General features: G+C 44.6%; 1 protein-coding gene across 2 annotated transcripts; it reads left to right on the plus strand.

Annotated features, from left to right (window-relative positions):
* Window positions 1-18,622: 18,622 nt before the first annotated feature.
* Window positions 18,623-60,739, plus strand: LOC125464225 (solute carrier family 2, facilitated glucose transporter member 11-like). Of its 2 annotated transcripts, none has more exons than XM_048556452.2 (12): window positions 18,623-18,758; window positions 24,854-24,952; window positions 25,058-25,218; window positions 25,707-25,831; window positions 28,284-28,413; window positions 30,967-31,115; window positions 32,810-32,997; window positions 35,870-35,980; window positions 40,604-40,705; window positions 41,595-41,670; window positions 51,524-51,651; window positions 60,495-60,739. In XM_048556452.2, exons 1-12 carry the CDS (start codon window positions 18,744-18,746, stop codon window positions 60,666-60,668), a joined length of 1,458 nt encoding a protein of 485 aa, XP_048412409.2. In that variant the 5' UTR covers window positions 18,623-18,743; the 3' UTR covers window positions 60,669-60,739. The 2 variants fall into 2 exon arrangements, with proteins under 2 accessions (XP_048412409.2, XP_059511098.1); XM_059655115.1 differs by lacking the exon at window positions 18,623-18,758 and adding an exon at window positions 18,773-19,013.
* The last annotated feature ends 209 nt before the right edge of the window (window positions 60,740-60,948 follow it).

Consider the following 60,948-nt stretch of genomic DNA (forward strand, 5'->3'; position numbering starts at 1 on the left):
TCATCTATTTTCTAACGGTCTGTGTCTATTTGTTCCCTGCCCATCCATGTACCTGTCCAAATATATCTTAAAAGACGCTAACATGTCTGCGTCTACCACCTCCGCTGGCAACGCATTCCAGGCACCCACCACCGTCTGCGTAAAGAACTTTCCACACATATCTCCCTTAAACTTTCCTCCTCTCACTTTGAACTCATGACCCCTAGTAATTGAGTCCCTCACTCTGGGAAAAAGCTTTTTGCTATCCACCCTGTCTATACCCCTCATGATTTTGTAGACCTCAATCAGGTCCACCCTCAATCTCTGTCTTTCTAATGAAAATAATCCTAATCTACTCAACCTCTCCTCATAGCTAGCGCCCTCCATACCAGGCAACGTCCTGGTGAGCCTCCTCTGCACCCTCTCCAAAGCATCCACATCCTTTTGGTAATGTGGTGACCAGAACTGTACACAGTACTCCAGATGTGGCCGAACCAAAGTCCTATACAACTGCAACATGACCTGCCAACTCTTGTACTCAATACCCCGCCCAATGAAGGAAAGCATGCCATATGCGTTCTTGACCACTCTACTGACCTGCATTGTCACCTTCAGGGAACAATGGACCTGAACACCCAGATCTCTCTGTTCATCAATTTTCCCTCGGACTTTTCCATTTACTGTATAGTTCGCCCTTGAATTTGATCGTCCAAAATGCATCACCTCTCATTTGCCCGGATTTCATTTGGAAAAGCTAAACGCTATCAGCGTCATGGTTTCATGAAAGGGAAATCATGTTTGACAAATTTGCTCATGTTCTGAGGATATAACTAGCACAGTTGATAAAGAGTAGATACATTACATTTGAATTTTCAGAACATATTCAATGCTATATTGCACACAGCAGGATCTCACAGTATTGCTTTATTGTATTCACAAGGATTGAAGATTGGTTAAAACACTGAAGACTGAAAGTCCAGATTGTTGGCTCTTTTCAGTTTTGAAATATATAACTAGCACAGCATTGCAAGGATCATTCCTAGGGCCTCAATTGTTTGCTATCTGTATTAAAGACTTGGAAAAGGGAACCAAATTTGTAACCAAATTTGCTGATGATATTCAGATAGGTGTGAGGATTTGTTGTGATGAAGACATAAGGAATCTGCAAGAAGCAAGTGGGCAAAAACTTGAGAGATGAAATTTAATACCAGGATGAACTTTGGTTGGTAGAACCAAGAGCCAGACTATTAATTAAATGGAGTGATTACCAAAACGTACTAATACCATAGGGTCCTCCCCTGCCTGGGGCTCAGCAGGTGCCTGTTCTCCAGCAAACCGCTGAGTGCCAGTAGCCTGGGTATCGGCCTAGTGAATCTTACCATTACTGAGGGGTCCCCATTAGGCCAGACCAGGTAAGGATGGCAGTTTCCTTCCTTAAAGGACATTTGTGGACCAGATGGGTTTTCCAACAATTAGAACATAGAACATAGAACAGTACAGCACAGAACAGGCCCTTCAGCCCACGATGTTGTGCTGACCATTGATCCTCATGTATGCACCCTCAAATTTCTGTGACCATATGCATGCCCACAAGTAGTCATTTGTTTGGTGCAACTGAAAACTATTGGAGCTGGGAGAAATTCTTGAGCAGGATCAGCTGAGTGAAGTTAGGTGTCTTTAGAAAAGCTGGAGTGTAGTCTCAGGGTTTTGTGGGAGTACAGTTCCAAGAACATGGGCAGTCATTGAGACAATCCATGGCAAAGCAGGTTTTGAGGGAGTTCCTAGATTTTCTGAAGCGAAGAACTGAAATACCTTGCACAGGAGAGAAAGTTTTAATGAGAGTTATAGATCCACAGCACTGTCGAGGGGGTTTTGTTCAGAAATCCACAAGATCTGTCTTGATTGTATTGCTGTTTGATGTGCTCTGAGCAATGTTCAAACAGAGTTTCTGTTCCCCATATTTACCTCATGTTAATTCTGTATATTAGAGGAAAAGTTGCATCTATTTTGTCATCGGTTTTAATGGTGTAACTTTAGTATCGTAAATTTCACTTCTGTTTGTCCAAACCTGTAGAAACTTGAGGCTATATTCTCTTAGCAAGTACCCGGAGGCAGAAAGTGAGTTATTCAGGCCAGACTTTCCAACCTCTAACCTGTTCTAGTAGCCACAGAATTTACATGGCTGACCCTGTTCAGTTTCTGGTCGCAGTAAGTCCACAATGTCGATAATGGGGATCTCAGCAATGGCAAGGTTCACTAGGCTGATACTGAGGGTGGAAGGACAGCCATATGAGGAGAGAGATTGGTTTGACTGGGCCTGTACTCACTAGAGTTTAGAATTAGCAGAGGGGGATCTGATTGAAATGTATAAAATTCTAACATGGTTGGGCAGACTAGATGCAGTAAGGATGTTTCGCCTCGCTGGGGTGTCTAGAACCAGGGAAAAGTCTCAGGATATAGGGTAGACCATTTTGGACTGAGATGACAGAACATTTCTTCACTCAGAGGGTAGTGATCCTATGGAATTCTCTACCACAAAAGGTTATGGAGGACAAGGCACTGAATATGTTCACAAAGCAGACAGATTCCTTTTAAGATAATAAAGGCAACAGTAGGGCTGGTGATAAAGTGAGAATACAGTGTTGAGAGAAGGGGTCAGACATAAATCATTCTAAATGGTGGAGCAGGTTTGAAGTGCTAAATAGACTACTCCTGTTCCTAGTTTCTATGTTTCTGCATGATGCAATTGAATGTTGAAGGAAGACAGTCAGCTTCTATCTTGTTGGAAATAGTCATTACCTGACACTGTGTGGTATCGAAGTTATTTGCCACTTATCAGCCCAAACCGGAATCTTGTCTAGGTCATGCTATTTGGGCAAGGACTGCTTCAGTATCTGAGGAGCTGCACATGGGACTGTACATTGAGGATTTTTGCTGATGGTTGCACATTCTGACCTTACGGTAGAGAGAAGGTCATTGATGAGACAGCTGGAGATGGTTGGACCACGGACACTCTTGAAGAATTCCTGCACTCCTGCAATATCCTGGAGTTGAGATGACTGACCTCCAAAAAAGCACGTCCATCCTCCTTTGTTCTAGGTACGATTCCAACTAGTGGAGCGGTTTTGCTCATACCCATTGATCCCGGTTTGCTAGGGGTCCTTAATACCACATTCAGTCAAGTGTGGCCTTCATGTCAAGGGCAGTCACTCTCTCCTCACCTGTTGAGTTCATGTCTTTTGTCCATGTTTGGACCAAGGTTATAATGAAGCCAGGAGCCTTGGCAGAACCCAAACTGAGTATCAGTGAGCAGGTTATTACTGTTTAAATGACCCTTGATAGCATTGTTGACAATATCTATCACTTTGCTGATAATCAAGACAAGACTGGTGGAAGTGTAATTAGCTGGGTTGGATTTGCCCTGCTTTCTGTGGTCAGGATGTGCATGGGAAGTGTTCTTCAATGCTAGGTCAATACCAGTGTTGTCGCTGTACTGGAACGTGGGTAGTTCTAAAACACAAGGTGCCAGGATACTGTCAGGTCTTTGCAGTTCGGCCAATTCTTGATATCAAGGGGAGGGAATAGAATTCAATGGACACCACCGTTTGGGATTTTGAGGGCTGCAGGAGAAGGTGAAACGGATCATCCACCTGATACTTTGGCTTCCTCATCTTGTGTACTGATGTGCTGGCCTTCCCCCATTGAGGATGGGAATGCTTGTGGATTCTCTTTTTCCAATTGGTATTTAATTCTTCATCACCATTTATGGTGGACTGGATGTAGCAGGATGACAAATTATAGCTAGAACTGTTGGATGCCTGCTCATCTCATTCACAGGACATCATTACAAGCTTTCCCAGGGCAGTGTGTCCAACCTTTATCAGCATTCTCATTCAATGGCCTTCCCTCCATCAAATGAGATGAAGTCAAGACGTCCACTGTAGAATATACAGTGTTCAGTTCCATTTGCAACTTTTCAGCTTCTTAAGCAGCATAAAACCCACACAAGATCAGGCAGGGGCTCTTAAGTTACAAATAATAATATTTATTCCACATAAATGCCCAACAATAACCATCGACAACAGGAAAGAGTCCGCCACCTCCTCTTGACATTCAATAACATTACCATCACTGAAATCCCCCAATAATAAAATCCTGGAGATAATAAAATGTGAGGCTGGATGAACACAGCAGGCCACGCAGCATCTCAGGAGCACAAAAGCTGACGTTTCGGGCCTAGACCCTTCATCAGAGAGGGGGATGGGGGGAGGGAACTGGAATAAATAGGGAGAGAGGGGGAGGCGGACCGAAGATGGAGAGTAAAGAAGATAGGTGGAGAGGGTGTAGGTGGGGAGGTAGGGAGGGGATAGGTCAGTCCAGGGAAGACGGACAGGTCAAGGAGGTGGGATGAGGTTAGTAGGTAGCTGGGGGTGCGGCTTGGGGTGGGAGGAAGGGATGGGTGAGAGGAAGAACCGGTTAGGGAGGCAGAGACAGGTTGGACTGGTTTTGGGATGCAGTGGGTGGGGCCGGTTCTTCCTCTCACCCATCCCTTCCTCCCACCCCAAGCCGCACCCCCAGCTACCTACTAACCTCATCCCACCTCCTTGACCTGTCCGTCTTCCCTGGACTGACCTATCCCCTCCCTACCTCCCCACCTACACCCTCTCCACCTATCTTCTTTACTCTCCATCTTCGGTCCGCCTCCCCCTCTCTCCCTATTTATTCCAGTTCCCTCCCCCCATCCCCCTCTCTGATGAAGGGTCTAGGCCCGAAACGTCAGCTTTTGTGCTCCTGAGATGCTGCGTGGCCTGCTGTGTTCATCCAGCCTCACATTTTATTATCTTGGAATCTCCAGCATCTGCAGTTCCCATTATCTCTGATAAAATCCTGGAGGTTAGCTTTGACCGAAAACTCTACTGGGTCAGCCATCTCAATACTCTGGCTACAGCAGCAACTTCGGCTTTTCTATGCTGAAAGGCTCACCTTATGATATTCCAATGGTTTTTACACCAACTACCAGACAGAGTGTGATAGAATATTTTCCATTTGCTGGAATGGGTACAGCTCCAACATCGATCAAGAAATTTACCATCTTAAAGGATAAAGCAAGCTGCTTTGTTGGCATTCGAACACCCAGCAATGTCACTGCAGTTCAACAATGGACAGTATCCATTTGCCAAGAATAGTGGGAACTGCAGATGCTGGAAAATCTGAGATAACAAGGTGTAGAGCTGGGTGAACACAGCAGGCCAAGCAGCAGAAGAGCAGGAAAGCTGATGTTTCGGGTCTGGACCCTCCATTTTCAAAAGCTTCTTTGATAGCGCCCATTAAATCTACAGTCTCTAGCACTGAGAAAGACAACAGCAGCAACTTTATGGAAACACTATTATCTCCAAGTTTCAGCCCAAACTACACCAGACCTGCCAACAGTGGGTTGAATTCCAGCTCAAGAATGTGGATCACTACATCGTCAAGAATTAAGAGTGGATAATAAAAGCTGGTCTTGCCGAGGATACCCACATTCCATTAACGGATAGTTTAGAAAATAATTCCAATCACAGATCATCATCTTGGAGGAGCAAAGCTGGTGCAGATAACAGACTGATTTCTGAGGAAGGGTCACTCGACCAAAAACGCGAACTCGGAATTCTCTCCACAGATGTTGACAGACTTGCTGAGCTTTAGCCAATTTCTGTTCTTGTTGCTAAAACACAATATCCGCAGTTCTTCCCATTTTGAGAAGAATGATTCTTGGTGAAGGGTCCCAAGTCTAATTTATATTGTACTGTTAAGGGAAACTAACAGTGGGTCATCAGTAGCAATGCACAAGGGACTATCCTTTTCCAACCCTCATCAAATACCATTAGCAAGATATTGGAAGCAATCTACCAAAAAGTCACAGAAGATGCAAACCCCCCCCCCCCCCCGCCCCCCGCCAGAAATGCAGCCAGCTGTCAATATCAGCCCACAAAATTACACTTCCAGTGGATAAATGATAGCAACAACCGTGGCTTGTATTTATATAGTGCTTATGAAAATATCTCAAACTGCTTTGCAGAAATGCTATCGGATTAATTTTGACCCTAAGCATCATTTGGAAATATAAGGCTTTGTGACCCAAATCTTGGGTTGACAGATTGTGTAGGGAGCAGCTTAAAAGTAGGAGTGGAGCAAACAGGTTTACGGAGAGAGTTTGAAACTGAGGTCCCTTTGCAGCTAAAAGCATGGTCTCCTGTAAAGATGAAAAATAAAGACCAGTGTGAAAACATTATTTTGGTCATGTAGTCAACCTGCTCAGCCACAGTAATAACTGATCATAGATCAGTTGTGTTTTCCTTCCAGATCTTGGCATCACCACTCAAAGCTGCTTTGATGCCTGAGAACTGTTGTGTCACTGCTCCCAGTTCCAGGACAAGGGTTTATCACCTACATTGGAGACAGAGACTCTAGAAAAGCCTTCAGGTAATGTGTCTTCCCAAAACTCAGGTGTAACTTGTTTCAATTGCTGACCACATGAGCAATAGAGCTTACAGTGTTACATGGATGATGCGGTGGTCATGTTTTGTTTGGCAGCAGAATGTGAGATGGCTCAGTGAACAGGGGATTACTGTTTCAGTTTTAGCATGTTAAGTTTAATTTATATTTGACACATTAACCAATTTCATGCAAAATAAAATACTTTATGATTCACCAATAGTGACTAAACATCACAGCGGGTAATGCCTCTATTGGCCATACCTTTTAATGATACCAGTAAGTTCATAAAACAATGGATAAAGTTATATATTTTCATTACCATTTTATCTTACTTCTTTGGCCCTGAAGCTCCTCACCACATTAAGCTACCTTATTCAGCAACTGATGAGTAACTTATGTAATGTGTTTATCCACAATTGTTACACGTCAGAAAGTTACTTTCTGCCATTGTACTATGCTGTATCTGTTTCTAAAGAGTTCAAATGTGCTTCAAATGCAGTATCTTCTTTATAAATTCTCGTGGATTTGTACGGTAGCATGAATCTCAGTAACATGGTCAACAACGTGGGACCTCAGTATATGAGTTCCCGATTGGACCAGCTCAACAGCACTAATCAGGGACCCCTGGCTGATAGAAATAAACAGGAGTGCCAGAGGTTCTGTTCAGTCTGAGATCTGGCTCTGAGGGAGCTGGATCAGTGTCAAGTACACTCCATGTGCTGTTGTAGCCAGTTTTTATGTGACTAGTCCAGTTCAGTTTCTAGTCAATTGTGACCCATAAAATGTTGATGGTGGGGATCGAACAATGGTAACACCATTGCATGTTAAAGAGTAATGGTTAGATTCTCTTAGAGATTGTCATTGCCTGACACCTGTGGCACCAAGGCTACTTGCCACTTGTCAAGAAAAAATCAGAGCTAACGCTTTGAGTCCCGTGACCCTTCCTCAGAACTGATGGTGGCTGAGAAAGTGTTAGTCTATATGCAGAAGAAAGGGAAGGGTTTGGGATAGGGAGTAAATGATAGGATAGAGCCTAAACAGTGAGGAGAGCAGTTTGACGGACAAAGAGTTGATAATGATGAGGCTGGGAGGGTGAATAGTTGTTAAGTGGGGCCTGTTAGTAAGTAATGACAGGTGATATGTAATGGCAGGCTATGTGGTAACTAGGCTTGGTGTGTGGGGTAGGGGGCTGGGGCATGGGAGAGTTTAGGCCCTAAGTTTAGGTTCCTGTCCACTGTAGAGCAAGGCTGTAATGAGGTCAAAAGCTGAATGGTCCTGCCAGAATCTACATTGAGTGTTGGAGGGGAGAGGCTATTATTCAGCAAGTGCTGCTTAATAGCATTGTTGTTGATCCCTTCATTACTTTATTGATGGTTGACAGTAGACTGATGGGGTGATAAGTGACAGAGATGGAATTTGTTCTGCTTTGGTATCCAGGACAAACCTGGGCAAGTTTCCACATTATCTGGTGGATGCTGTGTTGTAGCTGTACTGGAACAGCTTGGCTAAGGGTGTATCAAGTTCTGAATCATAAGTCTTCAGTTCCATTGCTGGCATGTTGTTAGGGTCCATTGGATTTGTAGTATCCAGTGACTGCAGCCATTTCATGATATCATGTGGTGTGAAATGAATTGGCTAAATTTTGGCATCTGTGGTTCTCGGGACCAGAGAGGAGGCCAAGATTTGTCATCCAATTAATGTGTCTGGTTGTACAGCATTGCAAATGTTTATGCCTTATCTTTTGCACTGGTGTCCTGGGCTCCCCAGTCGTTGAGGGTGATCTTCCTCCATCAGTGAGTTGCTTAGTGGTCTACCATCATTCATCATTGGATGTGGCAGAACTGCAGAGTAAAAATCTGATTTAAAGAAGCAGAAGAGTCACAACACTTGACATATTAACTGTTTCTCTCTTCAGATGCTGCCAAACCTAACTGAGTTTCTTCAGCGGTTTCTGTATTAGTTTCAGATTTCCAGCATCTGCAGCATTGACTTTTATACAGCATGGAAACAGACCCTTCAATCCAACTTGTCCACGCGGACCAGAAATCTTAAGTTAATCTAGCCCCATTTGCCAGCATTGAGCCCATATCCCTCTAAACCCTTCCTATTCATATACCCATCCAGATGCCTTTTAACTGTTGTAATGGTACCAGCCTCCACCATTTCCTCCGGCGGATCCTTCCATACACACACCACCCTCTGTGTGAAAAAGTTGCACCTTAGATCCCTTCTAAATCTTTCCCCTCTCACCTTAAACCTATGCCCCTCTAGTTTTAGGCTCCCCACCCCAACCCTTCTATTCAATGTTGTGACCGATGAAGGCAAGCGTACCAAATGCCTTCTTCACCACCCTGTCTACCTGCAGCTCAACTTTAAGCGAATTAGGAGCAAAAACAGAAGTTGCTGGAAAAGCTCTGGCAGCATCTGTGAAGAAAGACCAGAGTTAATCTTTCAGGTTCGGTGATCCTTCCTTAGAACTGATGGTAGCTAGGAAAATGTCGCTTTATATGCAGTAGATTGTGTGGGGGAGGGGGTAAGGAGTAAACAATAGGTGGGGATAGATCCCAAAGAGAGAGAAGAACAGTTGGACAGACAAAGGAATTGATAATGATCAGGCTGGGAGGGTGAATACTTGTTAATGGGGATTGTTAGTGACTAACAACAGGGGGTGTGTAATGGCAGGCTATGTGGTAATAAGGCCTGGTGTGTGGAGCTGGGGCTTGGGAGAGTTCAGGCCCTAAAATTATTGAGTCCTGAGGGCTGTGGATTCCCTAAGTGGAAAATGAGGTGTTGTTCTTCCAGTTTGCACTGGAGCACTGCAGCAATTCTACAATAACTCAGTCTTCTCTCCCCTGGCCCAGTCCCTGCCCACGTACATCTGCGATTCCTGTGACACTTTCGTTTTGGAATTACCAGTTCACAGGCTCCAGCCGCCTTGTCTTTACCATGGACATGCAATCCCTGTACAAGTCCATTCCCCACCAGGAGGGTCTCAGGACTCTCCGCTTCTTTCTGGAGGCCTGAACTGTGCCTACCCACCACCACCCTCCTCTGCTTGGCCGAGCTCATCCTCACTCCCAGCAACTTCTCTTTCAACTCCTGTCATTTTCTTCCTGTCAGAGGACTGGCCATAGGTACCTGCATGGGCCCCAGTTATGCCTGTCTCTTCATGGGGTGTGGAATATTTCTTGTTCCAGTCTTAGCCTGGCACCCTGCCCACAACTCTATCTCCAACAACGAGAATATCATCAGTGCTGCTTCTATCTCTCATCTGGAATTGGGAAAGTTCACCAATTTCACTTCCAATTTCCACTCTGCCCTCACATTTACCTGGTTCTCTGACTCCTCTTTCCTTCCTCAACATCTGTTCCCATTTCTGGGGATAGACTGGCCACTAATATTCACTATCTACCCACCGACCCCCACAGCTACCTGGACTACACATCCTCCCATCCTGCTTCCTGTGAAGACTCCATCTCATTCTCTCCGTTCCTCTGTTTCCATCACATATGTTCTGATGAGGCCAACTTCGACAAGGGAGCCTCCGAAATGTCCACATTCTTCCTCAACCGAGGGTTCCCCAGCTCCGTTGTCGACAGGGCCCTCAATCGGGTCCGACCCATCTCCCGCACGTCCGCCCTCTGCCCCCTCTTAGCGACCATTACACTGGCATCCGACGTCATTTCCACCACCTCCAGCAAGATGCAACCACCAGACACATATTCCCTTCCCCTCCCTTGCCCAGCTTTCACAGGGGCCGTAACCTCTGGGACACCCTCGTCCACTTTTCCTTCACCCCCAACACCACCCCCCCCCCCCCCCCCCCCGCAACAGCTGTATGGCACCTTCCCCTGCAATCAGCAAAGGTGTAACACCTGTATGTTCACTTCCTCCTTCCCAACCATCCAGGGGCCCAAACATACCTTCTTCACACAATCTAGTCTACTGCGTTTGCTGCTGACAGTGTGGTGTCCTCCTACATTGGGGAAACTGAGTGACCACTTCAAAGAACACCTATGCACAAACTGGAAAACAATGCCTCATTTTCCACTTGGGGACTCTGTAGTCCTCCAGGTTCAATATCAAAAATCAATCATTTTGGGATCCAAAGTCTCCCTACCCAACATACCAGGCCTGGTTATCACAGCCTGGCATTACACACTACCTGTTGTTAGTCATTAACAGTCCCCATTAATAGCTATTCACCCTCTTAGCAGATTGCTATCAACTCCTTTGTCTATCTAACTGCTCCTCTCTCTTTTTGGACTCTATCCCCACCTGTTGTTTAGCCCTTACTGCACCCCCACCCCCACCCTATCTTCTGCATATAAACCAACATTTTCCGAGCGACCATCAGTTCTGAGGAAGGGTTACCAGACCCAAAACTTAAATTGATCTTTTTGTTCACAGATGCTGCCAGGCCTGCTGAGCTATTCCAGTAACTTCTGTTTTTAGCTCTGCCTTCAGTCTTCCTTGCCATTTTTTCAAAAATCTCCACTAAATTAGTGAGACACGATTTCCCACGCACAATGCCATGTTGAATAGCCCTAACCAGTCCTTTCCAAATATGAATAAATCCTGTCCCTCAGCATCCCCTCCAACCACTTACCCACCAGTGACCTCAGGCTCGCTGGCCTACAGCCCCCTGGCTTTTCGTTACAGCCTTTCTTAAATAATGGCACCACACCATCCAGCCCCCGGACTTCTGGCACTTCACTCATGGCTGTTGATAATACAAATATGCCAGCAAGGGGCCGACCTATCTTTTCCCTAGCTTCCCACAAAGTTCTAATCAGGTCCTGGGGATTTATCTACCTTTATGCATTTTAAGACCCCTAGCACCACCTCTTCCACAATATGGACTCTTTTCAATTCAGCACTATTTATTTCCCCAAGTTCATTAGCGTCCATGCTCTTCTCCACTGTAAAAAACTAACAAAATATTCATTTAGTATCTCAGCCATCTCCTGTGTTTCAACACATAGATGGCCACCTTGATCTATTCTCTCCTCAATTACTCTTTCGCTTGTGTATATTTAGAATCTCTTTGGATCCTCCTTAACTCTATATAGGGCAGCGTGGTTGTTCAGCAGTTAGCATGGCTGCCTCACAGCATCAGGGACCCAGGTTCGATTCCACCCTCCTTGGGCAACTGTCTGTGTTGAGTTTGCGTGTTCTCCCTGTGTCTGTATGGATTTCATCTGGGTGCTCTGGTTTCCTCCCGTGGTCCAAAGATGTGCAGGGTAGATGGTTCGGCCGTGCTAAATTGCTCATACTGTCCAGGGATGTGCAGGCTGGATGGATTGTCTATGAGGAGTGCAGAGACAGGGCGGGTGGGCAGGATGCTCTTCAGACAATCAGCGTGGACTCTATGGGCCAAATGGCCTGCTTCCACACTTTAGGGGTTCTATGATTTGCCAAAGCTATCTGATATTCCCTTTGTGCTCTCCTGATTTCCCTCTTAAGTATACTCCTACTGACCTTATACTGTAGGGATTCACACAATCCTGGCTGTCTATACCTGATGAGCTTTTTCTTGACTAGAGACTCAATTTCTATAGTCATTCAGCATTTCCTAAATCAACCAGCCTTGTCCTTCACTCAAACAGGAACATGCTGTCTCCGAACTCTCATTCCCGTTTCTGAAGGGCTCCCACTTCCCAGCCATCCGTTTACCCTCAAAACTGCCTCTCCCAATCAATTTTCCTGTCTAATACTGTCAAAATTAGACTTACTCCAATTTAAAATTTTAACTTTCGATCAGTTCAATCCATTTCGATAGTTATTTTAAAACTAATAGAATTATGGTCACTTGCCCCCCACTGACACCTCCCTTGCTTGCCCTGCCTTATTTCCCAACAAAGTCATGTATTACTCCTTGAGTAGGTAAATGCACATATTCAATAAGAAAATTTTCTTCTATGCACTTAAATTTCTCCCCATCCAAGCCTATAACACTATGACAGTCCCAGTCTATGTTTGGAACGTGAAAATTCACCACCACATCCACCCTATTATTCGTACAAATAACTGAGATCTCCTTACAAATTTGACTGTCAATTTCCTGCTGACTACTGGGGAGGTATTCAATACCAATCCCAACAAGGTAATCCCTTTCTTATTTTCACAGTTCTGTATAACTTCACTGGGTGATCTCCCAGGAATATTCTCCCCAAGTACTTCCATAATGTTATCAAAAATGCACTGAAGAATGAAACATAGACTCGGATTTTCCTCCACAGATGCTGCTAGACGTGCTGGGCTTTTCCAGCAATTACTGTTTTTGCGCCTGATGGAGCTATCCCTGTAGGTGCATGAAGTGTGATCCAGTAATCAAACAGGAACTGAGGCAGTTTGGTATCTAGTGAAGGTCTAGGCTGTTTCTTTAAGTCTATCAAAGTTTGGACTGCCCTTGCTGTCAGACCATTGGATGATGGATGGTATGAAGGTGTCCTTATATGATGAATACGATATTAGGAAATGCTCAAATTCCCTAACAAATTCTCAAGCAATGGCCAATCCTCTTCTGGGAGCCTGTGTATTGCAAAAAGATGCACACTGTTTTGCAATTGTTGGCCCAGTGTTTGATGAATGAATTCTCTGCATGTCCAACTACTTTGAGAGAGTGTCCACAATGATGAAGGGAGAGGACCGACATAGCCCATGTATAACCAGGTCCAAGGATTACCCAGCCATTCCCATGCATGTGGGGCAGCTGCTAGCAGAACTTCTATCCCAATGGGCACTGCCCCATCAAAGCAACCATGTCTGTATCCAATCCTGGCCACCAGGCCTAACTTCTCTCAACCATCTTCATTTTGGAAATCCCTGGAAGAGTTAAGCCAGTACTACGCAGCAACCTCTGCTCAGGACAATCACTCTCTCCCCCACCCCCACAATATTATGCCTAGCTCTACTGTAATCTGGTCTCTCTGGGTCAATAAAGGTTTCATTTCTGGCTGTGATGACCCTTTGGTTTCCCACATCACCCACCAGCTGTTCCAGTTTTGCCAGGACCAGATCTTGCCATGTTCTAGGTCTGATATCATCACCTGTGACTGACAGCGTATGTGGACAGTTTTAAACTATGATGGACTCTTCCAGTGGTGAATCCACCAGTGCAAGGTTGCTCAATGCATCTGCATTTGTTACTTGTCTTCCTGGACTGTGTTCCCACACATTTCAGGGTTCCAGCCTGAATATTCTTTAACCAAATCCATCACTCTTAAAAGGTTTTAGTATCTGGTGCTTCAAGGAAAGTCAGGCTTTTAATAACCTTAAAAAGGTGCATGCTACTCATTGCTTTTCATCTGCCCCAATGTTATTTTCCTGGGGAAAAAAAAATCCTTTCCACATACTGGGCCCAGTCTTTGACAGCAGGTTCAAATGAGTCAAGTTTCCCAAATAACAGCATGGTGCCAGAAAGACCTACCCCAGTTCAAAGAGACTGTCACAAACAAATTTCCCCTCTCTCTCATCACTGCTGAACTAGCTCCATTAGAGGTCAGTATCCCATCACCAAGTCTCCCTTTATTTACACATAGACAGTCCTTGATGCTGACCATGCTTTCTCAGAGCAAGCAGAGCCTCTGATACTCCTGTTCTTATCTATCAGCCAGGGCTCCCTGACTGGGCCAAGTTAACAGCCCTGATCAGGGAATTCATCTTCTAATGAGATCCACATGGCTGACCTCATGACAATCACTACAATCGCCAATTAGTATACTTTTAGAGAGGTCTGCAAACCTCCCAATGTTACAGGAAAGCACCAGTGTCTCTCAGCATTTCCTATTCAGTTGTCTCTCTCATTCTACTGTATTCATCACAGCTGTAAACCATTTCACTTCTTTAGACTTCCACTGAACTGTCTCATACCCAGCCTTGATTTGTCAGAATTGTCATCTGACATCACTGTGGCATTTATACCCATGAGATTCGTAGGCTTATTTGTCTCCTTCTTAGCTAAATACCTGCATCCATAGAGGTTTAGCTTTTTGCAGTTAAAACACTCATTTCCCCATGCTGAACATGCCTTCTTTAGTTTTATTTGATTACCCCTGCTATATATATAGATGTGCAACTTTACGTTGATCTTTCTGCTGGTCCTTTTGTGGATGCTTACTGCTTTCCTCCAGATTGCTGCATGAGAAAGTTCAAGGCAGCTTTGCAACATAATGAATATGTCTGAGCTGCTCATCCAAATAGGGCACAGATTGGGGATTCTGGACATATTTGTCTGTTCTCCCATATACGTGGTTTAGCGGCTGATTTACAAGCTTCTGCACATGTTTATAACTTCTTTGGGAGTAAGATGGCCTAGGGTAGTTGATGGCCCAGTGGTATTATGGCTGGACTGTTAATCCAGAGACAAAGATAATGTTCTAGGAACCTGGGGTTTGAATCCCATCTTGGCAGATGGTGGAATTTGAATTCAATAAAAAAAATTATGGAATTAAGAGTCTAATGACGACCGTGAATCCATCGTTGGAAAAACCAGTCTGGTTCACTGATGTCCTTTAGGGAAGGAAGCTACCATCCTTACCTTGGTGATAATGGGAACTGCAGATGCTGGAGAATCCAAGATAATAAAATGTGAGGCTGGATGAACACAGCAGGCCCAGCAGCATCTCAGGAGCACAAAAGCTGACGTTTTGGGCCTAGACCCTTCATCAGAGAGGGGGATGGGGTGAGGGTTCTGGAATAAATAGGGAGAGAGGGGGAGGCGGATCGAAGATGGAGAGAAAAGAAGATAGGTGGAGAGGAGAGTATAGGTGGGGAGGTAGTGAGGGGATAGGTCAGTCCAGGGAAGACAGACAGGTCAAGAAGGTGGGATGAGGTTAGTAGGTAGGAGATGGAGGTGCGGCTTGGGGTGGGAGGAAGAGATGGGTGAGAGGAAGAACAGGTTAGGGAGGCAGAGACAGGTTGGACTGGTTTTGGGATGCAGTGGGTAGAGGGGAAGAGCTGGGCTGGTTGTGTGGTGCAGTGGGGGGAGGGGACGAACTGGGCTGGTTTTGGGATGCGATGGGGGAAGGGGAGATTTTGAAGCTGGTGAAGTCCACATTGATACCATTGGGCTGCAGGGTTCCCAAGCGGAATATGAGTTGCTATTCCTGCAACCTTCGGGTGGCATCATTGTGGCACTGCAGGAGGCCCATGATGGACACGTCTGCTTTCCGGAGACACCACTCTCTCCGTGACTCCCTTGTTCGCTCCACACTGCCCTCCAACCCCACCACACCCGGCACCTTCCCCTGCAACCGCAGGAAATGCTACACTTGCCCCCACACCTCCTCCTTCACCCCTATCCCAGGCCCCAAGATGACTTTCCACATTAAGCAGAGGTTCACCTGCACATCTGCCAATGTGGTATACTGCATCCACTGTACCCGGTGTGGCTTCCTCTACATTGGGGAAACCAAGCGGAGGCTTGGGGACCGCTTTGCAGAACACCTCCGCTTGGTTCGCAATAAGCAACTGCACCTCCCAGTCACAAACCATTTCCACTCCCCCTCCCATTCTTTAGATGACATGTCCATCATGGGCCTCCTGCAGTGCCACAATGATGCCACCCGAAGGTTGCAGGAACAGCAACTCATATTCCGCTTGGGAACCCTGCAGCCCAATGGTATCAATGTGGACTTCACCAGCTTCAAAATCTCCCCTTCCCCCACTGCATCCCAAAACCAGTCCAACCTGTCTCTGCCTCCCTAACCTGTTCTTCCGCTCACCCATCTCTTCCTCCCACCCCAAGCCGCACCTCCATCTCCTACCTACTAACCTCATCTCACCTCCTTGACCTGTCCATCTTCCCTGGACTGACCTATCCGCTCCCTACCTCCCCACCTACACTCTCCTCTCCACCTATCTTTTTTTCTCTCCATCTTCGGTCCGCCTCCCCCTCTCTCCCTATTTATTCCAGAACGCTCACCCCATCCCCCTCTCTGATGAAGGGTCTAGGCCCGAAACGTCAGCTTTTGTGCTCCTGAGATGCTGCTGGGCCTGCTGTGTTCATCCAACCTCACATTTTATTATCTGCCATCCTTACCTTGTCTGGCCTACATGTGACTCCAGACCCAGAGCAATGCGGTTGACTCTTAACTGCCCTCTGGGAAATTGGGGATGGGCAATGAATGATGCTGGCCAGTGATGTCCTCATCCCGTGAATGGATATTAAAAAAAATGTTTTTCTCTTAGCAGTTGCACTTTTAGCGTAGAATCTCATGTGCTGAAGATAATTCCAACTTTGATTTCATTTTCGGGTGCCTTAATGCAGTCACATATCTATCAATATGTTCTGTTTTACTTTGAGCTCTGATGTTGAACATATGCTGCTTATAAGTCAGGTTCAAAATGTGCCTTTAATGCTTTGAAAATTGTTGCAACTTTTTTTTCTTTCCTTTGGAGTGATTTACGTGGAATTCAGTTTGTAACAGAGATGAAGGTTTGGCTATTTGTAGCTGCTCCTGTTTGTTCATTTCTTGAGATTTCTTCATTTACAGGAATATGGCACTTTCCCCAAGCCTGCTTGTGGAATGGGCTGGAACTTTGAGGCTTGAAACGGGGATGAGAGGATGAATCTTAAAAAGTAGCAATACACTATAATGTTGTTACTAAAGACGTTTGAATATTTTGTTTGGATTTTCCACTAGCTTTGTCGAATTTAATTTCCCTGCCAAGGTTTACCCTCCCCATTAGAACTGGAGAAAGATACGAGAAGTGCAAGTTGACATTTTGCAGCATCATCTTAATGGAACAGGTAATTTCAAGTAAAGGAGCTTGATTTTCCACATTTTCTCTCTTACTCCTTTCAACCTTAGAGCTGTCCTGTCTCGTCCTTGGAACTTGATCCTAAGTTCCTCATTGAGAACATTTTGTAGGTGGCTGTATACTGTCACTGGCAGAGCTTTCTGTAAATAACTGACAGTAGGGGTGGAAGAATGCTACGGTTCCTGTCAATAAGTGACATTAAGATAACAAGCTTTCACACGTGTAGGAGAAGTGGGAAGTATGCACAAAGGTAATTTGCAATATATGTTATTGAAAACCTTTGATTCATTTCAGATTTCAGATTCTTCTGCTATGTGTTTCACAGGCTCTTTCTGAGATGTCCAATAGATCATCCATTCTTCAGGCTTTGAAAAGAATTGGCCAAGAGCTTTTGCTCAGCTAATGGGCTACAGAAGCCACAATGACACCCTATTAACCCAAGCTGATTTTATGACCTGAGGATCATTTGCAATTGGCCCTCTGCACTACAGTCTTTGTGGTTTAAATATCCCATCTTAACGTGGCAGGGAACATAGTGCCTCACCGAATTTAGGTTACTACATCAGAGGACGGATTTCCATGGCAATCACTGACTACTTCTTCACTAATTGAGTTGGTTGTTGAGTAACGAGGGTGGCGATGTCAGACTGACGACCGCCCCCCCACCCCCGGCCCAGACTCGCAGGCTAGGCCAAGTCACCAGGCCCACGGCTGGGGCCTCCTGGGTACCTGAAGGAGGAGGGGTGGTGGCCTTGGCACAGTTGGCAGTATCTTCCTCAGCGTGAAGGTCTTCTTCATCTTCGTCTTCCAGGTGTTCCAGACGCCTGGCAGGTAGTCTTGTCTGGGAGTGGCAGGGTCAGCCCAACGTGGCTGTCTTCTTCGGCAGAGGCTTCCAGAAGAGTGTTCCAAGTGGGTTGGAGTGGTGGTCTCATCCTAGCTGTATCTTCAGGGTATTCCATTGTTCCTCAATTGGCTTTCCCTGAGCTTGGGAGCCTTAGCTGATCTGTGATTGACTTTATCTTCATTTTACTCTTTTACATTATTAATGTTTGTCTTCAGGCATTGATGTAGGTGCCATCATGGGGTGACTTATGAAACTTTCCACTGTATTTTTCATGTAAAAGTACATGTGGTAATAGATTTCTATTGTATTCTATATTCAAGTATTACAGGTCTCTCACTTTTGGGTTTTGCTATTTAGGAACTTTCTTGCAACACCAGTCCAGGACAGAGTCAGCAGAAAGAAACACAGTCAAAATAACCCACCGTTAACCTTACAACACTCCTGTGACTGCATGTAAATGGGTAACTTCAATGTTACTGCACATAAGGAGTGAAAAATCATTCATTTACTTCACGTGTGAAGTAAACAAATGGTCATATCATCCATTTAACTGGGATTTTATCATGTGATCCTAGAAAGTGCAGACACATATCATTTAATACAATGCTCAATGAATACGCTGGTCAGAATCAATGACCACTTAAGTAACTAAGGGCTGAAGACAACAATAGCAGTGATGCTGAGGAAGTTGGTGAGGGTTTAACTGTGTTTTTCTTCAGCTGAAAGAGTGAAATCGGCAAGAGGTTGTTAATTGAATCAGCAACATTTCTCCTGGAAAATGGCCTCCAAGCATTCCCAGCAAATGTATCTTTTCAGTGTTGGGCCAGATAATTTATTATTATGTTAGTGAGCCAATGAGGGGAATTGAATATGTGCAAATTAAGTGAAAGTTATTTCCTTTTGAATATTTTTTTCAATTTCTATCGTAACGTGTTAATTAATTCTGGTAAGTGCACCTTCAAAATGCTTTTGGTTGGTGTAACTTGAAGTTTCATGGATGATGTTCAGTGTGGATATTTTATGTGCTGCGTCACAATGTAAAAGTATCCAGGGCTAGAAAGAAACAGGAGTAAATGAAGTAAAGCAACACTACAGTTGAAAAACAAATTCCTATACAGGGTATGCCAATGGCAGCTCTAGCATTCATTGCCCATTCCTAAATACCCTTAAGGAGATGGTAGCGAGCCGCTATCTCTACAGTACTACATTAGTAAAGTTAAGGAGGCAGCTCCAGAATTTTGACTCATCAACAATGGAAGAGCAACAATCTATTTTTTAAGTCAAGATGGTTTCTAACTTTGAGTAAACTTGAAGGTATTGTTCCTGTCTGCTCTTTTGTCTTATTCTTCCAGATGGTAAGTATTGCCTATTTGGGAAGACATGCAACAAGTTAATGTAGCGTGTCCTGTGGATGGTATATGCAGTAGCCAGGGTGTTGGTGTGAGTGTGTAGAGATGTCGATGGGCTGCTAGTTATACAGGCTGCTTTTGCGCTGTCAGATGCTGAGCTTCTTGTCGGAATTGCTCTCATTTAGAAGAGTTCTATTCCATTCCAAATGTGTGTCTCATAGATGGCTGAAATGATTTGAGGAAGTTGGGAAGTGAATGCCTTGCAACAGAATACTGTTACAATGGTGATGTTCATATGATTGCATTTTAGGACTGTATCTTTCAACCCATAAGAGATTTATGTTTTGGGAATATACTTCTAAATTTGGAGTAAATAACAGGGTTATGTGTGTCTGAGCTGAAGCACACCTGACTGTAAAAGCTGACTAGGAATTAATGAGGATCAAATAGAAGATGCATGTTGCATGAATGAAAGGGAATATTAAGTATATTTACAATTAAAGGCAATTACAGCTGTGGGTATGTTCAGAACTGAAAGATTTTAAGTCTCCTGAAAGCCTTCGAAACATTACAAGAATGCTGTTCTGCAACCTAGCGTTTTGTTTCTAAGATGAAAGGCTGTTGTAGTCGGTGATATTTAATTAACATTTCTATTTGGAGACAGTAGTAAAGTATTGCGCATTGCCATGAATGAGTTGATGGGGGAAACTTTTTCAGGATCAAGTTCACATAGATATAGGACCATCAGACAAGACACATCAGCGCCCTTCGTCCTGCGTAGCTTGGGTGCACTGAGAGCTGATGGAAGGAGAAATTAATGTTAACCGGGTCTGCATTTCAAACAGGAAAAAAAACTAACGTATTGTTCACTGCTTAGAATTGGGAGCAGCTCATGATAGAGGGTAGCAAAAACAGGAAGGCAGAGGTAGAGGAGGAAACCTACTATAACCTTCATATGAGAGGCAGTTAGCCTGGGAGTAGACTGGGAAAATGCAGTCTGTGTCTGACCAAAGCCAGAACCAGTAATAGACAGACCCTTAGGAATTGTTTACATCACTAAGCCAGAAGGCAGTGAGGCTTCCACATGAGCTGAACTGTCCAAAGTTGTGGGGTGTTAAAAGTTAGCTAGTGTTGTCTTGCTGAATGCTAGTGGAAGGATCCCAAGAAATTTCCTACTTTAGAGACCATGTGGAATTCTGAGGAGAAACCAAAGTGAATTCCTGAGAGCGGTAGCATACTTTAGGTTACTCTCAGAAAAAGTGACTGACCCAACAAGATACTCTTGAAAAGTATAAGGTAACTCTTGGGTGGAACTTGAAGTAAAATGACATTGATAGCATTAGCAGTTAAAAATTATACTGTTAAAATGATTTTTTAAAATAAAAGTGAAATTTGTTTCTGTATAAAAGGGCAAAATGTTGTGGCATTGCTCTTGCGGTTAAATACAGGGTGGTCCAATTTTTCTTTAATTATCAATAGATTTAAGGGTATCAAAACAAACTTAGTCTTCGACCTTTTGTGGTAGCCAGACTTATGTGGCTGTTTCAGTTAAATGTTTGGCTGGTGATGCCTTTGGGGTTTCTAATGGTTGGGGATTAGACGCTGGTAATGTTTCTGTCTGTCAAAGGGAAATGGTTAGAGTGTCTCCTGCGCTGGGGGGGAGGGGTCAATGGAGAGCAGCGTCAACTTTGAGCCAGTGTGTTGCAGGTTCAAGTTTTATCCCATGGACTGGTTTACACGAGTCTCGGACCCTGGTCTGCCAGCTGAAAAGTTGAGGGTGTGCCCCCCTAGGTAAACAAATGTCTGCCCTTTGGCCATTTAATGACCATTAGTAGATTGGCACCCCTCAGGGTCAGGAAGTCCTACTTTGAGTTGGTGCTGGTCAGGTGGGTGGCTTGCAGCTCTGTACTCCTATGTGTACCCGTGTGCACTAGGCAGTAATGATGGTCACTGCTGGCACTACAGGCAGTCCCCAATGGGAATAGCACTGGAACTGAACACTGAGTGGGGTGAATTTCACCGGGGTGAGGTTGGTGGGACCTGTGAGCAGGTAACAAGCCAGCTTAAAAGGCCATGGGTTGGCTGAATGTGTGTATGGGGGTGGGGGTATGGAGAAAGGGGGTGTGTAGGTCAATGAGGGAGTTGTGAAATTGGGGATTTACTCTAACTGGCACAGTGGACCCCCATATATTCCCCACGCCTTGCCTGACACCAGCTAAAGGTGGTGGGCTTCCCCCTCATTATGGGTCTCCCCTGCCACAGGTATAAAGCGATACTGGAGTTTATTAACTGGCCACTTCAGGGCCTCAATAAACCCAAAGTGGCAAGCCATTTGACTTTTCCACTGCCCCCAGTGAATAATTCACATAATTCAAGGCTGGGTGGGTAGGCAGTACGAAGGTCACATGCTGGATTTTACAAACACCCAGCCTGCCACACCTTCAAACCCACCAGTAAGAAATCTGAGCTCCAGCCCCTAGACCTGAGCAGAAAAATCAAAATGACTGAGTAGTACTGAAGCAGGCTGACCCTGACCTTGGCAGTGGGAATGTTACTTGTCATCTATAAAACTAAGCCTGACTGTTCTCCAGATCTCGCTGTATTCAGGTGTGGGTTGCTTCATTGTGGTCAAATGCTCTGTTGATGTCAAAGGCAGTTTTCTCACATCCCTAGGCAATCTAAAAACCAGGTATTCTGTAAAACCAGTGCGGGGACAAACATGAATACTGGGCTTTTCTTTTATACATTGTAAGCATTATTTAAAAGCTAGCTGCTTACTCTGCTTGTGTTGCATGTTTTGTTAGGTTTCAGCTTCAGAAATTATACCCATCTTTGCTCGCTGAGAGGTTCAATACTATGCTTGAGGGTAGATAGGAAGATTGGGATTTTTTTAATGCACTCACAGGACGTGGGCATCTCTGGCTCGGCCAATGTTTAACTGCCCGTTACTAATTGCTCAGAGGACAGTTAAGAGTCAACCACATTGCTGTGGTTCTGGAGTCACATGTAGGCCAGTCCAGGTAAGGATGGCAGACTTCTTTCTCTGAAGGACATTCATGAACCAGATGGTTGCTTTTTTATTCCTGACAATTGACAATGGATTCATGGTTAGCATGAGACGCTTAATTCCAGGTTTTTTATTGAATTCAAATTCCACCATCTGCAAAAGCAGGATTTGAACCCAGGTCCCCAGATCATTGATAACAAAGTGTGAAGCTGGATGAACACAGCAGGCCAAGCAGCATCTTAGGAGCAGGAAAGCTGACGTTTCGGGCCTAGACCCTTCATCAGATGAAACATCAGCTTTTGTGCTCCTGAGATGTTGCTTGGCCTGCTGCGTTCATCCAGCTCCACACTTTGTTATCTCAGACTCTCCAGCATCTGCAGTTCCTATTATCCCCCCAGATCATTGGTTGTGTTTAATAGTCTAGCAATAATACCACTAGGCCGTTGCCTTCCCTAATGGTCTCAAGTGTAGCTGAATTGTAACTTAAGACATAGCTTCTCATCTTTGGCCTGATCAGGCCAGTTTTGTGATCCCAGCAAAACTTGAGCCTGGGTGTTATTTGCTGCCTCTTGCCAGAAGGATGACTGTGAAGAGATGGTTGTCTCTGTGTTTATGAGGTTAGTTTAGTTGAATAATTAGTAAATGCTCGGAGCACAGTTTTGGCTTTATGCTGGAAACAGACTGAAAAGAGCAAGCAGGCCTGAAAAACACATGCCCTTAAGGTCAGAGGCAACATCAAAATGATAAAGCGAAAGGAAACACAGATTAGATGCAGGAAATGGATTCTATGGAACAAGATGTTGTGGCAATAAATATTTAACAAGATACCCATGTTCCTGTAGCAGGTAGGTGCAAGCAGGTTTGTATTGCTTGTCATTTCAGGGCACCACCTGCAATTATCTAACCTAACTTAGTCTGGCAGAGGTGGAGTCAGTTTCAACAGCATGTTCAGTATTTAAACTTTCTTAGGAAGCCTGGTATCTGGGGAATGTTCTGCTGAGTTGTTGACTCCTTTGCACAGGAGAAGTAATGTCATATTGAGGTTCACCTCTTCTCAAGTTGGAACTTCAGCTGAAAGTCATGGTTTATGCCATTCCCCAGAGCTGCCAATTTGCTGCCTGTTTCCTGAACTAAGAGTCAAATCCATTTTTCAGGTAGACTCTGCGTTCCAGTCTCTGCCAGAGTGTTTCTTTGCCGGCTTGGTGGGATTTGGTGAATTTAGTCTTACCACTAATTGCCTGTGTCTGGTGTGCTCAGATAGCCTCTGCTGCTGTTTTACACACCTTTTTCCTTGTTGAATAAAACAGAATTAATTACTGTGGTAATTTTTGGCCAGATAACTTTAAAGATCCCCTGAACTGCCTGTAGCTACATTGGACACAATCACACATGACTTCTGGTTATCAGACCAATCTGCTATCACTGTAGTTTGCACTGCTGCCTCACAGCACCAGGAACCCAGGTTTGATTCCACCTTCGGGCAACTGTGTGGAGTTTGCACATTCTCTCCATGTCCATACGGTTTCCTTCCACATTCCAAAGATGCGCAGGTTGGGTGGATTGGCCATGGTAAATTGCCCAAAGCATCCAGGGATATGCAAGCCATGTGGATTAGCCATGGGAAATGAGGGTCACAGGAATGGGTGGGGTGCTCTCTGGATGGACAGTTTGGACTCAATGCGCTAAATGGCCTGCTTCCACACCGTAGGAATTCTACAAAATAGTGGGAGTTTTGGAGAAAATGGCTGTAGGTTTGGCAAATGAGGATCCTTTAACCTACTTCATGAGTTAAAGGATTGTCAAGTGATTTTGTATCAGTCATTGGCTCTATCTGAGTTTTGTAAAGATTTAATACCACTGTGACCATCATACAGCTTCTGAGCAATGGCATTACGAAATCACAGAGTCTCCAGCAAGAGGAGGCTCCCTTGATGTGACTGGAAGGGACCATTTGGCCAAGTATATGAATCCTGGGGGTGAAGACAGGCATTTGCATAATGTTTGAGGTATGGTAACACTTGATTTAGGTTCTCTCAAGAAATGTTCTTCAGCCTCCGAATCCAGGCCAGCAATTGAAATATCCCTAACCTCCACCTCACTAGTTCAAAGGATTTCCTATCCTGCCCATTTGAGTTTCTGAAACAAAACAGCAGCTGTAAGACAGACCTCTGAAATAAACTGAGTTGAAAATAAATGTGTTGGAATTAAAGCAAAATCAGCATGATCACTCAGGAGAAAATAAAAGTCTTTGTTGTAAAACTGCTGCATCCCGTTGCATAAAAACACTGAATGACTTCAAAAGGGATGGATCTGAAATGCTTTGGGATACCTCAAGGATGTGAAGTGCCTTGTGTGAGTCCAAACTTAAATTTCACTGTAGATAGCTGTTGTATAAGAGTAACTGTTTCTGTTTCCTTTGTGCCCCTGTAGCTACAGATTAGATGTCTCCTCCTGACGATCTTCGCTGCGTGTATTGGTGGCACCTTCCAGTATGGGTTTAACCTGACAATCATCAATGCATCAACGATTGTGAGTCCCGAGCAATGGTCAACTTGAAAAAGTCAGATGCCCCCATATTTATCAAGAGACAACTAAAACTAAATTTATATTTTCTTTCTATTGTCAAAATGACAGTCCATTCAAAAGTTTATCAATGAGACGTGGACTGAGCGCTATGGCACGCAACTGGAGAAGCAGGTCATCACAATGTTCTGGACCTTTATTGTGGCTGGTTATTCTGTTGGAGGATTGGTCGGGGCACTTATTGCGGGACCCATGGCAGTAAGGTTTGGAAGGTAGGAGCTACACCAGGGAAACTCAAACCAATATTGGTTATAATGCCAAGAAGCGTAACAGAATTTACATAAATCGCCATTAATAAAAACTGAGTAGGTCTGTCTAAAATTAGAGACAATGCATTGAAAGTCTGGTTTCCAACTCTCAGACATTAATTCCCATTCATGAAAATTGCTTCTGAGTCAAGTTAGCTGCACTGTTAAATGATTTGCAAGTCTCTGAAATACCCTCCTCTCCCATCATCCACCCGCTCCAACAATAATGTTTGGTGTGAGGATGAGACTTACAGAATCAGGGTGCTTAAATATCTGCATTGAGAACGCTAATGTGTTAACCATTTTATGGAAATTGAGGATAGTCAAGGAAAAATATAGTTCTTTTGATCTGCCTGGGAAAATTCTCGTGAAAATGTTTGAGGGAGGAAATTACTACGGCTGTAAACCCGCACATTTTATTGGTAAACTCTACTTATTGTGTATTCTACCAGGAGAAATTCGCTTTTGCTCAGCAACATTTTCGTACTCTTTGGAGCTTTGCTGACGGTTCTTAGCAGAACAGCAACATGCTTTGAGTTGATCATAGCTGGGAGGTTCTTTTCTGGAGTAAACTCAGGTAATGGGTTAAATACATTCGGGTGTAGAAATTGGCCTGTAGGAGGGCCAGCGAAATGGAGAGTACAGAATTGGCCGTCGTGTATATTCCTGCCTGAAATACCTGCTGCTCAAGTACACTCAACCAGATAAACCCTCTGCCCAATATAAAACACCAAAATATTCCCTTCCTGATATATACAGCCGACCAGATATACACTTCGCCCAATATAAAACACTAATATATTCCCTTCCTGATACATACACCCCAGATATACACTACACCCAATATAAAACACCAATAAATTCCCTTCCTGATAAACACCCACTCGATAGACTTCATACCCACTATCACAGAAGTGTTATGGTACAGAAGGAGGATATTTGCTCCTGCAAATGAGCATCATGACTTAGTCCCTTATTCCTGGTGTTTCTCAGTTAATTCCATACATAGCTATTCCTTTTAAGAAGCACACTCTTCGAAATTACATAAGTTTTAAGAAAATACCTTGTACAGTTCCCACCAATGAGCTTCCCGAGAAACAGTGAAAAGGAAAGCACCTCTTCCCCAAAATTCACCAAACTCCCCCGTTAGCCAACTTTACATCTTGTAGTAAACCTGAGTAAAATCATCTCTCTCCCCCACTGCATTGAATTCTCACTTTGAATCAAATTCGAGGATGTACCCACTGCGTCGCTGACTGTCTCTAGTGAAATCTCTCTCACACTGGCTGTGTGCCATTACTACCTGCCTGACATGTACCCAACCCACTGTCCTATATAAACTCACCTATTATACACTGTACCTCATGTATACACTGTCCCGTATGCACGCCTCCTGATATTCTCCATGCACAATAATATAAACTAACCACTATACACTTTTTCTCCTATCACTCTGATATATACACTGCTCATTATGCACAATGCTTAATGTACTCCCTAACCGATATGCATCTTGCCCAACATATACCCTACCCAATATTCATTTTACCCACTGAACTCCCTACCCAGTATATATCCCACTCAAAGTATACCTGATTGTATATACATGCCACCATTATACACCTGCCCCCCAATACGTACTTGCTTGATGCACACAAAGACCATATACATCTGCTTGATATATTCTCTGCTTGATATACACACCGCCCAATATACACCCCCACCTAACATTTTTCCTGACCAATTCGGGCACTAACCTACATCTGTTCTTTCTGTTGCACCCCCTGCTCAATATGCATCCTGACAAATATACATCCTGTTCAATATATGCTGTGCCCAAAATATTCCCTGTTTGATAGGCTCATACTCCCCAACCAATGTTCCCTCCATCTCATATGCTTCTCATTTGATATTCTTTTTAACCATGCTTTTGGTCTTCTGGTCTAATAACACCTTATAGGGGTCATTGCCAAATTTGGTTTAATAATGCTCTTGCAAAGCATGCTATGGTGCTTAATTATGTTAAAAAGTGCGTAAATTCAAGTTGTTGCAGTTGTAATGCATTTTGCTGTTGCACTGCAAGATATGAGTGCAAAAGCTGTAGCAATGTTGATTGTGTGAGGCTGACGTGAGTCAAGGGACGGGGCTACTTGGCCTGGATGGTGAGATGGTGAGTGAAACAGGTATGGTGACTGGAGAAATGTGTACAAGTGGTCCATTCATAAGGATATGTGAGGTAAATGCACTTACTAAGCTTGTGTAAGGTCATTGAACTATTTTGCAAGATTCACTTGGACCTAGGCTGTTGGCATTCAGAGTGAAGACTATCTGCTCCCACTATCTTTGTAATGTCTGTCTGAAGGTTCAGCTGGTCACCTGGGAATCAGGGACCTCTCTCTTTCAGTCAGCCTCTTGCCCCAGTGTTACCAGCGCTACACTGCAGTGCGTAGGGTCATGCTCTCTGGCTTATTACACCATTTCCAACTCTTTCTTCCTCTTAACTCCTCATTTAGCAGTTCCAGCAGCTTTTGCAGTAACAGTACAATCACGTGTAAGAAATGCAGTCTAGCTTCAAGGACAGCAGATTTGCTTGAAATGAAATATAAACAGAAGATGCTGGAGATACTTAGGAGATCTGTGGAGAGAACAACAGTCACTGCCTTAGGTTAGTGACATTTCATTGGAACTGGTGGTGCAGGTCTTAAACGAGATTGGATCCCTTGATGAAATATCCATGCTACATTTTAAGTTATTAGGCAGCACAAGTTATCAGGCTGCACTCATTGCTACTCCACATCATAGGTCAGTCATAAAAACACAGTCATCACGCCAGGCTTCCAATTTCCCTACTCTGACTCTCCATTGTTAATTTCCAAGCAAAATATGAGCTTGCTATAACGTACCTTGAAATCACAGGTGCAGGTTGAATCGTTTGGAAGTGTTGTGGGTATTAAGTGAATGCAGATTAGAAAAGAATGGCTGATCCATAAGCATGTGATATATTACTGAATGTTTCCTTTTGCTGTGAGGTGTGGGGATGAACATTAATCCCATGTATCTCGGTGAGAGTGCACCGAAGGAAATCCGAGGAATGGTGACCCTGTCGTATGCTCCATTCACTGCAGCTGGATTAGTGCTGGGACAGACCATTGGACTGAGGTGAGTCCTATGTTTCACAAAAGCTCTGCACAACCGGTGAGTCAAGGCACCGAAATCATTTTTATCGTGGGCTCATCTTGAGATTCCTCTAGGGTACTTTTATGATTTTTGGGCTCCATCTTTTTGGTTTTCAAGAGCTCCTGTCTCATTCTTGCTAGCTCCTTCATTTGCATGATGCAGTCGCGTAATATCATGACCTTCAGTATTTGTGTGGATGTGTGGATTATTTGGACTCACCCAGGAGAAGAATAGAAGAAATGATCAATATCCTGAATAATTATCAACGCTCCATTAAATAACACTCAAAGAAAGCACTGATTTCCTCAACATCATAGTGCCCCCTGCAGGCTCTCTCTCTCAATGGCCTAGTGCTTTATTGTTAGACTATTAATCCAGAAACTCAGCTAATGTTCTGGGGCATGGGTTCAAATCCTGCCATGGCAGATGGTGAAATATGAATTCAATAAATACTCTGGAATTATGTATCTCACGATGACCATGAAACCATTGTTGATTGTTGGAAAAACCCATCTGGATCACTAATGTCCTTTAGGAAATCAAACCTGCTTTCCTTACCTGGTCTGGTCTATACATGACTCCAGACCTACAGCAATGTGAGTGACTCTTAACTGCCCTCTGGGCAATTAGGGATGAGCAATAAATGTTGCCTAACCAGTGATGCCCTCATCCCATGAATGAATAAAAATTGAGCAGCAGGAAGGGGAAATGACTGAGCCACATGGGATGGTGTACAGTGATGACTTATAAGTATCTGCCTACTTCAGACTGCAGATTAAGCCATGTTCTCAATGGTATCTAGACAAAAACTGCTTACACATATAGCAGTTCAGAAAAGGAGAAGAAGCAGTTATTAACCTTCTCTCAAACCACCAAACAGTTTAATTTGGAACACTGTACATTTTGCACTTTGCATGTTCACACTTCCTATTTCTAGACTATGACCTGATGCATCTTGAGGATAATTGTACCTCTAACACAGCATTGTGTGCTGAGGAACAGGGATAATGGTGGTTCTTGGCAGCTCCATTCTGAACTGGTCAGGCTCAAAAGAGTTTCTCTACAGGCTGTGACCGATGTGATTGCATGAGTGGCATTCTCCTGTAAACAAGGCTTCATAAATCTACCAGATTGTTGTACAAAATTATTTGGCTCACTAATATCCTTTAGGCAAGGCCACTTACCATCTTTACCTGATCTGGCCTACACGTGACTGCAGAGCTACAATAATGTGGTTGATCATTACCAGCACGGTAGGAGACAGTTCTGTTACTCAGCTAGCAATCCAGGGGTCTGGACGAGTGCTCTGATAACATGAATACAAATCCTACCGCAATCGCCAGAAATCTGAAACGAATTAAATTTGGAATAAATAATGAACACCAAGAATGGTGACTATGAAATGACATGAAATCCACTTGGTTCATTAAGTGAGCAAAGTCACTGATCATAACTGGTCTGGTGTACATGTGACTCCACAACCATGATTGTGGGCTTGATTCTCAACTTCCCTTTGCAATTCCTCAATCATCCATTAATGGTATTAAATCACTGCAATAGTGACTAAAGAGAATAAAACCTGAAGGACAACACAGCATCAGGCACAACAAATCCCTTGGCCCCGCTAACTTTGACTTCCTCTTCACAAGCATCTGGAAACTTGTCACAAACCTGAGAGAGGTGTCTAACAGGCTGGTCAACTAATAACCTGGTAGAGCCATACTTGCTAATTAATGCCTTACAGTTAGTGTTCCAGACTCCTCCTCCACAGTCCTTGGGTATTTCCTGTCCCGTTGGCTTGTGATGGCACAGCTGATTGTTGAGGGTGGGCAGCGTGTTGAGGGGGAGGGTTGACACTGTTGGTGTGACTGCACCACACTGAATGCAGCACTCCTGGATGGCATCTTGAACCTCATCAAGGTCAAATAGGGATGGGCAATAAATGCCAGCTGTGCCCATACTTCATGAACAAAAAGACAATCCCCTGGTGATATCACAGGTGCTGGGCCTGATGGACAGCCCTCTGAGCTTCTTCAAAGCCTTTGTTCACCCAAAGTCAATTTCCTTGAAACCAGGGGTTTGTTAGATAGGCATTGAATTCTGTAAGCCTCCCTTCCCCAGTGTCAAGTTCATTTCTGGCACTGTCTGAGTCATGCATTCAAGAAAAGATAAACTGTAATAGATACCTTCCCTAAATTGCTCTCCTGAATTTGTTTATGTGGAAAATAATTTCTAATTTTCAGATTAAAATCTTTGACACAAATAAATGATCAATAAATGTTAGTTAATAACTGGGAAATGTTCAGTGCACAAATATTTATATATATGTGATTTGTACACATTCTACATTGATATAGTTTTAAGATAGTTCTTTAGAATATGAATATCATTGACAAGGATGATATATCAACAATTTCCCATCACAGATCTCCATTCACTGCTAATCCTTTGCCTGTAGTATGAACACATAGTTGTGTTGCTAATGCAATGTGTATTGATAAGGAAGTAAATTGATTTCACAACCACTGATTGCAGGGAGATCTTGGGAAGTGAAGACTTGTGGCCTCTGCTGTTAGCATCCTATGCAGCTCCAGCAATAATCCAACTCATGACTCTGCCATGGTGTCCAGAAAGCCCCAGGTACTTGCTGATTGACAAGGAGGACAAGAACATGTGCATGAAGGGTAAGTGGTTTGGAGAGGGGGGACATATATTTTTGTCCATTGGTTCCGTGATTTTGGAGATATCTCCAACAGAAGTTATGAAATATCTGCGGAACAACGAACCAGCTCAGCGAGCCAACCAACCACAACATCTACAACCCGAGCTACAAATCTACTCTAAAGCCTGAGAAGTTACCCCAATTCACTCTGTTCCTCCATTAGCAGGCTCTCCACATCAGAGTGGCACGGATTTATTTATTTTTGTAACTATGGTTTGTGAAGTGATTTTCTTTTCATTTATCTAACTACAACGGATAATGAAGATGCTACTTGCTTCCTAGCAATTGAGGGGAAAGAAAATCGATCACTGCATTATCTAAATGCACCTTTGTGGAAATGTTTATGCATTACTTCACTGAAAATATGCTGCCAATTTCCATTCCTTCTGTGGTAGAAAAGATTCCAAATCTTCAAGATAAACAAACAACATGATGGGGACAATTGGCTAACTGGGGACTGTAAGAAGCCTGAAGTGCTTTATTCAAGCTAAGTTGATATTATTTTTCTCAAACAGTTAATTAGATAGAAATATGGTTCAAATTGTAGATATTCCAATGCAGTTTGAAGCAGGATCAGCTCCTCAAGCCTGCTCTACCATTGCAGATCTTGGCTGCTCACCTACCTCAATGCCAATTTTCTACCCTACCCTTGATGTCAGTAGTATCCAGCAGTCTATTGAACATACTCAAAGGGAGGGCTTGCGCAGTTCTTTGGGATAGAGAATTTGAAAGATTCATTGCCCCCTGGGTGAAGATATGCCTCCCTATCTCATTTCTAAATGGCTTGCCCCTTATTCTGAGACTGTGTTCTAGTCCATCCAAGCAGGAGGGATATCCTATCAGCATTTGCTCTGTTTACTGCTTTAAGAGTTTTTTTTGGCTTCAATTAGATCATCCCTCATTCTTTCTAATTTTAGATTAATCCAGCTCTTCAGCTAAAAAGAAAGCCACAATAGTAATTCAGTTGCTTTTTGGATAGTTCACAGGATTGGAGGATTTGCATTCTAGGGAGATGACTGAATAGACAGGGGCTATCTTCCCTGGGGCGCTGGGGGCTGTGGGCTGATCTTATAGAGGTTTATAAAATCATGAGGGGCATGGAAAGGGTAAATAGACAAGGTCTTTTTTTCCCAGGGTAGAGGAATCCAAAACTAGAGGGCACAGGTTTAAGGTGAGAGGGAAAAGGGATCTAAGGGGAAACTTTTTCATGCAGAGGGTGGTGTGTATATGGAATGAGCTGCCAGAGGAAGTAGTGGAGGCTGGTACAATTAAAACATTTAAAAGGAATCTGGAATAGGAAGGATTTAAAGGGATGTGGGCCACATGCTTGAAAATGGGACTAGATTAATTTAGGATATCGGGTTGGCATGGACGAGTTGGACCGAAGGGTCTGTTTCCTGGCTGTGCATCAATATGACTCAATCACTCTAAGGAGGAAGCCTTTAATTGGTAGCTTTGTGAACATCCAGTGATGTAAACATGCTCAGTTCCAGCCACCAACCAATTCTTTTAAACCCTTTTACGGTTAGCCAGAAGCATTCAAAGAAAGGTTACCTGACTAGTATACTTGACAATTTTCTCTATTAGAAGGGAGTGGATTAATATGGTCTGATTGAGACTCTGCTGACCCACACATCGGCCTTTCTATTTCTGTAGCATTGAGGAAATTACGCGGAGACGTCAATTTCACTGCCGAAATGGATGAAATGCTGGAGGAGCAAAAAGCGCTAGAAGGTCAAAAATCAAAGAAACTATGGGATCTCTTCCGAGACCGTTCTGTCCAACGCCAGCTGATCATCACATTTGTTCTGGGTAGTGCCATGCAATTATGTGGGAATGATGCGGTAAGCAAGACTGGGGTCCATTGGAGAACCACCTCCTGAAACGACCCCATTTTTAAATCTTCTTTAATTGTGAACTAAAATGTGAAAAAAAGGCCTGTTTTATAACCAAGGTCAGTAGAAAATGTTGCTGCACTTTTGAAGTTAAGTCACCGCCATTTGTTTGAATTTTGTACACACTGCTGTTTTGTAAGATGTGGGGTAAGGTCAGAAAGGTGGCAATGGCACCAGGATGGGTGTACTGTGAGCTTTGGCCAGCAACAGATTGCTGATTGGTTTGCCCAATTGTGACCAGTTGTGGATGCCAAAGGTCATCAGTCTGACAATAGCTCTCTGACTGGCTCCTGGGCAACTGAATAGTTGGTTTGAGCGAATAGTACAGCGACAGAAGGTCTCCAGTCTGGAAGAAGCAGGTTACATTTCTGTAATAAAAGCACCTAAACCATTCATTTTCTTCCCACCAATTGGTGTAAGCTGCTGGCTTTACCCAGTAACTCAATGACTATAATTAGCGTGCCCTCCTGCAAAGAAGTGAAAGAATCTGGAGCAGACAATCAGAGGACGGAAGGTCACGGCAGGCAAAAAACATTGAATCCTGTTGCTAGGTGCTGTTGAAATTTCTCCAGTATTTTTGTTTTTTTTCCCATAATACCGAACTTTTTTTGTGTCTGTCTGTGTGTTATAGGGGATTTAAAAGGGGATCAACACTCCATCTTGTAGAGTTCTATGTCGAAAGTTCACTTTTGGCCACCATCATAAGATGCTAATTGCCCAGCCTAGCAGTGTGTTCAGGGTAAAAGAGCATAGCAGGAAATACTAGACTCCCGTGTTTATTTTATAATAATCATAGTCATAGAGACCCTGCATGCCACAACAGTCATGAAACCCCTTTTTCTTTCAAACGATCTTGCCTTCTCTCCTTCACAGCATCCCTACAGTGTAGATAGACACCATTTGGCCCATTGTGTCCGCACTGACTCTCTGAAGAGCATCCGTCCTATCCCTATAACCCCTCATTTACCTTTGCTAACCCACCTAACCTGCACACGAGCCAGTTTAGCATGGCCAATTCACACAGGGAGAATGTGCAAGCTCCACGCAGACGGTTATCCAAGGGTGGAATTGAGCCCAGGTCCTTAGTACAGTGGTCCTTAGCAGTGTTAACCACTGAGCTACCGTGCGGTCCTTTCTTGGAGCTCCTGCTGATTTCTCAGTAACTTCAGCCACAATTTCTTCTCCAGTGTCATATCCTCAGCCTAAACGTTAACATTGCGCAGAACATAGTTTGTGTAATGCTGGGCGCAAGGAAGGTGCAGGGATGGGGGCATGGGTAGGGTGGGGGTGCAGGCAGGACTAGTTGGTGAGGACACTGCTGACAGCCTCAAACAGCTTTTCTCTGGGCGGCCTGCATTTCTGGAGACAGGAAAGTGGGACAGGATGGGAGTCAGTCAGGGTGGGGAGGGCGCCGTGGTCCGAAATGGAGCAGGGTCTTAGCTTTCAGTTAATCAGGCCCTGAATGCCTGTCAATGAGCCGGGACCACTGGTAAACTGGGTTTGCTGGGCAGCTTTTGGGAGGCATTGTCGACCAGCAGGAATACATGAATGCAAAAGGTATTTTTAAACACCAGTGGGCTCACGGGTAATGTGTTTTAAGTGACTCATTAATATGTGTAACCAACTTCCTGCTGCTATCTGTTTCAACTCCCCCTCCCATTCCTCAGACGACATGTCCATCATGGGCCTCCTGCAGTGCCACAATGATGTCACCTGAAGGTTGCAGGAACAGCAACTCATATTCCGCTTGGGAACCCTGCAGCCCAATGGTATCAATGTGGACTTCACAAGCTTCAAAATCTCCCCTCCCCCTACCGCATCCCAAACCCAGCCCAGTTCGTCCCCTCCCCCCACTGCATCCCAAAACCAGCCCAGCTCGTCCCCTCCCCCCACTGCATCCCAAAACCAGCCCAGCTGGTCCCCTTCCCCCACTGCATCCCAAAACCAGGCCAGCCTGTCTCTGCTTCCCTGACCTGTTGCTCCTCTCACCTATCCCTTCCTCCCACCTCAAGCCGCACCTCCATTTCCTACCTACCACCTCATCCCGCCTCCTTGACCTGTCCATCTTCCCTGGACTGACCTATCCCCTCCCTACCTCCCCACCTATACTCTCCTCTCTACCTATCTTGTTATATCTCCATCCTCATCCGCCTCCCCCTCTCTCCCTATTTATTCCAGTTCCCTCACCCCATCCCCCTCTCTGATGAAGGGTCTAGGCCCGAAACGTCAGCTTTTGTGCTCCTGAGATGCTGCTTGGCCTGCTGTGTTCATCCAGCCTCACATTTTATTATCTTGGATTCTCCAGCATCTGCAGTTCCCAATATCACTCCTGCTGCTATCTGCTGGAGTTCCTGTGTTGAGCCCTTCCTGTGCCAACACTTAAATATGAGATAATTTATTCACTTCTGAAAATTAGATGTAGATGTTCCCAATTGATTCCCCTCGTCTCCAAATAGCCACTATGCCTGCTCTGATGGGCTCCATTCAATTCCTCCCTCTGTGTATGTGAGCACAACCACATACAAACTTCACCAATGTAAGTCTTGTTATATGTAAACACTAGAGTATCCACCATTTATATCTGTGGAAGCAGCCACCATTGTAGTAAAAGCAGGTACAGTATAGAATACAGTATCAGCTTTTCCTACAATGTGGTGAATAAAAGTACAATAAAAGTATTTTATTAATATATGACTGTGAGTTTATAGTTGGGCTTCAAATTTTATTTATACCTACCTACTCATTGCAAGTTTCTTGTATTAATAGAGCCTTGTTGTGTTTTGTTGGGTTCAAGAAATTTGACACCTTTTCTTCCTACTAGACATATACATATGCTGTGTATATATTCAGTGCTGCTGGAATTCCTGATGAAAAGATTCAATATGCCACTATTGGGACTGGGTGCTGTGAATTTATCACTTCACTAACAAGTGTATGTATTGATTTAATTCTACTGCGCTTCTCAGTGAAACTATTTCAGTCTGATTTCTTCATTATGTTTAGTGACTTAACATTTGCTCATTTTAAACTCTTACGTTCCCTTTTCCCTCTACCAGAATCAAAGGCGTTGGCTTGTGAGCTGCATCTTTGATTTTGACTCCTGATCAGCTGGTGTATCTAATATCATAACACTGCAAGTTTCCCTCCCTTTCTCAGAGTCTAAAGGGCAACGCACAAATGGAAATGCGTTACCTTAATGGTAATGTGCAAGCTAATGCAATGGTTCTCAAACTGGAGCCTGCTGATTTCTGAGAATCTGTGGAGTTTCCATGGATCAGGCAAAGGGAAGTGAAATGTGAGCCAAGGGGCTGGTATCAAACGCGGCCATTACATGAGCAAGAGATAGATTTCTGAAGAAGGGTCCAGATCCGCAACGTCAGCTTTCCTGCTCCTGTGATGCTGCTCGGCCTGCTGTGTTCACCCAGCTTTACACCTTGTTATCTCACTACATGAGCAAAGCAGTCTGGGTCACCCAGGAGGAATATACACAAGGATAGACAGACAATGCAGTGAGAAACAGGCACACCTACCTCACTTATTGATATGGAAATAAATACCCAATTTCCTAAACTCATTATTAAAAATTGCTTACATTCAGCATTTTCATATTACAAGTATTGTAGCATATATGTAGCATAATTTCGACTGGGGGGAAACAGGACCATTGATCGATTTGAATTCTAAATTCAAAATTAGTCAGTTTTAACCAGATAAAGTTTGAGAGCCATAACTTAGATTATTTTATCTGCAGGATAATGAACGGATTGGATTTGTACAAGATATTGCATAATCTGTGTAATTACATAATAGCACATGATCTGCACACTAGCCTTTAACAGATTGTAAAAGGTACACAAATAAATTTATCCACCAATCCCAGGCAACTAGCTAACACAGTGTGGAGCTGGAGGAACGCAGCAAGTCAAGCAGCATCAGGGGAGCAGGAAAACTGGCATTTCGGGTCGGGACCCTCCTTCAAGAATCTGAAGAAGGGTCCCGACCCTAAACGTCAGCTTCCCTGCTCCTCTGATGCTGCCTGACTTGCTGCGTTCCTCCAGCTCCACACTGTGTGATCTCTTGCTACCTCCCAGTCAACTAGCTCGTGAGAGGTCTCAGCCATATGTCGCCTTGGTTGTAATTTTTAAATGCTTTCAGCGGAAGAGGTGAAACCTCATTTGTCAGTGTCTGCTCTGGCTGGCACTAACAGATCTGACGGGGACAGACAGGCAAGACTCAACTCCAAATGGCCTCAACTCAAACAGTTCAGAAAATGGTGAGTTATGAAGAAAGGAGTGGTAGAGAATGTAACATAAAGGGCGTGATTGTCAGGGGTACCGGGAGTATCTTGATCAATGGAGAGAGAGAACTGGGATGAAGATGGAAGAATCCTGGTGACAGGGATAAGGGAAGCATGGAAAATGTGACAGCTGGTATGTAGGGTGGGAAACACAATTAAGTACACCGGGGAGAGAGAAAGACAATGGTGATAAAGAAAAAAAGCGAAAGAAGTGTGAGCTTAAGGCTGACCATGGGCATCTGAATGGGTGTAGGATCAGAGGGAAGAGCAGGAATATGAAAGAAGATGGTGTATGAGCCAACAGTCATAGCTGGATACTGAAGGGTGGAAGTATTTCCAGAGGAAAGGGGTAGGCCATCTACAGTGACAGGGGGAAAGGTGTAGAGAGGGAGGATTGAGGGCAAATGAATTAAATGACCGCTTAGTAATAGAATCACAGAGATGTACAGCATGGAAACAGGCCCTTCGGTCCAACTTGTCCATGCTGACCAGGTATCCTAAGTTAATCTAGTCCCATTTGGCCCATATCCCTGGAAACTGAGTGTCTCATGCTTCCTTCTCTCTTATTCAGTAACATTTCAGAAAATGTTGAAATGTGTCAGATGTTGCTCAGCACCTGTTTGAAATGAATGGTGATGGTGCAACCCCCAGACTCCTATGTGGTGACAGTGGGGAAGGGCCAAAGTTAATTCTGCAGCTTATCCAGCCATGTCTTCTCTCCCTTTCTTCCTTGCAGTATCTCCAATCATAGGATGTGTGTTCCTGGAGGTTCAGAAAGAGGCAGATGTACAGAACTTAAGGAACAACCAGCATGCGGGTGACAGAGTCGGTGATTGGTGGGGGATCTCACAGATTCTGCCTCGTTTATGCTTGTTATTTCTCTGAACACAGCTCTGCTGTCACTAGCTGAAATATTTCTAAACACCTTTTCCCCATATGCTGTACGCTAAAGGTTGAGATATAGATTTGCGATGGTGGATTTCTGAGATGCCACAGCCAAGATCCACCAGACAACATAGGCTTCTCACCCCTGTGCCTCATACTAGAGAAATGAATGAGGTCAGCAAATGCAGAATCAAGGAGCAAGTGACAAAATGGAAAAGAAAGTCATGGTGATTTTAGTGCGGGCAAGTTCAATAGAACAATAGATAAAATTGCAGGTATAAACAAAACTCATAGAGGTATGGTAATAATGTCAGTAGGCTAGTAATCCATATCCTTTGAGGTTATAGGTTCAAATCCCACCCTACCAGGTGGTGACATCCAGTAAGATGCGAGGGCATTGTAGCGCAGTGGCAGTGTCCCTACCTCTAAGTCTGAAGGACTGGGCTCAAGTCCGACCTTCTCCAGAGGGGTGTAATAACATCACTGAAGGGTTGATTAGAAAATAAAATTGCAGAAAGGGTATGCATTTGACCAATGAAGTTCAGCTCAGGTAATTGCGAGACAGTACAGTTTGGTCGGAAGAACAGTGAGGTCAGTTATTATTTGGGAAAGTCCAGGATGAAGTGAGGCAGGAAATAAAGGTCTTTGGAGTACAAATAGCACCAATCATGGAAAGTTGCACAACAGGTTAGCAGGGTCACAAGAAAAGCATGACACCAGACCTTTATTGCTAATGGGGCAAAATTAAAAGATCGGGAAGTTATCCTAAACTTGCATCCAATCAAATAACAATGTAAATGTTGCTGTAGTTGTAACATCACAAATAATAATGACATTGAATCACGGGAGAGGGTACAGTGAAGATCTACAGCAAAGACGTTAAAAATGTGAGGGGCTGCTGGCTCTCTTTATTGTTGTGGAAAAGATGGCTGAGGGGTAACGTAAGAGAGGTATTTAAAATCACAAAGTGTTTGGACAAAATGAATACAGATGGAACCTTTCCTGTTGTGGGAAACAGCATAACTAGAGTTCATCAATATGATAAAATAGTATACTGTATGGTATGTGTATACTTTAGTGTATATGCCTGTATATACAATAATTGTATCATTCTATGTAATAAAGGACATCCATTAGTCCTTTTGATTATATCTTATGCTCATCCATGATGTTTATATGACCGATGCAGCTGGACAACTAAATGTTTTTGGATTTCCATACTTTTCCAACTTTTCACCATTTAGTAAGTATCCTGTTCTATCCACTTTAAGTTGAAGGTATGCAACATTGTATTTGTATGCATTGAAATGTATTTGCCTCAGTTTTGCACTTTCACTGAAATAATATTTCTTTGTAATGTTATGCTCCAATGGATTGCTTGCAATTCTACCGATCTTTAAGTTATTGATAAAAATGAAGCCTTCTACTCCTTTATCTCAGTCATTTATAAATACAGCCAAACATTGAAGACCCAACACAGGTCCCTGCAGGAAGGCATCAGTTACATCCTGTCAATTAGATCCCATACCCATTATCCTTTCTCTTTGTCTCCAGCTGCTCAGCCAATTACTTGAACAGGTCAGCAATTTTCATGCAACACTACCAACTTCCACAATAGCTAACAGTCTCTTTCAATATACTTTATCCACTATCCGCTGAGAGTTTAGTTACATGCTACTCAGAGACATTCCACTGTCCTCCTTAAAGTTACCTCATCCAAAAATGTAATCAACTTCATTTGGCATTACATTCTCTTCTGTAATCCATGCTCGTTCCTTCTAATTAATGGGGTGAGAAGGCCTAACAGATTTGTCACTGGACTAATCAGTCTAGAGATTCCAGTAATGACCTGCGGTCCCATGTTCAGAATCCCACCAAGGGGAAAGATACATCAATTTAACTGAATTCAATAACAATCTGGAATTAGGAATAATAATGATAGCTTCGAAACCATTGTCTGGGGAAAAACCTATCTGGTTCACAAATGGCCTTTAGGGAAGGAAACTGCCATTCTTATCTGGTCAGGTCTACATGAGACTCCATACCCATAACAATTTGATCAACTCTTAACAGCCCCATGGTCAATTAGGGATACGTTAATTGAATGAATAAAAAAAACTAGACTGACACTGGCCATGACCTGATGTTAAGCAGGTGGCCCAAACAAAATTATGAATCATATCAAGTTTCAGAACCAAAGCTCAATTGCATCATGAGGCTGTGTGAAGTTTGGAACAGATTGTGCACTGAAGTCTATGCTCAGCTGTTATCCAACTGGTGTAAGAGACAGATCTGCAGTGCACTTTGTTACCATTTGTTTGTGCCAAAGAAAAGGGGTATTGACCTATTCTAATAGTGATTTTCTTTCATTAGAACCTGTTTATTGATCGGATTGGGCGCAGGATGCTGCTGATGGGAGGTTACAGTTTGATGGTTGGTTCGGGAATACTGTTTACCATCTCTCTGACTCTCCAGGTGAGTCACAAACCACCCTCCCCATCACACTTCAAAGTAAGAAGTCAGTCGCAGTGAGCGTAAGGGAATTTTTAAAAATTGTGTAAATCAGGTTGGTGTTGGGGCTTTCAGTGGGGGCATGGGGAAGCAGAGCATTATCCTAATTCTTTGCTGTGAGGCTGAATGAAGCACACTCACCCTGGGATTGCATATTCTAGTGTTTTCCAGAGCGTGTGACTCATCTGAATTAACATGGGATTAGGGAACGAATGTTTTATTATTATTTTAGTTTAGTGAATGAATTATCACCATGACTGCATTTCTGACACTCCTCTCTGGGATGCCACAGGGTTTGGAATAGCTGGCTCTGGGTCAGCTTCCTCTGGATTTGCTTCTTCTGACCTCACTTCCTCCAGCATGGAGGCTTATTCGCTCCTGTCACTCACCTTCTCATTGCCCCTCCAACCAGGGGCCACTGCTCTGCATGGTTGACCTGCAGCCAACTGAGGGTCCTACATAGTCAATTGAAGTCCTCACTTAAGAACATCAGGCTACTGATTACCTCAACAATAGTCTAATTTGCATTTGATTTCCTTAAAGTGGAGAAGGCCTACATTGGGATGGCTTCCATAATTCAGAATGCAAGACTTGCTACCTGGCCAGCAATTAAAGACCTAGTTCAATGCACACTTAGATTGTGACCATCAGAGTGATAGCAGCAGGCCATCAGTGCCAGCTGCAGCTTTCTAATCTCGTCCTGAAGTGGTGCTCGAAACACAGCCTCCTCACTCAGATAAAAGTAACTTACTGAGCCTCGCTAACACTGTCACTTAATTGCAACTAATAAACAGTGAGAGGAAGGGCTAAACACTACATATTTTAATTTGACTCTCTATATGTGTCGACCCAGGACAAGATCAGCTGGATGCCATACTTGAGCATGGCCTGCATCTTTGCCTCTATTCTAAGCTTCGGAATTGGACCAGGTAGGTGGCCTGTTATGAATCACTCTTATAATATCAAAAGGATCAGCTCCTTATCAAGAACCACCTCGTATGAGATGCCCTGACAACAAGAGCAGTTAGTGTGCTTTACATCAGACACTAGGTGCTTTACACACAAACATACGCTGGCAGCATGAGTTGGCTAACTGAGGATTTCCTTGAGTGATGGCCTCCAACTTAATTAGCACCTTCCAGCAACATGTCTGAACTGGCAGCTGGTGGTGAGCCAGTGAGAGCCAGGCAGGAAATGACAGCAATTTCCAGCACAGGCAGGGCTGTATCACCGCTGAATGTCTCTCTTGTGTAAAGAGACAACAACTCCTATTGTAAAGCGCTGAGTCATAGAATCATGCAACATGGAAACAGATGCTTCAGTCCAACTTGTCCACGCCAACCAGAAGCCTTAAATTAATCCAGTCCCATTTGCCAGCATTTGGCCCATATCCGTCTAAACCTTTCCCATGCATGTACCAATCCAGAAGTGTTTTAAATGTTGTAATTGTACCAGCCTCCACCACTTCCTCTGGCAGCTCATTCCATACATGCACCACCCTCTGTGTGAAAAGGTTGTCCCTTAGTTCCCCTCTCACCTTAAAACTATGCCCTCTAGTTTTGGACTCCCCCACCCTGGAAAAAAAGACCGTGGCTTTTTATCCTTATCAGTGCCCCTCTTGATTTTATAAACCTCTATAAGATCACCCCTCAGCCTCCGATGCTCCAATGAAAATAGCCCCAGCCTCTTCAGCCTTCTCCTATTGCTCAAACCCTCCAACGCTGACTATGTCCTTTTAAATCTTTTCTGAACCCTTTCAAGCTTAATAACATCTTTCCTATAGCAGGGACGCCAGAATTGAATGCAGTATTCTAAAAGTGGCCTAACCAATGCCCTGTACAGTCACAACATGACCACTCAATGCCTATATTCAATGCACTGACCAATAAAGGCAAGCAAACCAAATGCCTTCCTCACTATCCTATCTACCAATGAGTCCACTTTCAAGGAACTATAAACTTGCACCCCGAGGTCTCTTTGTTCAGCAAGGATCTTACCATTAAGTGTATAAGTCCTGCCCTGGTTTGCCTTTCCAAAACACAGCACCTCACACTTATGTAAATTAAACTCCACCAGACACTCGTCGGCCCATTTACCATCTGATCAAGATGATAAAATGTGAGGCTGGATGAACACAGCAGGCCAAGCAGCATCTCAGGAGCACAAAAGCTGACGTTTCGGGCCTAGACCCTTCATCAGAGAGGGTCAGTGGAAGGAGGGTTGGGTTCCCGGTTGAAGAAGTAGGCATGCAGGCGAAGACGGCGGAAAAACTGCTCTATGTCCGACCGTGACTGGTATTCGTTGATGTGTGGTTGTAGGGGGACAAAGGTGAGCCCCTTGCTAAGGACTGGCCGTTCGTCCTCAGTCAGTGGGAGGTCTGGGGGGATGGTGAAGATTCGGCAGGGCTCAGTGTGGCTGTCTCCTCTGGGGTTGCAGGCTGTGGAGGTTGTGGGCGGAGCGATGATGTCGTCGGCCGTGGGCGGGGTTCCGTCGGCCGTGGGCGGGGTTCCGTCGGCGTCGGCCGTGGGCGGGGTTCCGTCGGCGTCGGCCGTGGGCGGGGTTCCGTCGGCGTCGGCCGTGGGCGGGGTTCCGTCGGCGTCGGCCGTGGGCGGGGTTCCGTCGGCGTCGGCCGTGGGCGGGGTTCCGTCGGCGTCGGCCGTGGGCGGGGTTCCGTCGGCGTCGGCCGTGGGCGGGGTTCCGTCGGCGTCGGCCGTGGGCGGGGTTCCGTCGGCGGTGGGAGGATCGGGGTGGGCGGCAGCAGCTGAGGTGAGGGTGGTGTGTGGGCTGTAGTACCTGGACGTGGAGGTGGTGACTGCAGCAGCGGTTCCGGAAGTTCTGTGGCCGGCGGAGGCCGATGTGACGTCATCGGTGGGGTCTCCGGCCGTGTCCTCATGGTCAATGGCGGCGGGTGCATGGTGGGGGAGGGGCAGGGACAGAGTCGGGATTTGGGAGGCGCAGGAATCCTCTTGTGGGTGGCAGGGGCCCGTGAGTTGGTTGTACTTAGGATTTTTGGTGTCCAGTAAAGCTGAGTGGAACTGGGTGTTCAGTCTGTGGATCCTGCGGAGGATAAAAAACAGCAGGGGTCCCTTGCAGGTCTGGGAGAGGGAGGCTCTGAGCTGGGGCAGGCTGGATTGCAGTGTGCCTCTCTGATGAAGGGTCTAGGCCCGAAACGTCAGCTTTTGTGCTCCTGAGATGCTGCTTGGCCTGCTGTGTTCATCCAGCCTCACATTTTATCATCTTGGAATCTCCAGCATCTGCAGTTCCCATTATCTCTGATACCATCTGATCAAGGTTCTTTTGCAATCTGAAATACCTTTTTTCACTGTCCACTACAGCCACCAATTTTGGCGTCAACTGTAAACTTACTAACCATGCCTCCTAATCCAAATCATTTATATACATGTCAAAAAACATGACTTAGCCCTGATCCTTGTGGCACACTGCTAGACACAGTCTGAAAGATAACCCTCCACAACCACCCTCTGTCTCCCACCTTCAAACCAATTTTATATTAAAATGGCTAGCTCTCCCTGGATTCCACATGATCTCACCTTGCTAACCAGTCAACATTTCACTATAATAGTCTAGGAAGAAGATCCACTGAGTGGGAATCTGGTATAAACTCAGCGACAATCAAATGAAAATGATAATCAATATCTATTTTACTCAAAACCATTGCCTAGGCCAACAGCATTGCTTAATGGCATGTTACTGTTTACACATTACATATGAGAAAAGCTCTACTGACAAATTCATTGGTAGAAATCAGTTATAAAATATTTTTCATTCAGTAAAATTACATTGTGTGCAAGAATCTATGAAGTTCTTCACAGCAAATGTCTATGTCCCCATCAAAGGGAAAGGAACTGGATATATAACCTTTTTATTTTCGCTTATGCTGCGGGATTTCTTTCTGGTGACCAGTAAATAACCAAAACCAAAGGAGTAGCAATGATATTCCAGCAAAAATTATTCAACGTAGTATGACATGAAGCAGCTGGTTCCAGATGGTTAATGTGTTGTTTGGTTGATATTTGCAAAATACATGTAAACACAAATTTTGCTCAAACTAACTTGGAGTTTCTGGATATTGCCAAGAAATTGTTTTCTAACTTTCTCAGTTGTTAAAATCTATAGAAGGTGAATGAACAACTTCCTACAATCAATTTTAAATGGTACTTAAAGGGACAGCTATTTTCTTGGATGGAAATGTTTGATTTAATCCGATTTTATTTGATTCATTTACTGTTATCATGTACTGAGATACAGTGACTAGTGCTGTTTTGTGTGCTATACAGGCAGATTCTACCATACAAAATGTGTCAGGGTAGCAAAACAGTGTGCAGAATACAGCGTCACAGCCGCAGAGAAGGTGCAGAGAGAGAGATCAACATTAACATTTGAGAGGTCCATTCAAGAGTCTGATAACAGAAGGGAAGAAGCTGTTCTTGAATCTGTTCATACGTGTGTTCAAACTTTTATATCATCAACATCTTATATATCAACATAACCAGGGTGGGAGGGGTCTTTGATTATATTGGCTGCTTATCTGAGGCAGTGGGAAATATTGATGGAATCAGCAGATGGAAGGTTGGTTTGTGTGACGGACTGGGCTGTGTTCACGACTCTTCTGTAGTTTCTTGATTTCAATTGATTTGATTCATTGTTGTCACACAGAATGATAGAATCCCTACAATGTGGAAGCAGGCCCTTTGGCCCAACAAGTCCACACCGACCCTGAGCTTCACACCCAGACCCATCCCCCTGTAACCCACTTAACCTAAACACCTCTGGGCACTACAGGAAATTTAGTGTGGCCAATCCACCTAGTCTTCACATCTTTGGACTGTGGGAGGAAACCAGAGCACCCGGAGGAAACTCACGCAGAATTGGGGAGAATGTGCAAACTCCACACAGACAGTCACTCAAAGGTGGAATCGAACCCGGGCTTCTGGCACTGTGAGGCCTCAGTGCTAACCACTGAGCCACTGTGTCACCCCTACATGTGCCTAAGTACAGTAAAAAGTTTTGTTTTGCATGCAGTATAGACAGATCGCAACATACAAGGACGTACAGAACATAAGGATATTTAGACAGACCTAGGCACATGCAGTTACGGCTGCACAGGAGGTGCACAAAAGCAAGACCAACATTAGATTTGAAATTAGAGAGAGTCCGTTCAAAAGTCTAATAACAGCCGGGGAGAAGCTGTTCTCAAACCTGTTGATGCGTGTGTTTAAGCTTCTTCCTTGCGATCTTGGGACAAGCAGTTGCCGTGATAGGATGCTTTCTGTGGTACATATATAAATTGATAAGCATCCTTGTGGACATTGTGAATTTCCTTAGCCTCCTGAGGACGTAGAGGTGTTGTTGTGCTTTCTTGACCATCACTTCAATGTGGGTGGACTGGGACAGACTGTTGGCGATCGTCACTCCCAGAAACTTGACGGTCTTGACCATCTCCACCTCAGCTCCATTGATACAGACAGGGGCGTGCCCTCCTGAAGCCAATGACCAGCTCCTTGTTTTGCTGACGAGATGGTTGTCTTTACACTATGCCGCTGGGCACTCAATCTCTTTCCTGTATTCTGTCTCATCGCTGTTTGAGATCCAACCTACAGTGTTGGTGTTGTCAGTAAAGTTGCAAATGGATTTGGGGCGGAATTTGGCCACACAGTTGTGAGTGTGTAAGGAATACAGTAGGGGCCTGAGTACACAGCCTTGCTGTTGTTTGAGGATTATCATGGAGAAGGTGCTATCACCTATTCTCCCTGATTGCAATTTATTTTTAGACTGTATTGATGCTGTCGAGGAATAAATTTTGAGGTAAACGCCCTTCTCAGTTGACATAAATGACTTTAAATTAAACATGGGGGCACCTTATTAAAATTTGTAACTAGCCCAACGATGTGAGTAATTAATCACAATGAAGAGTGGAATTGGTTTGAGGATATAGGTTGGTAATTTGGGTAGATAACTGACAAATAAAGTTCAGAGAGGAGTACAAGGAGGGCTCTTGTGATACAATGTTCCTCAGGGTCAGGAGGCCTGGGTTCAAGTCTCACCTTCTCCAGCTTGTGTGATAACATGATCTAATGGCTGATTATTAACAAACACAGAAATTAATGAAGGAACTCAGAAGGTCTGACAGCATCTGTGCAGATAAAGTAGAGTTAACGTTTCAGGTCCAATGACCCTTCTTTAGAACCTCAGTTGACTAAATAAGGTTTACAGCAGAGGACACTTGAACTAAATGGTGAAACTTTAGAAGACTAGATCAGCAGTGAAGGCCATAAATCTTTGAAGATGATAAAAGTTGTTGAAGCACAAAGTGTAAGAAGCTCCATTTTATAAAAAGTAATTGAATACAAAAGCAACTGTGAGCACAGAAAAGTTTGAAATGTGAAATGGAGAGTGGTTTTATAGTTAAAGACTAAAAAAAATGCAGATGTTGGAATCCAAGGTGGACAGACTGGAGGCTGGGAGAACACAGCAGGCCAGGCAGCATCTAGAGGAAAGGTCTCAGGTATTGGCCTTCAGGACTATTCACAGCAAGCTTTTGTTAAACATGCAAAACCACAACCCTCCTCTGTTAATATTGAATTGCCTTTTGTCATTTTGAAATCTGAAGGAACTCTTAACAGCCCTGTCATTTCATCCATTTCACCGTGGAAGGTATGCAGCCTGAAGAGGGGTAGTACCTGAGGGGTAGCTCCTTTCCTCCACATGCTGCCTGGCCTGCTGTGTTCTTCCAGCATCCTGCGGTTTTATAGTGGTAAACTGGTAATCCAGAGTTCCAGACTAATGTTCCAGGGATGTGAGCTTGAATCCAATGTTTGAATTCTGCAAAAATCTGGAAATAAAAGATTATCTAATGATGACCGTGCAACCATTGTCTAAAATAGCCCATCTGACTCATAAATGTCCTTTTAGGGAAAGAAATCTGTCAGTTTCACCTGCTCTGACTTCTCTATGCTGTTAGACCTATGGCAAGGTGGTTGACAATTAAATACCCTCTAAAATGGCATAGCAAGCCATTCGTTCAAGAACAGGAGATAGACAATAATAAGTACTGATTCAGCTAGCGAAGCCTACAGCTGATGAACAAATCTTAACAAAAGGTGTTTGCAGAGTTTAGCGACACACTGTCTGAACTCCACAGTGAAATGGATGAAGTGACAAAGCCATTAGGAATTAGTTCAGATTTCAACGTCACAAAAGGCAATGAAATGTAAACCAAAGATGGTTGCGGTTTTGCATGTTTAACAAAAGTTCGCTGCGAATAGTCAGCAGAGATACACGGTTGTGGATTGATGGCAAGCATGATATTTTACTGCTGAAGGCTGCAAACTTCAAAGGACCCACTCTGCATGATTTAATCTTTTGGTATTGAGCTAAAGGGGAAAAATAAATTTTACTATCCCCTTTTAACTGTCTGTTGGATTCATATTCCCAAACTGGATGGTAGAGGTGGAAGTGGTGCTTTTGAAAATCTGGTAACCCTAGCTACATTCAATTTGAAACTGTGTGTTTCTCACCCCACAGATGCTGCCAAACCTGTTGAGTATTTCCAGAACTTTTTTATTTCAAGATTACATTGTAAAGCATTTACTGCACAGACAGACCATTTAAACCAAATGATCTGTGCAGCTGGTTATGTCCCACACCAGCCTCCTCCTACACTCCTACATCCAGTCCAATCAGCAAAAACTGTCCACACCCTTCTCCCTTATCTATCTTCCCTTAAATAAATCTTTGCTATTTTTCTCAAGCACTCTGAATGATGCCAAGTTTCACATTCTAACCAGTCTCTCGGTTTTATCTGAATTCCTTTCCAGAATTATTGCAAACTGTCTCTTATTTTCTGGCCTCTATTTATTGACTCTCCGCAAGGGGAAATATCTTCTCCGTGTCTGCTCTATCAAAACGTCCCATCATTTCAAAGATCTCAGATCACCATTGGTCTGCTCTTTTTAAATTCTGGCCTATTCAGTCTTCCACGGTTTCTCTGGTAACCATCTTGCAAACCATGAATGTCATTGGACACTTCACTGGATAAAACATTGACTCTTTCACTAACAAGAGCCCACCATACTTTAAAAGATTGCTGTCAGAATCCCCACAGCATGGAAGGACTCATCGAGTCCACACTGAGCCTCCAAAGAGCATCCCACACAGACCCATCCTCGTTCCCTAACCCTATAACCCTGCATTTCCCATGGTGAACCCACCTAGCCTACATGTCCCTGGACACTATGAACAATTAAGCATGGCCAATCCACCTGAGGAGCACCTCTCTGGTGCTGTGAGGAAACCGGTGCTAACCATTGAGCCGCTGTGCCACCTGGTAGAAAGGGTGAACAGAAGCAACTGTGAATGGTTTGATTTTTATTTGACATCTGACCCACATTTCCCATTTTGAGGTTGCCTTCCACTTACGTTTCTCCCCTCCACGTTTTTCTCCTTTGTCCTTCAAGCCTTCCAACTCTTGCTCCTGAGTGTTTCACCCAACTGTAGGGAGTTTCATCTTGATTCTACCCTCACTGCACTCAGCAATGATAACACTGTGTGCGACGTCTCTCTCCATACCTGAGCGGATGACATTGAAGAGGATAAAAATCGACTCGGGCGGGGGCTGGATGCATCAAATGTGCGGTAATCCAGAGGTAGTATATGAAGAAACACGTTGCCAAAGATTTGGGTGCAATGTGCATGTCTCTACATGTAAGTGGATTGTAGCAGCTTGAGGGGAAACCTGCCATCATCTTCTCAAGGAGAGGCAATGAATGCTGTTTTAACCAGTGAAGCGCATTTCCTAGAATTAATTTTAAAAATTCCACTGGTGTTGTACAGAGATCATTGTAACCTGAGTAGGAAGTAGGAGGACCCTGTTAAGGAAATGCTACGCCTCTGTGATTTCTGTATTTATCGCTAAGGGATGGGTCCTCCATGTGAAAAATGATGAGGGTGACTGGTGGAGCAAAATTAACTGGGCATTCGTGGGCCTGACTTTCCATCTGTAACTGATGTTGGTAAGGTTGTTGTGGGAAGGTACTAGATTCCATCAGGTCACATGCAGGTCCCATGAGTGAATGTGGAAAACTGTTGATCCATCTGCTGTTCCTATCTAAGCGGGAATAATCTGGATTTGCAAGGGCCCAAATCAGAGCTGTTTCAGAATGGGTAAGGGTGTGTTCTAGCAATTCCACCCCATCCCCACCAATCCCCCCACCCACTCAATCTATAGGTAGGTGCTCAGGCTGGTTGCATGTCTTAATTCTTTGAAGAGGTGACCAAACACGTGGATGAGGGGGGAGCAGTAGATGTGGGATACATGGATTTAAGTAAGGTGTTTGATAAGGTTCCCCATGGTAGGCTCATGCAGAAGGTAAGGAGGCATGGGATAGGGGGAAATGTGACAGATTGGATTCAGAATTGGCTGACCCTTAGAAGACAAAGGGTGGTAGTGGATGGAAAATATTCAACGTGGTGCTCAGTTACTAGTGTACCACAAGGATCTGTTCTGGGTCCTCTTCTATTTGTGATTTTTGTAATGAAGGAGTGGAAGGGTGAATTAGTGAGTACCCAGACGATATGAAGGTGGGTCGCATTGTGGATAGTGCGGAGGGATGCTCTAGTTTATAAAGGGACATTGATAGGATGCAGAGCTGAGCTGAGAAATGGCAGATTGAGTTTAACCCTGAGAAGTGTGAGGCGATTCATTCTGGAAGGACAAACTTGAAAGCAGAATACAGGGCTAACAGAAAGATTCTTGGCAGTGTGGAGGAACAGAGGGATCTTGGGGTTCATGTTCACAGTTCCCTGAAAGCTGCCACGCGCATGGATAGAGTTGTTAAGAAGGTGTATAGTGTGTTAGCTTTCATTAATAGAGGGATTGAGTTCAAGAGCCGTGAAGTTATGCTGCAGCTATACAAAAGCCTGGTTCAACCACATCTGGAGTATTGTGTCCAGTTCTGGTCACCTCATTACAGGAAAGATGTGGAAATGTTGGAAAAAGGTACAGACGAGATTTACCAGGATGTTGCCTGGAATAAAGGGAAGGTCTTATGAGGACAGGTTGAGATGCTAGGGCTTTTCTCTTTAGAATGATGAAGGACGAGAGGTGACTTGATAGAGGTATAGGTAGAGTAGACTGCCAGAGACGTTCGTCGAGGATGGAGGTAGATATTACGAGGGGGCATAGTTTTAGTGTGAATGGAGGTAGATATTATGAGGGGGTATAGTTTTAAAGTGAGTGGAGGTAGATATAGGGGAGACGTCAGAGGTAGGTTCTTTACTCAGAGAGTGGTAGGGGCGTGGAATGCATTGCCGGAGAAGGTAGTGGAGTCGGCCTCATTAGGGGCATTTAAGTGGCTATTAGACAGGCAAATGGTGATGGTATAAGGTAGAGGTGGAGGTTAGATAGAACTTAGGTTTAGGGTAAAAGTTTGGCCCAACATCATGGGCCGAAGGGCCTGTACTGTACTGTGCTGTTCTATGTCATACATGAAATAGTATTGGTACTCAGCTGTCCCAAGCTGTGCAGGAGACTTTCCAGTAACTGTGGATTCTGGCAGAGATCAGTGTTGGAGAAGACATCTCAGGATTGGGGTCTGTAGAAATTCACTGGAATGTTTCCACGTTGTTCAGTGTCACTCCCTACACCGATACACTCTCTGTATCTCCGTTACCATGACTATATCGTGTGAAGATTGTTTGTCCTCTGTTGAATATCATATTAATGCTCACTACCATGTTTGTTGATTGCCTCTTTACCCTTAGCCGGAGTTACTGGAGTCATTCCAATGGAGATCTTTGACCAAACTGCACGGCCTGCAGCCTACATGATCAATGGTTCCCTGCTCTGGATAAATCTTACTATTGTTGGCGTGCTTTTCCCGTTCATTGTCGTAAGTATCTTAAACATAGACTAAATCTAACTTCATATTGTGACTCTGTTATGAAATAATTTCTAATAAAACACTCCCTTGGTTGTGCAGTGTGCCTTTTCCGGGTCTCTCCTTCTAACACACTTAGTAAATCTTCTCCGTTTAAAATGGAATCTTCTGTCTCCCTCACCTCAGTTCCCCCAAGATCCATGTTTAGCAGTTTTTACTCTTCAGTCAGCTTCGAGGTTTTGGTAGATATTGGTGTCTGGGTGATTTGCCATCTATGTCTGCTGGGATTTGAGTCAGTCTTTTTAAGGCCTGGGCATTGCAATGAGGTGTGGTCCAGGCCTATGAAACGTATGAGCATGCAGGAGTACTGATGTATCATCCTGTCACTCCTACTGCTGTGAGCTAATGATATATAAACAAGGCTCCCTGAACAACAGGAGATGGAGACAGAGCTCCCCCCCCCATTCTTAGACAATAGATAACATCCACTGGCATATATCATTGCAGCATAGATCAGTCATATTCGAAATGATCAGCACTCTTCACTTGCGTGTATGATCAATGAAGTCGAACAGATATTCTTTTCCCACAAACATAGGGAAAAGGGTTGTGGTATCACACAAGCCAGAAGGAGGCCATTTTGATCCATTGTGGCTCTGATGGTGTTTTTAAAACAAAACACTACCTGAATAGTACTGCTCTTTCCCCACTGCCCTTTTCACGTACACATCTAACTCCTATCCGAAACTACTGTAGAGACAGCTACAACACTGTCAGATGGTACATTCCAGATTATATCAGTTTGTTGAATCAGAAAAGGGTTCTGCTTGTCTCCAGGGATTTAAAATAAGGGGTAAACCATTTAAGACTGAGATGAGGAGGAATTTCTTCATTTGGAGGCAGGTGAATCCTTGGGATTTGCTCCTCAAAGGACTGTGGAGGGCGATCATTGAGACCATTCAAGAGAGAGATTGATAGATTTCTACATATTAAAGATATCACGAGAAACCCGGGTAGTATGGGAGTATTGTGTTGAAACAGAGGTGCAGTCTTGTTCTAATTAGAAGCAGGCTCAAAGGGCCGAATGGACTACTCATGCTGCTATCTCCTGTGTGCTTGCATTGTCTGGTTCTTTTGCACATTACATTAAATCTTTATCCTTTTGTTATTGACTCTCCTGTCAGTGGAACCAGCTTGTTTCCCATCAGCCAAACGAAAACATCTTCAGAATATTGAATACCTCCACTCATTCGTTCCTTCATCTTCTCTGGATGGTCCTTTTCAACTCAACAACAGCTCAGGGGAGCAGCCACTTTGTAACGCATTCCACACAGCAATGCCCTGACCAGTAGCAACCCTTGCCAATCAATCAGCACTTTCTACTCACGCAGTACCTTGGACGTTTGGTATTCTTGCGATTGTGTCCTGGTTAATGCGAGATAGCACACATCCATTTTTGGCAATAATCAGATATTTCAGGACCATTGTCACCAAACTTAAAGTGCCCAGTTAATGTGATTCAATTTGAATTCCTGTCTCTATCATTAGCTGAGGTCTCTAGATTACCAATCCAGTAACTATGCTGCAGTTTTCTATCATCAAGTTCACTGGCTATTATCAAGGTTCACAACATTTATTATCATTTGGGAATTTGGATGTTAAAGTACAGTTAAGATGGATTTGTGGCTTCAGTTCTGAGAAGGTACCCTATTTTTCAATTCAGAAAGTAATTTGGAACAGTAATTAAATACAATATTTAATTGTGTATAATTTAGGTTAAGTGCCTACAGAGATATCTGTGAAGTTAATTTTTGAAGAGTTTACCATGCCGAGTTTCATGACATATGAAAAAATGATGAGGGGCCACTTAGAGTTTTGAGTTCAGCATAATCAGGTTTCAGTTCAGAAGGACAGTTCCATCCTAGTAATAGGGGAACTTATAAAAAAAAATCTAGGAATCTTTTGGTAGAAGTCTCCTGGAAGGCAGACTGAAGTGAAATGGAATTTAAGTCCTCAGAACTGGAAAGAGGTCTTTAGTTGAGCAAAACTGGAAAGAGTCAGTTTACTGAGAAATTAAAGAGTTAAGATCAGTGTGGTACTTCACCAGCATCTGCAAATATCCAAAGAAGATATTGCTGGGAACATAGTTGAAGCTTTATCGTTATTATGCACATTAAGACCTTTCTGAACTGGCTCATATATAGGATTTGTTTATTCCTTTTGCTAAGGAATACCTGCAGCTCTGTATCAATATGATCAGTGACTGACCACCACGGGAAACAAACTGTGAAAAAAAACACTGAGATAACAAGGTGTAGAGCTGGATGAACATTTCGGGTCGAGACCCTACTTCAGAAAAACTCGACCCGAAACGTCAGGCTTCCTGCTCCTCTGATGCTGCTTGGCCTGCCGTGTTCATCCAGCTCTACACCTTGTTATCTCAGATTCTCCAGCATCTGCAGTTCCTACTATCTGTGATAAAAAAAACTTATGTTCAAGCCAGGTTTCACTCTGGGATCTGACTTGTCTTGTAGCACGACCGGCTGCGATCATAACATGGCTTTTCCAAAGAACTTTAACATTGTATGGCATGGAGCCATGGTCCACAAAAGACCATAGGATTTTACCTTCAGGGAGAGGCTATGTGTCGTTTGAAGATAAACACTCCATAAGTGTGGAGCTTGGTGAGGAGGCATGTCTCCAGTAAAACTCCTATATCCAGTACAAGGGCTGAACCTGTGCTGTTGGCTTTATTCAGCACTACCACTCTGCTCAACAAGCTCATTGACCATCCCTAGAACTTTAAGATAGATACCCAGAAACCCCATGGGGAATTCAAGAAGGAATGCCTTTCCCAAAAGAGTGGCGAGAATGTAGAACCCAACAAGCACAGGGTGTCAGTGGTTAAAGCAAGTAGTATTGATTTAAGGGAACGTGATACAAAAATATGAGAAATAAATTGGAATACGATGGCTAATTTAAAAGGAAGTGCTTCGCCATCCAGGGGTCCGAGGGGTCATATTCTCCGATGCATATCGTATGTAAAATTGGAAGGGTCAGGAATGTAGCTGGTTTAGAATGGTTACAGAGAAAGGGAAGGAAGAGTGAGGATGACATATGACAGAGGTTGAGGAATTAAATGACAACATGGTTTATAGAATTACACAGTGCAGAAGAGGCCCTTCGGCCCATCACGTCACACTGACCCATGAGAAACGCCTGGCCTTCAAGTTCTTTCCATTTAACAGCACGTGGCCCATAGCCTTGAATGCTGAGACATGCCATGTGCTCAGTCCAATGCTTTTTAAAGGAGGTGAGGCAACCTGCCTCTCCCACCCTCCCAGGCAGTGCATTCCAGGCTGATGTAGAATCCCTACTGTGTGGAAGCAGGCCATTCAGCCCACTGGGTCTACACTGACCCTTTGAAAAGCATCCCACCCAGACCCCACCCCCACCGTATCTCTGTCACCTTGCACTCCCCATGGCTAACCCACCTTAGCCTGCACCTTGGATGATCTGGTGCAATTTAGCCTGGCCAATTCCCCTAGCCTGCACATCCCTGGACACTAGAGGTAATTTAGCGCGGCCAGTTCCCCTAACCTGCACATCCCTGGACACTAGTGGTAATTTAGCACGGCCAATTCCCCTAAGCTGCACATCCCTGGACACTAGGGGTAATTTAGCACAGCCAATTCCCCTAACCGGCACATCCCTGGACACTAGGGGTAATTTAGCACCGCCAATTCCCCTAACCTGCACATCCCTGGACACTAGGGGTAATTTAGCACGGCCAATTCCCCTAACCTGCACATCCCTGGACACTAGGGGTAATTTAGCACGGCCAATTCCCCTAACCTGCACATCCCTGGACACTAGGGGTAATTTAGCACGGCCAATTCCCCTAACCTGCACATCCCTGGACACTAGGGGTAATTTAGCACGGCCAATTCCCCTAACCTGCACATCCCTGGACACTAGGAGTAATTTAGCACAGCCAATTCGCCTAACCTGCAAATCCCTGGACACTATGAGTAATATAGAACGGTCAATCCACCATAACCTGCACATCCCTGGATGCTAGGGGTAATTTAGCATCGCCAATTCCCCTAACCTGCACAATCCTGGACACAAGTGGTAATTTAGCACGGCCAATTCCCCTAACCTACACATCCCTGGACACTAGGGGTAATTTAGCACGGCCAATTCCCCTAACCTGCACATCCCTGGACACTAGGGGTAACTTAGCACAGCCAATTCCCCTAACCTGCACATCCCTGGACACTAGGGGTAATTTAGCACGGCCAATTCCCCTAAAATGCACATCCCTGGACACTAGGGGTAATTTAGCATGGTTAATCCACCATAATCTGCACATCCCTGGATACTAGGAGTAATTTAGCATGGCCAATTCCCCTAACCTGCACATCCTGGACACTAGGGGTAATTTAGCATGGCCAATTCCCCTAACCTGCACATCCTGGACACTAGGGGTAATTTAGCATGGCCAATTCCCCTAACCTGCACATCCCTGGACACTAGGGGTAATTTAGCATGGCCAATTCCCCTAACCTGCACATCCCTGGACACCAGGGGTAGGCCAATTCCCCTAACCTGCACATTCTGGACACTAGGGGTAATTTAGCACAGCCAATTCCCCTAACCTGCACATCCCTGGACACTAGGAGTAATTTAGCACAGCCAATTCGCCTAACCTGCAAATCCCTGGGCACTATGAGTAATTTAGAACGGTCAATCCACCATAACCTGCACATCCCTGGACGCTAGGGGTAATTTAGCACCGCCAATTCCCCTAACCTTCACATCCCTGGACACGAGGGGTAATTTAGCATGGCCAATCCACCATAACCTGCACATCCCTGGACACTAAGGGTAATTTAGCATGGTTAATCCACAATAATCTGCACATCCGTGGACACTAGGGGCAATTTAGCATGGCCAATTCCCCTAACCTGCACATCCTGGACACTCGGGGTAATTTAGCATGGCCAATCCACCATAACCTGCACCTCCCTGGACACTCGGGGTAATTTAGCACGGCCAATCCCCCTAACCTGCACATCCCTGGACACTAGGGGTAATTTAGCACAGCCAATCCCCCTAACCTGCACATCCCTGGATACTAGGGGCAATTTAGCACGGCCAATTCCCCTAACCTGCACATCCTGGACACTAGGGGTTACTTAGCATGGCCAAATCCCCTAACCTGCACATTCTGGACACTAGGGGTAATTTAGAATGGTTAATCCACCATAATCTGCACATCCCTGGATACTAGGAGTAATTTAGCATGGCCAATTCCCTAACCTGCACATCCCTGGACACTAGGGGTAATTTAGCACGGCCAATTCCCCTAACCTGCACATACCTGGACACTAGGGGTAATTTAGCACGGCCAATTCCCCTAACCTGCACATCCCTGGACACTAGGGGTAATTTAGCACGGCCAATTCCCCTAACCTGCACATCCCTGGACACTAGGGGTAATTTAGCACGGCCAATTCCCCTAACCTGCACATCCCTGGACACTAGGGGTAATTTAGCACGGCCAATTCCCCTAACCTGCACATCCCTGGACACTAGGGGTAATTTAGCACGGCCAATTCCCCTAACCTGCACATCCCTGGACACTAGGGGTAATTTAGCACGGCCAATTCCCCTAACCTGCACATCCCTGGACACTAGGGGTAATTTAGCACGGCCAATTCCCCTAACCTGCACATCCCTGGACACTAGGGGTAATTTAGCACCGCCAATTCCCCTAACCTGCACATCCCTGGACACTAGGGGTAATTTAGCACGGCCAATTCCCCTAACCTGCACATCCCTGGACACTAGGGGTAATTTAGCACGGCCAATTCCCCTAACCTGCACATCCCTGGACACTAGGGGTAATTTAGCACGGCCAATTCCCCTAACCTGCACATCCCTGGACACTAGGAGTAATTTAGCACGGCCAATTCCCCTAACCTGCACATCCCTGGACACTAGGAGTAATTTAGCACAGCCAATTCGCCTAACCTGCAAATCCCTGGACACTATGAGTAATTTAGAACGGTCACTCCACCATAACCTGCACATCCCTGGATGCTAGGGGTAATTTAGCATCGCCAATTCCCCTAACCTGCACAATCCTGGACACTAGTGGTAATTTAGCACGGCCAATTCCCCTAACCTACACATCCCTGGACACTAGGGGTAATTTAGCACGGCCAATTCCCCTAACCTGCACATCCCTGGACACTAGGGGTAACTTAGCACAGCCAATTCCCCTAACCTGCACATCCCTGGACACTAGGGGTAATTTAGCACGGCCAATTCCCCTAAAATGCACATCCCTGGACACTAGGGGTAATTTAGCATGGTTAATCCACCATAATCTGCACATCCCTGGATACTAGGAGTAATTTAGCATGGCCAATTCCCCTAACCTGCACATCCTGGACACCTAGGGGTAATTTAGCATGGCCAATTCCCCTAACCTGCACATCCTGGACACTAGGGGTAATTTAGCACAGCCAATTCCCCTAACCTGCACATCCCTGGACACTAGGGGTAATTTAGCATGGCCAATTCCCCTAACCTGCACATCCCTGGACACTAGGGGTAATTTAGCATGGCCAATTCCCCTAACCTGCACATCCCTGGACACTAGGGGTAATTTAGCACGGCCAATTCCCCTAACCTGCACATCCCTGGACACTAGGGGTAATTTAGCACCGCCAATTCCCCTAACCTGCACATCCCTGGACACTAGGGGTAATTTAGCACGGCCAATTCCCCTAACCTGCACATCCCTGGACACTAGGGGTAATTTAGCACGGCCAATTCCCCTAACCTGCACATCCCTGGACACTAGGGGTAATTTAGCACGGCCAATTCCCCTAACCTGCACATCCCTGGACACTAGGAGTAATTTAGCACAGCCAATTCGCCTAACCTGCAAATCCCTGGACACTATGAGTAATTTAGAACGGTTAATCCACCATAATCTGCACATCCCTGGATACTAGGAGTAATTTAGCACGGCCAATTCCCCTAACCTGCACATCCTGGACACTAGGGGTAATTTAGCATGGCCAATTCCCCTAACCTGCACATCCTGGACACTAGGGGTAATTTAGCACAGCCAATTCCCCTAACGTGCACATCCCTGGACACTAGGGGTAATTTAGCATGGCCAATTCCCTAACCTGCACATCCCTGGACACTAGGGGTAATTTAGCACGGCCAATTCCCCTAACCTGCACATCCCTGGACACTAGGGGTAACTTAGCACAGCCAATTCCCCTAACCTGCACATCCCTGGACACTAGGGGTAATTTAGCACGGCCAATTCCCCTAAAATGCACATCCCTGGACACTAGGGGTAATTTAGCATGGTTAATCCACCATAATCTGCACATCCCTGGATACTAGGAGTAATTTAGCATGGCCAATTCCCCTAACCTGCACATCCTGGACACTAGGGGTAATTTAGCATGGCCAATTCCCCTAACCTGCACATCCTGGACACTAGGGGTAATTTAGCACAGCCAATTCCCCTAACCTGCACATCCCTGGACACTAGGGGTAATTTAGCATGGCCAATTCCCCTAACCTGCACATCCCTGGACACTAGGGGTAATTTAGCATGGCCAATTCCCCTAACCTGCACATCCCTGGACACCAGGGGTAGGCCAATTCCCCTAACCTGCACATTCTGGACACTAGGGGTAATTTAGCACAGCCAATTCCCCTAACCTGCACATCCCTGGACACTAGGAGTAATTTAGCACAGCCAATTCGCCTAACCTGCAAATCCCTGGACACTATGAGTAATTTAGAACGGTCAATCCACCATAACCTGCACATCCCTGGACGCTAGGGGTAATTTAGCACCGCCAATTCCCCTAACCTTCACATCCCTGGACACGAGGGGTAATTTAGCATGGCCAATCCACCATAACCTGCACATCCCTGGACACTAAGGGTAATTTAGCATGGTTAATCCACAATAATCTGCACATCCCTGGACACTAGGGGTAATTTAGCACAGCCAATCCCCCTAACCTGCACATCCCTGGATACTAGGGGCAATTTAGCACGGCCAATTCCCCTAACCTGCACATCCTGGACACTAGGGGTTACTTAGCATGGCCAATCCCCCTAACCTGCACATCCCTGGACACTAGGGGTAATTTAGCACAGCCAATCCCCCTAACCTGCACATCCCTGGACACTAGGGGTAATTTAGCACGGCCAATTCCCCTAACCTGCACATCCCTGGACACTAGGGGTAATTTAGCACGGCCAATTCCCCTAACCTGCACATCCCTGGACACTAGGGGTAATTTAGCACGGCCAATTCCCCTAACCTGCACATCCCTGGACACTAGGGGTAATTTAGCACGGCCAATCCCCCTAACCTGCACATTTTTGGACTGTGGGAGGAAAGTCACACAGACATAGGGAGAATACGCAAACTCCACACAGACAGTTGTCTGAGGGTGGAATCAAACCTGGGTTCCTGGCGCTGTGAGACAGCAGCGCTAACCAACGAACCACCGTGCCATCCCTGGGTAAAAATGATTTTCCTCTCATTCCCCCCAAACCTCCTGCCCCTCACACTGAGCCCATGTCTCCTTGTGACTGACCCTTCAACTCAGGGGAACAGATGCTCCTACTCCCTACTGTCCATGCTCCTCATAATCTTGTACACCTCAATCAGATGGTAGCATAGAGCAAAAGGGGGCAGCAATTAGACTAAAAAAGTATAAAAATGTTTCAGGAGAAGGTGTGAAAGGTAGCAGCAGAGTCATGATTACATTTCAAATCTGTGCTTTTCCCTCTTTCAGGAAGGATTGGGCAGTTTCTGTTACATCCCATTTCTTACCATCAGTTTACTCTCTGCTTTGTTCATCGGATTCTTTCTGCCAGAAACGAAAGGCAAGACACTTCTGCAGATTTCCCAGGAGTTCCACAAATGCAATTTCGAGGCTCAACCGAAACAGATGGAAACAAAAATGTGAAATTGATAAACTGACCGTGTTGCTATCGGAGGCTGTGTGTCTCTGTGGTGTTATAAATTTGCTTCCTTCTCTTGCCTGGCTCTTGTTTTTCTCCTGGATGATTGTTTTTCTACTTCAGTAACTTAAACCAAGTGTGGTTTATTTCAGCTGTTTCTGCAAGGTTGCATTGGGTAAGGTATTGGATAAAAATAGGCAATTATGAATTCCTGACAATAATGGGAGGTTGCCTTCTGCCGGTGGGAATAATGGGAAATTAGGGCCTGCTGTTGTGTTTCTGCCC

This window comes from Stegostoma tigrinum, chromosome 26, assembly GCF_030684315.1.
Source record: "Stegostoma tigrinum isolate sSteTig4 chromosome 26, sSteTig4.hap1, whole genome shotgun sequence".
Lineage (NCBI taxonomy): Eukaryota > Metazoa > Chordata > Chondrichthyes > Orectolobiformes > Stegostomatidae > Stegostoma > Stegostoma tigrinum.

What these genes read in the sequence shown, in the direction of transcription:
- LOC125464225 (XM_048556452.2), top strand. An exon ending in CTTTTCTGGAGTAAACTCAG is followed by an intron (nt 25,832 to 28,283) that starts GTAATGGGTTAA and finishes TTTTGCTGTGAG; the next exon opens with GTGTGGGGATGAACATTAAT. An exon ending in CCATCTCTCTGACTCTCCAG is followed by an intron (nt 40,706 to 41,594) that starts GTGAGTCACAAA and finishes GTGTCGACCCAG; the next exon opens with GACAAGATCAGCTGGATGCC.